General features: G+C 47.5%; 1 long non-coding RNA gene and 5 other non-coding genes across 6 annotated transcripts; all 6 read left to right on the top strand.

Annotated features, from left to right (window-relative positions):
* The first annotated feature begins 38,031 nt into the window (after positions 1–38,031).
* Positions 38,032–39,733, top strand: LOC125507337 (uncharacterized). The gene is made up of 2 exons (XR_015602675.1): positions 38,032–38,156; positions 38,254–39,733. It is a non-coding gene; the product is annotated as an uncharacterized LOC125507337 (long non-coding RNA).
* LOC125511740 (small nucleolar RNA Z196/R39/R59 family) lies at positions 38,517–38,602 on the top strand. The gene has a single exon (XR_007285094.2). It is a non-coding gene; the product is annotated as a small nucleolar RNA Z196/R39/R59 family (small nucleolar RNA).
* LOC125511867 (small nucleolar RNA F1/F2/snoR5a) lies at positions 38,697–38,842 on the top strand. The gene has a single exon (XR_007285139.1). It is a non-coding gene; the product is annotated as a small nucleolar RNA F1/F2/snoR5a (small nucleolar RNA).
* On the top strand, positions 38,873–38,959 carry LOC125511918 (small nucleolar RNA SNOR75). Its single transcript, XR_007285187.2, has one exon. It is a non-coding gene; the product is annotated as a small nucleolar RNA SNOR75 (small nucleolar RNA).
* Positions 39,036–39,122, top strand: LOC125511915 (small nucleolar RNA SNOR75). Its single transcript, XR_007285185.1, has one exon. It is a non-coding gene; the product is annotated as a small nucleolar RNA SNOR75 (small nucleolar RNA).
* LOC125511748 (small nucleolar RNA Z105) lies at positions 39,186–39,252 on the top strand. Its single transcript, XR_007285100.1, has one exon. It is a non-coding gene; the product is annotated as a small nucleolar RNA Z105 (small nucleolar RNA).
* Positions 39,734–72,089: the final 32,356 nt, after the last annotated feature.

Genomic DNA, 72,089 nt, shown 5'->3' on the forward strand with positions numbered 1-72,089 from the left:
TGGTACTGTCCGATCTATGCCGGATGGCTGGCCATCTTGTGCCTCCCGGCTGACACTGTTCGGAATCTTCCCCGAAGAGCCAGCGACCAACGGCAGAGCAGCCTGCCTCCGCCATCTGTGGCCTCGGCCAAAACCCCGCTCCCGGCCCCACCGCACTGCCTTGGTTGCGCCGCCCCCGGGCCAATCCACAAAGACTCCCCGTCATCCAGATCCGGCGGTGGCAGTACCTTCAACCCACGCAACTCTAAAAGATAGCCATCTAAGCGCTGCTTCCGCGGCGAACTTGCGGCCACGCACCCTTAAGTTAGACACCAGCCAACCGGCAGCCTAGGAGCTCCGCCGCCTCAAGGGGTGCTGCTTCCCATTGCAAATCGATTGGCCCAGAATAAAAATTCAGACAACTGACGCCTAAATAAAGTGATTTGAGATGAGGATGCGACCTATCTGGCGGTATGGTGAAGTAGGCAGGTCCAGCTGCCGAGTCGGTGAGGCCGGCACGGTTGCGGTGGCGACCGGCGGCAGGGAAAGAGCGATGTCGCGACGGTCGACGGCTACGCCGAAGCAGCGCCAGGACTCTGGACGGATCCGAAGTTGGAGCCGCTCCGGCGCCGTGAACAACAGCGGGGGTGAATCGGCTCTGGTACGGTTCACGCGGCCGTCGTCGAGGCAGCACCAGCAGCACGGAGTAAGAGGCACACGGCCCAGTGCACGACGGCAAATGGACAGCGTCTCCGGCATCAGGGAGGAGGGCGGTTGTGAAATTGGTGCGGTGGGGGCGCCATGGAGGTGGGGCTGAGGTTTCACGGCTCGTGAGAAGGGAGCTTCCCGGGGAGAAGGTGATTTGGCGCCCACGAGGTATGAATGGGGCGGGCGGGGGAAATTGGGAGGGGAGTGGAACCATGTCTTACGAACGCATTTGTCTGAAATGTGAGGGGGAGTTACAGTTCTACCCTTGCCTATAGGCTTCTCGGCTTGGGTCTGTGTACTGAGGGTCGGGGATAGTAGAGTAACTTTGCTTCTCTGGGCGGGAGCAATTTCGGGCGAGGAGGGCGTGTTTTGAACTATAGTGGGCGCGAGCGATTTCGGGCGAGGAGAGCATGTTTTGAAATAGTGGGCGCGAGCTATTTCGGGCGAGGAGAGCGTGTTTTGCCGACCATGGTTTATGAATTATTCGGCACATGTCATTTCGACCAAGGAGAAGGCGCGCTTGGATGAAGTTACGAACCTACCCTCGATGTACAACGGGCCAATTGATGCGTGTCCCACATAGGACGGTAATTTCGTGTCTCCCATTTATTTGCTCGGGCGAATTCCACCGAGAAGAGAGGATGTTTAACGGTTCGTTCAAATTTTGGGAGAACGAGCATCCACGTCTACCTTACCAAGTCGATTCGGATCAAATTTTGAAATATTAGCTTGCCACTTCTTTTTTAGATGGAGAGATGATGCTCGGGAGTAATGTGTTTTTACATGCTCGTTGCTAGCAATTTACTACATGACAAATAGTTGACCCACTCAAAAACGCGAATCAAACCCAAAATGAAATATCTTGATTCAATGAAATAGCTCGTTCAGTAGGTCAAAATAGTGAACTAAATCCAAAATTGAACACCTCAATCGAGTAGCATGTTGTACAGTATTATAATACTCTATGAACATGTTGAAAGTCAAATTAATGAACTTTTTTGATATATGCATATATCCATTCATGTGTGGATTGCAGACAACATGTTCTCCAATTTAAATATTTGAATGCAAGTTTATATCGAAACATGGTTTCTATCAGTCTTTGATGCATAAAACGCGACCTCCCCCTCTCCCAGACTCCTGTTCTCTCTCTCTCTCGCTCGCTCTCGCCGACAATCTTCAATTCTGTCGCACGCATCTGACACAAAAACCTTGTTCGTCCCTCTCCCTTTCTCTCCATCTCTCTCTCTCTTTGTGTGTGTGGGGGGGGTCTTTCTAGTTCGCATGCATATATACACCATCTATAGGTCTCTCTCGCACACTATGTATGATACTCTAGCTAGTCCAAGCTAGATATCTTGGGTGCACTCATCGTACGCACACAGATTCCTTGGCTCTTTGCCTGTAACTCTCTCACGCACCACTATGTCGTCTCGGAGCTCTTCCCCCCCTCTCTCAAACTCTCCATCCACCTGGGTCACACATACACATGCATATCTCACTCGCACTCGATAGGCCCATCTAAAACTCTATCTCTCCCCCTCGTTCTCTCTCCATCTCACATGCGCGCACAAACAATCTCATGCCCAGCTAGCCAAGTATGATGGTCTCTCACTCAATTGTAGGCACACGCAGTCCCCCCTATATGTATATGACTAGCTAATCTTAGTCTCCATCACAAACATGTGCATGGTCTATCTCGATTTCTCTCGGGGAATCTTTCTATCGCGCACGCACTCCCTTGATCTCCCACCCATATAGTCCCCTCACGATCTCGACGGGATCTCTCTATCACAAACACACCCTCTCTCCCTCCCCATGCGTCCATGCCATCCATGTGTCCCTCTCGACCTTTCTTCCTTGTTGGCCACACCTCTATTGGACATGTGCTACAGGGGTGTCTCTCTCCGTTGCAAACAATCACACACTAGCTATCTTCGTGTATCTCCTTGCCTCGCTTTTCCATCTCGGAGATGCATGCGTGATATGTTCGCATAAGAAACAAAAAAACACACACACTCTCTCTCTCTCTCTAATTTATCGTTTGTTGTCACTTTCTCTTTCACACACATACTCTTTTTGCACACTTACTCATTCTCCTTCACACGCACTTGAACTGTCTCGACTGAGTCACTCTCCTCGGTCCATAGCATATAGATTTATTGAAAAGTCAAACATCACAAAGTTTGACCATGTACGTGGAGAAAAAGAATTACATCTAGTACGGCGACCATATACCATTAGATTCACCATGAGATGTAGTTTTGTATGATGTATCTTTGGTATTGTAGATATAAATAACATTTGTGTAAACCTGATCAAAGTTTCCAAAGTTTGACTTCTAAAAAATTTACATGCACTGCATTATCGAGCGGATGGAATATCTCTTTCCCCCTCTCAGCTATCTGACGCACCACTCAGCCTTATCGGGGCTCCTCAATCTCTCTCAAACTTTATTGGTCAGTTTGGTTCGTTACCTGACCCTCATGCCTTTATGACCGGTACTGCCTGGTGTGGACGTGAGATGTAAAATATTTCTGCCTGGCCAGGCTTGTGTGGTGCTGAAGCATTTGGTTCATGCCTGGGCCAGGCAAAGCATCAACGTCCCATCAATCAATCCATGCATCAATTATTTAATGCTAATATCCATCCATGTTGTTGTTAGCCTCATGGCTACATGACCAGGCGTTCGAAATCAGTTGCCTGGGCCAGGCTACTTGCAGTGTCTGGAGTTCAGCCAGGCTAATTAAAGTGCAAGGGAACCCAGGCCAGTCGAGCTTTCTTTTTCACAGGGTAGCAACCAAACAAGCATGCATGAAATCTAGCCACAACCCCAGGCCAGGCAAAAGATGCTCAGGACGCAAGCCAAACTGGCCTTATGTCTCCCTGGTTCACACATACACATGTCTCGCTCGCGCTATACATATAGACCCATCCAACACTCTCCGCCCTTGTTCTCTCTCCATGTGACACGCACCCCCCTAAGTACCATAATCCCTTAATCCATCATAGGCGCAAGCACTCCCCCCATCCTAAGTATGATTATCTCTTACTAGCCAACATGAACACATGTATTGTCTCCTTCCATCCATACGTCTATCTCGATATCTCTCGGGGCATCTTCTATCGCGCACACACCTTGTCACTCGATCTCCCACCCATGTAGTCCCATCACGATCTCCAGGGGATCTCTCTATGACAAACATACACTCTCTCCTCCCCATGTCTGCATTTTCTCCGTACGTCTCTCTCGACCTCTCTCCCTTATTTGTCAGACCCCTCTTGGCCATGTGCTAGGGGTCTTGCTCTCTCGGTTCCAAACAAGCACACACTATCTCCTCACCTTGCCTTTGTTGTCGAAGATGCATGTGTGATATGTTTGCATAAGACACGCATGCTTTTTCTCTACTTTTATCATGTGTTGTCCATGTCTCTTTCACAAACGCACACACACTTTTTTCACTCACTCTCTCTCTCTCTCTCTCTCCCTCTCTCTCGTTAGGGACTCTGTCACGTCCATAAGCATATGGATGTTTTGAAAATTCAAACCTCAGAAACGTTTGACCAGGTATATGTGGAGAAAAACATTTACATCTGGAACGATCATTAGATTCATCACAACATGTACTTACTTCATACTATCATTTATCTTTGGTATTGTAGATATAAGTAATTTCTTTATAAACTTGGTAAAAGTTTCAAAAGTTTGACTTAAAAAAATGTTGGAACTACATTATCGAACAGAGTGAGTAGCTCTTTCTCTCTCTCTGCTATCTCTCATGGGCCTCCCCTCTCACTCAAACTCTCTATACCGATGGATTATACGCCCACTGTGTCAGCGTATAGCTCCGTATATTGTTTAGTTGACCGGTCAACCAATCCACATGCTGCCTTGTCAGCTCGTGTTCTGTATCTTCGTGTGCTGGCCCATGTGGCAGTGGGTGAAAATAAGTAAACTAGAGGCCCATCTGACACGCGGTGAAGTAAACAAAGTTGAAACCACTCGGGGTAGCACCCCACACGCTAGTAAATTGAGGGCGCATTGAGGACAAACTTCTTCGCGCGAAGGACGCACTCGCGCACAATAAGCGGACAAACTTCTTGAGTGCGAGATGGACGGCGAGGCAGCCAACAAGCGGAGGCGGCTCGAGCCAAAACCGCATCCGGCGAGCCTGGACTTCATCAGCAGCCTCCCCGACGACATGTTGCTCGTCATCATCGGCCTCCTCCCCACCAAATCTGCCGTGCGGACCGCCCTGCTCTCCCGGCGGTGGCGCCTCCTCTGGCGTTGCGTCCCCCTCAACCTCACCGTCGACAGCTGCCTCTGTGACGGGGATTGCAAACTCATGGCCGCAGTCTCCAAGATCCTTTCATCGCACCCTGGGCCAGCCAAACGCCTTGACATCCGCATGTTCAGTACCAACTGCAAGGTCCAACCCAAGTTCGACGAGTGGTTCTTATCCCCCGCCCTAGATCGGCTCGAGGAGCTCAGCTTTGAAGCTGGACGATGTCGCTCTCTGCCACCGTCCGCGCTCCGCCTCACGCCAACGCTGCGCCACGCCAGCTTCAGCTCCTGCTATCTTCCCCAGATTAATGTCACGCCCGCTCTTCTTCTCCCTCAACTCAAGCAGCTCGACCTCTTCGACGTTGTCATCTCGAAGAAGGCTATGGAGCACCTGCTCCGCAGCTGTACTGCGCTAGAGTACCTTCGTCTTGAGCAGATCCATGGGTTCATTAGCCTCCACATCGCCTCGATGAATCTCCGATGGATTTATGTGTCTTGCTGGCCCCGCAACCAGACATCAATTGGGAAGAGATCACTCCAGCTGTTCCATGTTATGGTCATTGAGAATGCGCCTTTCCTTGAGAGATTGCTTGTATCAGATCTAGAAGGTCCAACAAAAAGCAGGGTCATTGACGCGCCAAAATTGACAGCGTTGGTGTACTCGTCTGCCAAATTCTCCGAACTCTTTATTGGATCCGTAATCGTTCAGGTGCGGCACTCATCTTCTTCCCCGTCTTCTTGAAATTCTCATTTTTAAATTTCTTCTTGATGTACTTACGACCATCTTCCAGAAAATGATTCCCACAAGCTTGACCCAGTCCATGCGCACAGTGAAGATCTTAGCACTAAAATCTATCGGCCCCAATCTGGATCAAGTTGTTGGATTCCTTACATGCTTTCCATGCACGGAGAAGCTACTCATCGAGGTGAAACTTCTTTCCTATAAGTAAACAGTAATCACAACGTAGCTCAATTTTTTCGTAATTTTCCCAAATTACGATGACAAGTGTAGTGTTCAAAACTGCATCTACGCACCGCACCGAAAGAAATGTTTTTAGTATTTTTTCTCACGTGATCACCTGCATCGTTTTTATGCTGTACTACTATAGTAGCCTAGGCTAGTCATAGTGGAAAGTAACTTAGACTACTCCAGTAACTCTATGGTTACCCTAAGAGCAAGTACTACCTCCGTCCTGGTTTACTCTTCCAATTTTGTAGTGTCAAAATTTGACCATAGATTTAACTGACAAAATGTTAATGCATGTCACTAAGAACTATATCGTTGGATTCGTATTTGAACATAATTTCAAATGGTGTAATTTTTAGTGACATGCATTGGCATTTTCTTAGGTAAATCTATGGTCAAAATTTTATACTAAATACGAGGTAGTATTACAAAAGTGGGCTATGTAGGCCAAAACATGTGCCAAATTCACTTGTGATGCATTTGGCATCGATGCCCCTCCATTGCTCACCTGGTGTCCCAATCTGGATCACCTACTTTGCTCTGGTGCCAAATTAACTCACGCAATGAAAAAACACTGCGTGGGAGAGAGAGAGGACTGAGGCAATAAAAAACACTTGTTTGGGAGAGTGAGAGGCTGGTGTAGTTGGTTTGATTGATTTTTTTATACATGTGGGTCTGTGTGCACAGCGGTGCCAAGTCTCTCACATCGCGAGAGCAGTGCCAAAATATTTTGATTTGACATCGATTCGTGTTATGTGGCATACTTTTGCGAAATATGGCATCGGCCACATAGTGGAAGGCAACAAATGCCCAAGCTCTTCACGTGCTCCTAGTTAAATGAGAGGAAACAGAAAGAGAGAGAGAGAGAGAGAGAGAATATCACTAGCCAACCAACCCTATCGTATGAGCGGATGATATTGGTACCTCTTGATGACACGGCAATCTTATGCAGCCAGCTGCTCTAATATGTTCTCTTCTTTTGCAGATAAAAAAAGACCCGAAAGTGAAAAATGTGCTGCACTATAACAATCTCATCGAATGCCTTGATCTCCATCTTACAGAAATTGATTTGATCGACTACCGAGGCAACACATCTGAGATTAAATTGGCCAGGTTCTTTGTTCTGGAGGCAAGTGTGCTCAAGGTAATGAGGTTTGGCGTTCTCTAGCGCAACAATGAATGGCGTGCTGATCACCACAAGCGTCTAAGCCTAAATGACAAAGTCTCCGCAGAAGCTGAATTTGTTTTTGAAACATCAAGTGGCCAGAGACTCGAAAACTTATTTTCCCATTAGTGACTTGTCAGGGTGGTGGATTTTAGTTTGTACGATAATGCTGCATCCACCTAAAGTAACGAAAGTTCTTACGTAAACTTCCTAGTAATTCCCTCTTCGTAGGTGCAGCATTACTCCTAACATTTGTAATATCAGTTTGAAACTTGTAATATTGTTGTGTCCTATTCCTGCGTTCTCAAAATCCTGCGAATCAAACAGGTCTTGAGTTGGTGATGATGTTGTGCCTCCCATCTTTCACCAATAGCTGTCAGATCTAGATCTGACGCATACAAACCAAGCTTCTCCATTTTTGCAAAAAGATGCCCGCACTTGTTCCCTATTTACAAACAACTCCTTGTCTCTCACAATCAGCCTCATCTCCTCCCCACCACATCTAGGAGTAGAAGGCCGTGGAAAAATCTGGCGCGATGGTCGCTGCCGGAGCCGTCCACCCCCAACCTTGGTGTTCCGTGCAATGCACGGGCATCTACGCACGGGAAATTATGTCGAACAGGGTTAGTTGTAAGAAGGCTAGCTCTACAGCCATGATGATAGTGACTGCAGACGGTGAGGCTGGCTATGGTATGCTGAACACGGCGCCTATACTTAGGTGTCATCTCCGGCGCAGGGTCTTGTCACTTCACTGTGAGGAGCAGCACGTAATAATTTGACCAACGGGTAGTACAGTGCTAGTACTCCTACTACTACATTGGTACTACTACTACTAGTACTAGTAGCACCACCGTCTGGATTTAGGAGTACTACCACGTCCATCTGGATTTTAGTATTTGACTAGCAATATCTAGTAATGCATGTCACCAAAAATGTACTACTCCCTCTGTAAATAAATACATGGTGTTTTATTCCTATCGACGAGAGAACTTAATGTTTTTTTGCTACTCCTAACTAGAGTACTGATAGGATTATATGCAATGAACTAAACACTGCATGTCATGTTTAGTAGTCTCAAGTCATTGAAAGCATGCACGGCCCACATCTCTCATTGATTGATATGTCATGAAATAAGAAACAAGGAGGGAGTTAATGCACCGTGCCTAAGTATTTTGGGATTATTTGGTTTTCGTAAGGTGACTTAGACAACATTTTTGTTTACATGCATTAACATTTTATTAGTGAAATCAAAGGTCAAAACTTGGCGCAAAATGCAAAGGGGACCAATAAACCAGTAAACATCAAACTTCTCTCGTTTGGCCCCAACTAGAGGTCCGGTGAGATGACTATACTGCACCGGCACGGAGGGGGACGCAGCTTCATTGACTTACGGCAACTGCCTTTGGGTGAATGACACGTGGCCCCAGGGGGTGGCTGGCCCACCTATCATACAGCCAAAGGCAGGTGCAGTAGAGGGCCGAGGAGTAGTACAAAATCCTACGCACGCTAACCAAGGGCTAAGTGATCACTCGAATCGTAAGATCAGTTGACTAGAAGCTACGCTAGACCCATGGAGGCGATGAGCGCGAGCATCAGCCGGCTGTGCCAGATGGTCCACGATGCCGGCCTGTGGCCCAGCACCGAGGAATGTCTCCATGTAGTATTGCTTGAGGCCGCCAGGGCAAGGGGCCGCTTGGACGACAGCTTCGTCTCCTTGTTCGACGAGGTCCTCGTCGGTTTCCTCGACAAGTTCACCGTTGTCAAGAAGCTTGTAGACGACTTTGACGTAAGACTCCAGCCGACGTGCCCAGGCTCTGCGATGCCCGCCACCCTCAACGGCCACTATGGTAACAACCTCTTCGACGCACTGGTGGCCCTGCAACTGCCCGCCGTCGCGCCAGAGAATGTCCACCTCGAGGTTGCGCTCGTCGCGCAGCGCCTGGCGCAGCAAGACACCATCTACAAAATCACCCACGTCTACGCGCAAATCGTCCACAAGGACTACTACATGCAAGAGGAGGACGATAGGACGCTGGCCTTCTTGGAGCGCAGGGCAACCTTGGACGACACTGTTCAGAAGCACGTTGAGCTCGCCGCCAACGCCGCTGCTCCTCACGCGTCGGTTGGTGACCTGGCGCACTAGGGCGTGAGGATGTCGTTGAACGTTGATGGATCCGTATGTATTTTTATCTTTCCGTCAAATCCATGTAGTAGTATATGATACTACAGTAATTATCTTACCTTTCGCATCAACTTCATAATTTTCGTAAGTACTCCATGCATGAACGGCGCCAGAACCAAACTTCTCATTACTCTAGGCAAAATCGTTATTTTCTATCTATCGGTCGTGCCATGGAGCAGAACCAAATTTTACAAGTTACAAGTTCAAAAGGAAAATCCTGCCGTGTTCGCGTCGCACCCCCACACGGTTGGTCTGGCACACCGCTCAAGCGGGAATGCGTGCGGTTGAGAAAACCGACTATCGGCAAACCCCCACCCCGCCCACCACGTGATGGCTGGCAAAACAGGAGGGAGAAGAGATGGATGTAGCATGGACTCCAAGAAAATTGGTGTCAGATGGGACTCGTGTGGGTGGCGTGTGCCGTACTGCTAGACGTGAATGCTAGTTATGGCCCATGCCACCCCACTATATCGAGCCTATATCGAGGTACGTAGAACAAATTTCCTGCAGTCCGTGCTCAGCCCTCCTCTATCTCTCTTCTCAGCCAGCCAGCGGACACGCGGAGCCCATCGTCTGTTTGCTCACATGCGGCCCCACATGTCAGTGAAAACGCAAGAGGACCCACTGAACCTGCACATCTTTCACCTCGACGTGCTGGTGATGAAAAACAAATCCAATAAAGATCTTCGGTGGCCGCTTTTGGAGTTACTCAAGAGTAGTAAGATTCTATTTACAGTTTAACCCAAGGTGCACATCTCGTGCCTTCAGCTACCACTCTATTTTCTTTCATGACACGACCTGGATGCTGGATGTCCCACGTGTCGGCAAAAGGAGGAAGAACCCGACCAAATCTTCGGTTCTGCTCTCGGATTAGACTAGTTGTGCTAACTTAATATTTTTATTGTGTACTCCCTCCGTTCCAAAATACTTGACTTCCATTTGTCCAAAAATGGATGCACCTATATACTAAGACATGTCTAGATACATATATATTTTGACAAATAGAAGGCATGTATTGTGCAACGGAGGGAGTAGAATGGATGCAAGTTTTTGTATTGGGAAAAAGAGTACATCCATATATTGATAGAGCGCAATTTAGTAGATGTTCCATCACTTTTAGCTAGCACGGACGCAAGATTGAGCCTCCGTAGATCAACAATGAATGCATCGAGAAGGCACTAATCCAACTTACAGGAGTAGTAAAATGTATTCTTGTGGTTCTTGTTTTCTTTGGTCTTGCTTTTCTAGTCAAAATTAACGTCGGAGATCGTGAAAAATGGAGGTGCGTTTGGGGTCGTGCATTGGAGTTGGCCTTACAAGTGGGACCGCAGTTAAGGAAACCGACTATCGGCAAACCCCCACCTCGCCTGCCACGCGATGGCTGAAGTTAGAGAAACGACGAGGTTGAAGAGATTGCTCGAGCACGGACTCCAAGAAATAATATGGTGTCAGATGGATGTTGTGGTGGTGGCATGTGTCGTACTCCTGGACGTGAATGCTTGTTCTGGCCCATGCCACCCTACTACTCCTACTACTTACTCCTACTATATAGTACTAGTATCGAGGATTCGAGGTGCTTTACATACAGCGAACACATTAACATATGGCTATAGTAAAAACACCCGCCCGACGCGCGAAGCATGTGAAGCTAGTACAAATTTAGAGAAGCGACCCGAAAGCCATTCATAAATTTAGTAATTTTATCACACGCATATCATTTTATTACATACAACAGGTCATCAACCCACATCGACAACGAGGATACATTATAAATACTAAAGTTTTCACCACACAACAAATAACAAGCAATGAAATGAACTTCAACTCAACCATTCCTCGGCGTTGGAAACGCTTGCTTTGAACCACAAGTGATTCTCTGGGACGGGCCGTCGATTGTCGATCTGGAAACCAACGCAGGACTGATCATCCAGGCTGAAGCGGCCTACTATATCAGTACCAGGGTAGGGAACCACCCAAATGTCCGAGGTATAGACACAGTTGCTTCTCATAAATGGTACTGTTAACGTTGTGTCAACGGCAGTTGGATCGCCTTTCACCATCATCGGATAGTTTTGTCCAAGGAAGAGCGAGTTTTCTCCAATACTATCAATTCTGTACCAGGGAGAAGGAGTTGGCGCTAGCACACTAGTATCTATCTCGAATACCATGCAACGGGTGTTGGAATAGGTCCGGAGAGTGCGACCATGGGAGACACCTGCTTCCTTAGCAGTAACATCATCAGTGGGCTGTATACACACAAGAAGAGGTGATCCATTGGAATTAGTTGCCAGGTGCCACAGAGTATATGGGCGCTGCTCGTGATCATCACCATCAGCATCTTCCCCTTGGTTATAATTTTTTTTAAGTATAGGTGGTGGGATGTTCACAGGACCTTGGAAACACAAGAAGAAGGTTAATTAGTAAAGGGAAACTTGCTAACCCGCATGCATGTGGATGAAACAATTATAATTATGGTGGAAGACAAACGTACCGAAACTACTAGGATGCCATGCAAAAACAATGCCACGAGTGGTGGCAGCAAACACAAGGCCCTCGTATTAAATTGCATCACAGTACTCATCCGTGTACAGAAACTGATTTTTGAGCAATATCCATTGAGTCAAACCACGAAGGACGGCAACAAGCTTGTCGAAGATAGCAACAACTTGATAGTTGTTGTAATTCCAAGAGCGGATGGGAACTCGACAAATTGCTATCTTCCGTAGAAGACAGTCACCATGATCGTATTTGAACGTGCGTACATTACCGGTGTGCTCAACCTCTGGGCAGTGTGCTGAGATTTTTGGAAGTGAAACCCGGTGACGAGTGTACACATTCATAAGTTCCCACTCGCAGTTGGACCCAATGTAAACAACCCAATCTCCATTTGCGCCCACCCAAGCCTTTCCCTCAAGCGATGGCATCTTAACATCATACGTATCATTATCAAGCGGCATCAACTGGCACAGGGCGAGGCCTCCTTCGTGCCGGCGCCAGTCATCAGGGTCACGGCGAAGAAGATAGGGGAGATCAAACCGCTCCTTGACTCTTGGGTTCTTTGTAATGATGTTATTAGTTGAGTCGAGAATGGGCTTGAACGAACCTGCCATGCTAGCCGAGGTGATGACATCGCAACGATCAATGAATTCCTCCACCACGTCATCTTTCAGATCGGGGCAAGAATAACGGGGTCGTTTCCAGCCTGTTCCCTCCATGGAGAAGACGATCGAACAATGGCAGAAGAAAGGGTGAAGGGCTGAAGGAAAATGGAGGAGGGAGAGGAAGAGCGTGCGATAGCAGTTCCAAATCGAGAGGGAAAGGCAAAGAGTCGGTGGACGGTTGCGAGTTTGCCATGGTTCACGAAGAGGCGCCCCGGCCTACACGTCCGTTCGGAAATACTCCTACTACTCGTCGTCGTCTCACTGGTATGTTGGAACAGGACCACATGTCAAAGAAACATGGTGTGTAATTTCTCATGCAAAATGTGATCTGGCCGCGTTGGCCCGAGGTGCCGCATGAGTTATCGACCTTTATTTTTTTAATGGCATGCCGATCAATTTTGAAGCATGACTAACTGGTACTGTACGCAAAGAAAATATAAACTACTCTACCACTACCCCACCTCCAGTACTAGTAGTATAAAAAAGGTATATAGGCTGGAGCTTCAGCGCTTTCTTGCTAAGGGTTGCCCACTTGCTTCTCACACTACCACCCTCTCTCCAGATCTAAAAAAGACGCCCCCTCTCTCCCTCCTCACCGGTGGTCACAGATCCGCCGGGGAAGAAAAGGACGTGCAGCATTGACGCACTCGTCGTTGGCGAGCGAGGTCACGCACTGACGACAAGGCCGTCCTCTCAGACCTAGCGCCCGCGCGGGATGGCCTCCATCCCCAAGCTCGCTGTCGTAGTGTGTGCGGAGGACGACGACCACGACCAAAGCCACTTCCCGCCGACCCTCAGGTATGCGACCTCTTTTCGAGCCATAACCTTGTTCTATTGCCCCATCTGCTACGTCGTTGCATCTGGATATTTTTCCACTCCACCATCTTCCCAATTTGCTATCCTCTACTCTGCTGGCCACGCAGACGAAAACCATAATTTTCGCTATTAAAGGAAACACTACTTCATGCAGACTAATCCATGTCTCGGTTGAATAAGGAAAGGAAGGGAGAATGTACTGTCCAAGAGAGTAGGCATCAAACCCGCATCTAGGTTGAAAAGGGGAAAATCAGTAGCTAAGGAACGAGTCTCGTGTCTCTTGGTTGAAGAAGGGTAGAAAGGCATGACAACGCAATAGAGAATGACCAGGTCGATCGGTTTGTTGTCCTCGCATAGGAAAAAGGTGGCTAAAGAGAAAAAAATGGGACGTAATCCACATATGATGCCTGGATATTTGTTGCTCTGGGCAACCATACCTCCCTCACCACTCTGTGTCCGTGGAGGTACATCGTACTGGTGCGCCCACTATCCGAATGGGCCTCCCATGCTCTTATTGCCACTTTTTTTGCTGTTAGTATAACGCCAGCAGTCAAGTCAAGCAATGCTACTGCTAAAGTGATGCCACATTTAACTAATGCCGCTCTCAGTCTAATGCCACCCATAAATTTAAGCAATGCCATTTAATGTCACTAGATTATTTCAGGGTTAGCTCTTGATTGTGGATGTATTAAAGATTTTTCAGCTAAGGCATTCTAATGTTGTTGCACAGCCAGTATACCAACGATGAAACTTGTTACTACCTTCAGATTTTTAAACTGTTAATGCTTATAGATTACATATCTCACTTTCATGAGATAAGTTAATTTTTTTGTACAGTGTCACCAAAATGCCAAGGCGCTGATGTCATTTTATTTTGGTTAAACTTCACAGACAATTATGAAGACAAGAGGAAAGGTCAAGAGTGGGCACCTCCTCCTCCGGATGTTCTCTTGAGGAGTTCTGTATGTTTGTCTCTAATGCCTGTCGACTACATACCTGACATTATGATGTAATGTTAAGTCATTTCCTTTTGTATAGTGTCACTGAATTGTCAAGGCGGTGATGGCATTTTATTTTAGTAGAACTGCACAAAATTTGCTCAGGAATGGCTCACTTTTCCAGAAAAAACTATGTATGCCTTCCTGACATCAGCCGTTCTTGCTTTATTTATTCCTTCAAACAGGTGGTTAGAAACAGTCTTGCTACCTTTTCCCATTAAGAAATTGGAATGCTTATATTTGTGAGTCTATGCTTCAACTAGTGCCACTTTTAGAGTAATCACACTTTCAATATCTATGCAAACAGGGATGCTCGATTTTAGTGGAATTGCACACAAAGTCCAACTGGTTCAACATTAGGAGCATGTTTTTTTCCAAACCTTTATATCCAATTGGTGGCACTATGAGCTGTTCATTATGAAGGTACATGGTTTGCTACTATTTTGCTACTCTTTTTGTGCTATCATTAGATAGTAATACTAGTGGTTTGCATGTGAATTTATTGGCAGGGTGGACCTACATTGGAGGTGCAGGACAGGATTCAATGATTGGATGTTCAATTTCGGTTGTATCGATTTCACCTCTTCCATCACTGCGAAGATGGATATCCTTGGTCTGATGAAGAATAGACGATATATTTCTCCTCTGAACCAGCAAATCAATTCAGTATGAAATTGTCCAGGGCAAAACATAACTGTATCAGATTGTCCAGTGCAGAACATGACAGATGCTAAGCAGAAGAGACATGTTTAAACCGAAAATACAAGGTGCGGTATATGTTTACTAGCTGCTTGATATTTGTGCAGACAGAGATGTCTGTCCGTTGCTATTTGGCAAACAAACAAAGTGCCCGCAATTTTGGTTGAACTGCACAAGAGAATAGTATAGTCACTGCATGTAGTGCCATTTGAAAATAGACATAGAAAGATTGGATAGTCACTTCATGGACTGCAGAAAAGTAGTACTGTACTATTTATTGGCCAACACTAGGTGCTTCATTGCTTTGGTCTGATTATACAATGGGCATAATTTTGCCTAAGTTAAAGTTTGTATTCCGAAAATAGTCTCACCGTGTGATCGATAGAACACCAAATCATATTGCAGTGGATGTTCCTCCATCATGTGTGGTTCATTCTCATGGTTCCAGCTGTTGGTGAAACCACTTACGTTTGCAAGAGGAATTGTAGACTTCACAAACAAATTTGTCTTTCAGTCTATACTAAATGTTGGCCAAGAGAAGCATCCATGTTAGTAGGAAGAACAGATGTTTTTTCTAGATCTTTGCTTTTGGAGCTACATATTTTGTATATGATCTGTGAATCGTTGAGATGCATTAACATGTTGATCTTATGTATGGGAATTGTACTAGTTAGTTTTAGTTGCGACGCAAGATCCGAAGTGGCTGATCTTTGCTTTTGGAGCTATATTTTTGTATATGATCTGTGAATCATTGAGATGCGTTAACAGTTACTTATTTCTGTTCGCTCAGTGTTTACAAGTTACTGATCGATCACTAGCTAGCCTACAAATGCGCTCCTGGCAGTTTTATTTGCGACGCAAGATGCGAAGTGGCAATTTTTTGAATAAAAATGCCTACCTCTGAAGAAACTGACAGGCTACACTATCGATCCTACACGGATAAAAATGCCTACCTCTGAAGAAACTGACAAGCTACACTATTGATCCTACACGGATAAATAGCGGATCACGCACGTACTACCTCCTTTCCGGTTTGCAGGGCTCAATTCAAGAAATGACCTACTCAATCCTACACGAAAAAATAGCGGATCACGCACGTACTAGTACCTCCTTTCCGGTTTGCAGGGCTTAATTCAAACCTCTCACCAACCAAGGTACTCCCTCCGTCCGGGATTTATCAGTCCCGTGAGCAAAGCAGCAAGACCAAGGCATGGCAATAATTAACAGCATGCAGAAGTTTAAGCCTAATTAATTCCAGTGATTTAAGTGGCTCCATGCGTGCCCTCGGCTGCGACTCGTTGCATGCTGCTTCGCGTACTGCCTGCGAGCGATTCTGAGTGCCTGCATGCAGCCGACCATAATTAAGGCAGCTAACTGATGTGAAAAAAGATATGCTTTAAATCCGTGGAATCATTATTGACAAGGAGGGAGATGATTCGAGTGCACTCGTTTGACCGCCATGCCAGCGTGCGACCCAGACGGGACGGGACGACACAGTCATAATTTTAGTTTCTCTAGTTTTCCATGGCAAGCTGGCGCACTAAGCCATTATGCATTGAATTCCGATGACCGTCGCGCTACCTTCCGCCTATAAGTACTGTTTCCCGGCCTTCTCAGGTGCCACCGTGACCCAACTCGCCATATCCTCATAAGCCCCCACTGGCCCGACGTCGCTCGCCACGTCCTCCATGCCCCCGCCCGTCCGCGATAGGCGACGCCGGAGGCGGTCACCGCCGGAACTAGTGTTCGGGTTTTCACCGAAAGGCAGACGGAGGGAGGAGGCATTCTATCTGTCTTTAGATGGCAATGCGGAGATCGAGGAGTTGTTGGAGGCGACCGCATGGCGGAGGAGCAGCGTATCACCGATTTGCGCCGCCAGCGGGACATGGAGCAGCAGCGCACCGACGCTCTGAGTCACGAGCAGAGCGCCCGCAACTGGGCCGACTACATGCAGGCTGGCGCCCGGCAAATAGCCCTGGAGGTTGTCGGGCACGCACGCGTTCGCGACGCCGATTTTTACTACCAGCTCATCAAGTGGGTTTCCCGCTTGGAAGCCGAAGCTTCGGTGGACCACGCCGGCATGGAAAGGGCCAACGCGCACGAGCAACGCACCCTATCGCACCTCTGGCAAGTCCGAGGCGAGGCGGAGGACGCCGGTGCCGGCGTTTAGCATGAACAGCAGATGGCGGCCGGCATTGTCTAGTTAGCTAAGAGTAAGTTAGTACTTGTAAGCTACTAGAGTGTTAGTGGGAGTAGATAGTTAACTTGGCTATGATGGTTGTCAACGTGGAAGTTCAGTACTCTATATGTGGATCAGACCTGTTACTTTGCTCTGAATGTTGAACTTTCTGTTTGAACGTATGGAATGGGCTGTTATTTTTTTAGATGGGTTGTATTTGTCCTCCACGGTTTAGAGGCTGACTTGTGGGCCTAGCAAATTGACGCGTACACAATCAGGAGATGATTGTACGTGAAGAGGATGACAGCAGGGACCCGCCAAGGTCATGACAGTACGCAAGCAAGTGCCTCCTTATTTCAAGCCAATAAAAAATGGCTCCTCCTAGTGGATTTATGACATCTGGGTCCCATGCCATTGTCAACGTAGTCAATAAACGAGAGAATTGCACAACGAGCGGCTGGCACCAGGGACCCAGCAGCTCGCCCAGTTATTTTTGTTTTGGGTTAATTTGATAAATGCCACTCCAAATCTGGTGTATCCGAGAAATGCCACTGCAATTTCCAAACTTTGAAAAATGCCATTTCATGCCATTTCTAGTGGCATTTTTGGAAGTCTGGAGTGGCGTTTTTCAAAATTTGCAAACTGCAATGGCGTTTTTCAAAGTTTGCAAAAATTGCAGTGGCATTTTTCAAAGTTTGGAAATTACAGTGGTATTTTTATGAATCGCCATAATTGGAGTGGCATTTATCTAATTTGTTTTTGAGACGGAAGCAGGATGTCAACTGGGCTGTGTGGGACACTCTGGCCTGTCTAGACAGCCTTTTCTTTTATGTTTACCACAAACCAGCCCAGTAGTTTTTTTTCTTTCTGAAAAATGGCTAGCCTAGTTCTTTTGTGATTTGTCAATTAAGTCATTTTATCAGGCTGTTGGGCTGCAAATCTTTCAAGACGAGGAGAGCTTCATTCGGCTGGCCGAGAAAATGGCCTATCAGTAATGAGAAATGGGTTGTACATTTTTAAAACACATCAAACCGGCAATTATTTTCAAATATCTTTTTTCATTTCGAGATTTTAAATTGCATTGATTTTTATGCGTGGACAATTTATTGGATTTTATATTGACATAAATTTATTTTTAAAATTAGTCTGAATGTGACTCGAAATTTCGGGATTAAAAACAGTTCAGACCGCATCGACATATGCAAAATTTCGTATAATTGTTTAACCGTGGCCACAATATGGGCTGTAATGCTAACATAAAGAATATGGGCTCCAAAAAAACCCCATAAGAATTAGAAAATGGGCTGTAAATTATTTGAAATAATGGCAGATGGGTTGTATGCTGTTTTCCACAGATTTGAGGCTTTCCACGGATGGCCTGTATACTGTTGGATGTCCATCCAACGGCCGTCGTGCTTCTTCAATCTCTGCTCTTCCTGCTCCAGCCGCTCAAACAAACGCCGGCGGGACTGCCTACTCCCTCCTTCCCGCGGCCGGCTGTGCTGCCGCGCAGGCCTCATCGCCCCACCGTACTCCCATCGCTGGCCTAGCCATCCCTCTACTCACCCACACCTGCTGTTATTCTCCGGCGACGGCAGACGAAGTAGTAAACCCTCGTACAGTCGTACTCCCCTCCATGTGGGAAACAAAAACAACGGCCGAGTCTTCCCTGCCTCCGTGTCGTTCCCTTCCTAGGCCTCGCCGTCGTCCACCGCCCTGGTGCTCTCGACGTGGCGTGGTCAGCATGGTCAACGACCGACATGCATCTAAAGTGGATTGTACGTGGAGAGGCTGACAGTTGGGTCCACGGCCGCACGCAAGGAAATGCCTCCTTATTACGCGCAAAATAATGATTTCCTCCACCTGACATCTGGGACCCAGCGAAACGGCCTCTGTATTTCACGAAAAAAACATTACCGCTGCTGATAGCTCAGACCCACCAGCTATATCTTCGCACGGAAGGAAGTGCCTCCTTATTACGCACAAAAAAATGAATACTCCCCCTGCTAGCTGGGACCCAGTATAGTGGGCCTACTAAGTTGACGGGGACGAAGGGCTTTGTCAACTTAGTCAATATGCACATCTAGCTCGACTGACCGTATGATGTCCATCCAACGGTCGTAGTGCTTCTTCAACCTCTGGTCTTCTTGCTCCAGCCGCCCAAAGCAGCACCGGTCGTGCCGCCTGCTCCTGCCTCCCATGGCCGGCTGTGCTGCCGCGGAGGCCTCACCGCCCCCATACTACTCCCACCGCTGGCCAGACCATCCCTCCACTCCACTCACCCACACCCCCTATTATTCTGCGACGACGGCAGCGCAGCCGAACCAGTGAACCCTCGTACTCCTCTCCGCGTGGGCATCCACGGCCGCGTCTTCCCCAGCTCCGTGTCGTCCCCTTCCTAGGCCTCGCCGTCGTCAACCGCCGTGGTGCTGTCGGCGCGGCGTGGTCAATCTGGTCAACGACCAAATTCCATCGGAAGAATATTGTACGTGGAGAGGCTAACAGCTGGGTCCATGACAGCCGCAAGGAAGTGCCTCCTTATTACGCGGAAAAATAATTATTCCTCCACCTGACAGCAGGGACCCATCGGACGCCCACCAGTATATCGCGAAAAAAACGTTTGCCCCCGACTGCTGGGACCCACCCGACGGGCCACCGTATTTCGCGAAAAAACGTTCCCCCTGCTGTCAGCTCGGACCCACCGGAAGTGCCTCCTTATTACGCACAAAAAATGAATACCCCCCTGCTAGCTGGGACCCACCTTGGTGGGAGGCTGACTTGTGGGCCTACTAAGTTGACGGGGATGGAGGGCTTTGTCAACTTAGTCAATATGCATGATTCTAGCTCCAGTGACCGTACGATGTCCATCCAATGGCCGTAGTGCTTCTTCAACCTCTGGTCTTCTTGCTCCAGCCGCCCAAACCAGCGCCGGTCGTGCCTCGTGCTCCTGCCTCCCGTGGCCGGCTGTGATGCGGCGGAGGCCTCACCGCCCCTACTACTCCCACCGCTGGCCAGGCCATCCCTCTACTCACCCACACCCCCTATTATTCTGCGGCGACGGCAGCCTCACACTGCAGCGAACCAGTGAACCCTCGTACTCCTCTACGCGTGGGCATCCACTGCCGCGTCTTCCCCGGCTCCGCATCGTCCCCTTCCTAGGCCTCACCGTCGTCCACCGCCTTGGTGCTCTCGGCGCGGCGTGGTCAACATGGTCAAGGAACGGCTTCCATCGGACGTGGACTGTACGTGGAGAGACTGACAGCTTGGTCCACGGCCGCAGCAAGGAAGTGCCTCCTTATTACGTGCAAAATAATTATTCCTCCACCTGACAGCGGGGACCCACCGAACGGGCCACCGTATTTCGTGAAAAAAAACGTTTGCCCCTGACTGCTGGGACCCACCAGCTACATCTTCGCACGCAAGGAAGTGCCTGACAGTCGGAACCCACCTGGTGGAAGCGTACGTAGCGTTGTCATTCTGGTCGCGAACATGTACGTACATATATACTAGTGGATGTAGAGGCGCGCATGTGTCGTAGTAGAGGCGCGCACGTAGCATGTACACGTATGTACAACGGCCAGGGTGCAAGAAAGAAAATACGGCCACGTATGTGTACATATGGGCGGGGTCTCGAACGCCTACTCGCGCATACGTACGGCCAGGGCTCGTGTACATGGCTGGGTCGGAACGGAGAAACAACGTCGTCGTCATGTTCATGGGGAGGCAACGGAATGCATCGTGTTCATGGGGAGGCAAGGAATGCGTCGTGTTCATCAGGAGGGCTTGGACGGAACAGGCGATGGAAACGAGGCCTGGCATACCGCACAACGGAGGAAACGGCCTTGTGTTCGACCGGCCACGTTCGAAACGGGATCCTGTTCATCGGGAGGGGTCTGGCGTACCGCAAAATAGAGGAAACGGACCTCCTACGGTCGAAACGGAGGTCCTGTTCATCGGGAGGGGTGTGGTGTACCGCAAAACGGAGGAAACGGACCTCCTACGGTCAAAACGGAGGTCCTGTTCATCGGGAGGGGTGTGGCGTACCACAAAACGGGACTCCACGGGATACTGTTCATCTCCACCGTCGACCCCCTCCAGCCTCCACGAGCTACTGTTCATCCACCATCGACCTCCTCCAGCCTCCACCTGCGACTGTTCATCCACGGGCTCCTGTTCATCCAGCCTCCACCGCGCGCTACTCCACCGACTACTGTTCAACCAGCCCTCTCCACGGGCTCCTGTTCAACCACCCCTCCACGGGCTACTGTTCATCCTGCCCTCCACAGTCTACTGTTCATCCTGCCCTCCACGGGGTGGTCCTGTTCATCCAGCCCCAACCGGCTCGATCCATCGGGGTCATGTTCATCCAGAGGCAACACCACGGGGTCCTGTTCATCCACCCCCACCGGGAAATGTTCATCCACCCCCCCCCCCCCCCCCCGCAATGCTCACTGTTCATCCAGATGCAGCATCGATCGGCTTCAGTTAGCAGCAATAGCGAAGGAATCGCTCGATCGGGTTCAGTTAACAGCCATCGATCGATTGCTCGGGTTCAGTAACGCATAGCCTGTAGTGCAATCGCTCGGGTTCAGTTAGAGCCCAACGCCTCGCTCGGGTTCAGTTAGAGCCAATGCCTCGCACACACGCGCGTACGTGTACGAGAGAAGCGCGCATCGCTCGGCCCCCGACCTCCCATCGTAACTGGGAACTCCCCGAAATTTTCCTCCCCCTCGCTTCTACCACGGTTTTTCTGTCATGGATGGCCCAAACAATGTCATGCAGCTGCGTCTCCGGCCCGCCCAGGACGAAAAGCCCATTTTCTGTCATGATTTTTTGTCATAGAAGTAGGAGCCCACCACATCTATGATGATACCGGGTTTTGTCACAATTATCGTCATAGAAGTGTCATATGTATGACAGAAAAAAAATTCGTTCGGCCCAAAATGTCACGGATGTGTCTTTTTTTAGTGTATATATAAGAGGAAGAAGTACATCGGTGGAGCAACGGAGGACCCACGAGGGTGGAGGGGCGCCCAGGGGGTAGGCGCGCCCCCCTGCCTCGTGCCTTCCTCCCTTGTTTCTTGACGGCCACTCCAAGTCTCCTGGATCATGTTTGTTGAGAAAAATCACGTTCCCGAAGGTTGGACTCCGTTTGATATTCCTTTTCTTCGAAACCCTAAAATAGGCAAAAAAACAACAATTTGGGCTGGGCCTCCGGTTAGTAGGTTAGTCCCAAAAATGATATAAAAGTGTAAAATAAAGCCCATTAACATCCAAAATAGATAATATAATAACATGGAGCAATCAAAAATTATAGATACGTTGGAGACGTATGAGGGGCCATAGGTTTCACTAGTGGCTTCTCTCAAGATAGCAAATATTACAATGGGTGAACAAATTACTATCGAGCAATTGATAGAAAAGCGCATAGTTATGAGAATATCTAGGCATGATCATAAACATAGGCATCACGTCCGTGACAAGTAGACCGAAACGATTCTGCATCTACTACTATTACTCCACACATCGATCGCTATCCAGCATGCATCTAGAGTATTAAGTTCATAAGAACAGAGTAACACATTAGGCAAGATGACATGATGTAGAGGGATAAACTGAAGCAATCTGATATAAACCCCATCCTTTTACCCTCGATGGCAAAAATACAATACGTGCCTTGCTGCCCCTGCTGCCACTGGGAAAGGACACCGCAAGATTGAACCCAAAGCTAAGCACTTCTCCCGTTGCAAGAAAGATCAATCTAGTAGGCCAAACCAAACTGATAATTCGAAGAGACTTGCAAAGATAGTTAAATCATGCATAAAAGAATCCAGAGAAGAATCAAATATTGTTCATAGATAATCTTGATCCTAAACCCACAATTCATCGGATCTCGACAAACACACCGCAAAAAGAATTACATCGAATAGATCTCCAAGAAGATCGAGGAGAACTTTGTATGGAGATCCAAAGAGAGAGAGAGAGAAGAAGCCATCAAGCTAATAACTATGGACCCGAAGGTCTGTGGTAAACTACTCACACATCATTGGAGAGACTATGGTGTTGATGTAGAAGCCCTCCGTGATCGAATCCCCCTCTGGCGGAGCGCCGGAAAAGGCCCCCAGATGGGATCTCACGGGTACAGAAGGTTGCAGTGGTGGAAAAGGTGTTTCGTGGCTCTCCCCGATGGTTTCAGGGTATAAGAGTATATATAGGCGAAAGAAGTAGGTCGGTGGAGCTGTGAGGGGCCCACGAGGGTGGGGGGCGCCCTCCTGCCTCGTGGCTTCCTCGCTGCTTCCTTGACATCCACTCCAAGTCTCCAGGATTGCATCTGTTCCAAAAAAGATTCTCGCGAAGGTTTCTTTCCATTTGGATTCCGTTTGATATTCCTTTTCTGCGAAACACTGAAATAGGCAAAAAAACAGCAATTTGCACTAGGCCTTCGGTTAGTAGGTTAGTCCCAAAAATAATATAAAAGTGCATAGTAAAGCCCATTAAACATCCAAAACAGATAATATAATAGCATGGAACAATAAAAAATTATAGATATGTTGGAGATGTATCACTCCCTTATTGGAAAGTAGTTCATCACAGAAATCAGTTCCAGTGATTCCTACACCAGTAAGTGAGGAAGCAAATGATGATGATCATGGAACTTCTGATCAAGTTACTACTGAACCTCATAAGTCAACCAGAGTAAGATCCGCACCAGAGTGGTACGGTAATCCTATTCTGAAAGTCATGTTACTTGACCATGACGAACCTACGAACTATGAGGAAGCGATAATGAGCCCAGATTCCACCAAATGGCTTGAGGCCATGAAATCTGAGATGGGATCCATGTATGAGAACAAAGTGTGGACTTTGGTTGACTTGCCCGATGATCAGCAAGCCATAGAGAATAAATGGATCTTCAAGAAGACTGACGTTGACGGTAATATTATTGTCTACAAAGCTCGACTTGTTGCAAAACGTTTTCGACAAGTTCAAGGAGTTGACTACGATGAGACCTTCTCACCGTAGCGATGCTTAAGTCCGTCCGAATCATGTTAGCAATTGCCGCATTTTATGATTATGAAATTTGGCAAATGGATGTCAAAACTGCATTCCTTAATGGATATCTTAAAGAAGAGTTGTATATGATGCAACCAGAAGGTTTTGTCGATCCAAAAGGTGCTAACAAAGTGTGCAAGCTCCAGCTCCAGCGATCCATTTATGGACTGGTGCAAGCCTCTCGGAGTTGGAATATACGCTTTGATAGTGTGATCAAAGCATATGGTTTTATACAGACTTTTGGAGAAGCCTGTATTTACAAGAAAGTGAGTGGGAACTTTGTAGCATTTCTGATATTATATGTAGATGGCATATTGTTGATCGGAAATGATACTGAATTTCTGAATAGCATAAAAGGATACTTGAATAAGAATTTTTCAATGAAAGACCTCGGTGAAGCTGCTTATATATTGGGCATCAATATCTATAGAGATAGATCAAGACGCTTAATTGGACTTTCACAAAGCACATACCTTGACAAAGTTTTGAAGAAGTTCAAAAATGGTTCAAGCAAAGAAAGGGTTCTTGCCTGTGTTACAAGGCGTGAAGTTCAGTAAGACTCAATGCCCGACCACTGCAGAAGATAGAGAGAAAATGAGAGATGTTCCCTATGCTTCAGCCATAGGCTCTATCATGTATGTAATGCTGTGTACCAGACCTGATGTGTGCCTTGCTATTAGTTTAGCAGGGAGGTACCAAAGTAATCCATGAGTGGATCACTGGACAGCAGTCAAGAACATCCTGAAATACCTGAAAAGGACGAAGGATATGTTTCTCGTTTATGGAGGTGACAAAGAGCTCGTCATAAATGGTTACGTCGATGCAAGCTTTGACACTGATCCGGACGATTCTAAATCGCAAACCGGATACATGTTTTTATTAAACAGTGGAGCTGTCAGTTGGTGCAGTTCTAAACAAAGTGTCGTAGCGGGATCTACATATGAAGCGGAGTACATAGCTGCTTCAGAAGCAGCAAATGAAGGAGTCTGGATGAAGGAGTTCATGTCCGATCTAGGTGTCATACCTAGTGCACCAATGAAAATCTTTTGTGACAATACTGGCGCGATTGCCTTGGCAAAGGAATCCATATTTGACAAGAGAACCAAACACATCAAGAGACGCTTCAATTCCATCCGCGATCAATTCAATGAGGGAGACATAGAGATTTGTAAGATACATACGAATCTGAATGTTGCAGACCCGTTGACTAAGCCTCTCTCACGAGCAAAACATGATCAACACCAAGACTCCATGGGTGTTGGAATCATTACTATGTAATCTAGATTATTGACTGCAAGTGGGAGACTAAAGGAAATATGCCCTAGAGGCAATAATAAAGTTGTTATTTATATTTCCTTATATCATGATGAATGTTTATTATTCATGCTAGAATTGTATTAACCGGAAACCTAGTGCATGTGCGAATACATAGACAAACAGAGTGTCACTAGTATGCCTCTACTTGACTAGCTCGTTGATCAGAGATGGTTAAGTTTCCTAGCCATGGACAAGAGTTTTCATTTGATGAATGGGATCACATCATTAGAGAATGATGTGATTGACTTGACCCATCCGTTAGCTTAGCACTATGATTGTTTAGTTTATTGCTATTGCTTTCTCCATAACTTATACATGTTCCTATGACTATGAGATTATGCAACTCCCGAATACCGGAGGAACACTTAGTGTGCTATCAAACGTCACAACGTAACTAGGTGACTATAAAGATGCTCTACAGGTGTCTCCGATGGTGTTTGTTGAATTGGCATAGATCAAGATTAGGATTTGTCACTCCGTGTATTGAAGAGGTATCTCTAGGCCCTCTCGGTAATGCACATCACTATAAGCCTTGCAAGCAATGTGACTAATGAGTTAGTTATGGGATGTTGCATTACAGAACGAGTAAAGAGACTTGCTGGTAATGAGATTGAACTAGGTATTGAGATACCGACGATCAAATCTCAGGCAAGTAACATACCAATGACAAAGGGAACACCGTATGTTGTTATGCGGTTTGACCGATAAAGATCTTCGTAGAATATGTAGAAACCAATATGAGCATCCAGGTTCCGCTATTGGTTATTGACCGGAAGTGAGTCTCGGTCATGTCTACATAGTTCTCGAACTCGTAGGGTCCACACAGCGTGTCGGGGAACGTTGCAGAAAACAAAAATTTTCCTACGGTTTCACCAAGATCCATCTATGAGTTCATCTAGCAACGAGTGATTAGATGCATCTACGTACCTTGTAGATCGCGAGCGGAAGCGTTCAAAGAACGGGGATGATGTAGTCGAACACGACGTGATTCAAATCACCGATGATCTTAGCACCGAACGGACGATGCCTCCGCGTTCAACACACGTACGGAACGGATGACGTCTCCTCCTTTCTTGATCCAGCAAGGGGGGAAGAGAGGTTGATGAAGATCCAGCAGCACGACGGCGTGGTGGTGGATGCAGGGCGTCACAGTAGCAGGGCTTCGCCTATACTACGAGAGAGAGACGTAACGGGGAGAGAGGAAGCACCAAAGGCTGAGGTATAAAATCCCTCCTCTCCCCCACTATATATAGGAGGGCCAAGGGGGGGTGGTGCGCCAGCCCAGGAGATCTAATCTCCTTGGTGCGGCGGCCAGGGGAGGTTTCCCTCCCCCCCAAGGCACTCAGGGGTGCCTTCCACTAGTGGGACTCCTCCCATATGGAAACCCTAGGCGCATGGGCCTATAGGGGCTGGTGCCCTTGGCCCATACAGGCCAAGGCGCACCCCCTACAGCCCATGTGCCCCCCCCGGATAGGTGGCCCCACCCGGTGGGCCCCCGGGACCCCTCCGGTGGTCCCGGTACAATACCGATAACCCCGAAACTTGTCCCGATGGCTGAAACAGCACTTCCTATATATAATTCTTTACCTCCGGACCATTCCGGAACTCCTCGTGACGTCCGGGATCTCATCCGGGACTCCGAACAACATTCGGGTTACTGCATATACATATCTTCACAACCCTAGCGTCACCGAACCTTAAGTGTGTAGACCCTACGGGTTCGGGAGACAAGCAGACATGACCGAGACGACTCTCCGGTCAATAACCAACAGCGGGATCTGGATACCCATGATGGCTCCCACATGCTCCACGATGATCTCATCGGATGAACCACGATGTCGAGGATTAATCAACCCCGTATACAATTCCCTTTGTCAATCGGTATGTTACTTGCCCGAGACTCGATCGTCGGTATCCCAATACCTTGTTCAATCTCGTTACCGGCAAGTCACTTTACTCGTACCGTAACGCATGATCCCGTGATCAACCACTTGGTCACCTTGAGCTCATAATGATGATGCATTACCGAGTGGGCCCAGTGATACCTCTCCGTTATATGGAGTGACAAATCCCAGTCTCGATCCGTGTCAACCCAACAGACACTTTCGGAGATACCTGTAATGCACCTTTATAGTCACCCAGTTACGTTGTGACGTTTGATACACCCAAAGCACTCCTACGGTATCCGGGAGTTACACGATCTCATGGTCAAAGGAAAAGATACTTGACATTGGAAAAGCTCTAGCAAACGAACTACACGATCTTTGTACTATGCTTAGGATTGGGTCTTGTCCATCACATCATTCTCCTAATGATGTGATCCCGTTATCAATGACATCCAATGTCCATAGCCAGGAAATCATGACTATCTGTTGATCAACGAGCTAGTCAACTAGAGGCTTACTAGGGACATATTATGGTCTATGTATTCACACGTGTATTACGATTTCCGGATAATACAGTTATAGCATGAATAAAGACAATTATCATGAACAAAGAAATATAATAATAATGCTTTTATTATTGCCTCTAGGGCATATTTCCAACAGTCTCCCACTTGCACTAGAGTCAATAATCTAGTTACATTGTGATGAATCGAACACCCATGGAATTCTGGTTTTGATCATGTTTTGCCCTAGGGAGAGGTTTAGTCAACGGATCTGCTACATTCAGGTCCGTATGTACTTTACAAATCTCTATGTCTCCATTTTGAACATTTTCACGAATGGAGTTGAAGCGACGCTTGATGTGCCTTGTCTTCTTGTGAAACCTGGGCTCCTTGGCAAGTGCAATAGCTCCAGTGTTGTCACAAAAGAGTTTGATTGGCCCCGACGCACTGGGTATGACTCCTAGGTCGGTGATGAACTCCTTCACCCATATTGCTTCATGTGCTGCCTCCGAGGCTGCCATGTACTCCGCTTCACATGTAGATCCCGCCACGACGCTCTGTTTGCAGCTGCACCAGCTCACTGCTCCACCATTCAACATATACACGTATCCGGTTTGTGACTTAGAGTCATCCAGATCTGTGTCGAAGCTAGCGTCGACGTAACCCTTTACGACGAGCTCTTCGCCACCTCCATAAACGAGAAACATGTCCTTTGTCCTTTTCAGGTACTTCAGGATATTCTTGACCACTGTCCAGTGTTCCTTGCCGGGATTACTTTGGTACCTTCCTACCAAACTTACGGCAAGGTTTACATCAGGTCTGGTACACAGCATGGCATACATAATAGAACCTATGGCTGAGGCATAGGGGATGATACTCATCTCTTCTATCTCTTCTGCCGTGGTCGGGCATTGAGCTGAGCTCAATCTCACACCTTGCAAAACAGGCAAGAACCCTTTCTTGGACTGATCCATTTTGAACTTCTTCAAAATCTTATCAAGGTATGTGCTTTGTGAAAGACCTATGAGGCGTCTTGATCTATCCCTATAGATCTTGATGCCTAATATATAAGCAGCTTCTCCAAGGTCCTTCATTGAAAAACTCTTATTCAAGTAGGCCTTGATGCTGTCCAAGAGTTCTATATCATTTCCCATCAAAAGTATGTCATCTACATATAATATGAGAAATGCTACAGAGCTCCCACTCACTTTCTTGTAAACGCAGGCTTCTCCATAAGTCTGCGTAAACCCAAACGCTTTGATCATCTCATCAAAGCGAATGTTCCAACTCCGAGATGCTTGCACCAGCCCATAAATTGAGCGTTGGAGCTTGCACACCTTGTCAGCATTCTTAGGATCGACAAAACCTTCCGGCTGCATCATATACAACTCTTCCTTAAGGAAACCATTAAGGAATGCCGTTTTGACGTCCATTTGCCATATCTCATAATCGTAGAATGCGGCAATTGCTAACATGATTCGGACGGACTTTAGCTTCGCTACCGGTGAGAAAGTCTCATCGTAGTCAATTCCTTGAACTTGTCGATAACCCTTAGCGACAAGCCGAGCTTTATAGATGGTCACATTACCATCCACGTATGTCTTCTTCTTGAAGATCCATTTATTTTCTATGGCTCGCCGTTCAACGGGCAAGTCAGTCAAAGTCCATACTTCGTTTTCATACATGGATCTTATCTCGGATTTCATGGCTTCTAGCCATTTGTCGGAATCCGGGCCTGCCATCGCTTCTTCATAGTTCGAAGGTTCACTGTTGTCTAACAACATGATTTCCAAGACAGGGTTGCCGTACCACTCTGGTGCGGAACGTGTCCTTGTGGACCTTCGAATTTCAGTAGGAGCTTGATCAGAAGTATCTTGATCATCATCAATAGCTTCCTCTCTAGTCGGTGCAGGCGCCTCAGGAACATTTTCTTGAGTTGCGCCATTTTCCGGTTCAAGAGGCAATACTTCATCAAGTTCTACTTTCCTCCCACTTACTTCTTTCGAGAGAAACTCTTTCTCCAGAAAGGATCCATTCTTGGCAACAAAGATCTTGCCTTCGGATCTGAGGTAGAAGATATACCCAATGGTTTCTTTAGGGTATCCTATGAAGACGCATTTTTCCGATTTGGGTTCGAGCTTTTCAGGTTGAAGTTTCCTGACATAAGCATCGCATCCCCAAACTTTTAGAAACGACAGCTTAGGTTTCTTCCCAAACCATAATTCAAACGGTGTCGTCTCAACGGATTTCGACGGAGCCCTATTTAAAGTGAATGCGGCAGTCTCTAAAGCGTAGCCCCAAAAAGATAGCGGTAAGTCGGTAAGAGACATCATAGATCGCACCATATCTAATAGAGTGCGATTATGATGTTCGGACACACCATTACGCTGAGGTGTTCCAGGCGGCGTGAGCTGTGAAACTATTCCACATTTTCTTAAGTGTGTGCCAAATTCGTGACTCAAGTATTCTCCTCCACGATCTGATCGTAGAAACTTGATTTTCCTGTCACGTTGATTCTCAACTTCACTCTGAAATTCCTTGAACTTTTCAAAGGTTTCAGACTTGTGTTTCATTAAGTAGACATACCCATATCTACTTAAGTCATCAGTGAGGGTGAGAACATAACGATAGCCACCGCGAGCCTCAACACTCATTGGACCGCACACATCAGTATGTATGATTTCCAATAAGTTGGTTGCTCGCTCCATTGTTCCTGAGAACGGAGTCTTGGTCATTTTACCCATGAGGCATGGTTCGCACGTGTCAAATGATTCATAATCAAGAGACTCCAAAAGTCCATCTGCATGGAGCTTCTTCATGCGTTTGACACCTATGTGACCAAGGCGGCAGTGCCACAAGTATGTGGGACTATCATTATCAACCTTACATCTTTTGGTATCCATACTATGAATATGTGTAATATTACGTTCGAGATTCATTAAGAATAAACCATTGACCATCGGAGCATGACCATAAAACATATCTCTCATATAAATAGAACAACCATTATTCTCAGATTTAAATGAGTAGCCATCTCGTATTAAACGAGATCCTGATACAATGTTCATGCTCAAACTTGGCACGAAATAACAATTATTGAGGTTTATAACTAATCCCGTAGGTAAATGTAGAGGTAGCGTGCCGACGGCGATCACATCGACCTTGGAACCATTCCCGACGCGCATCGTCACCTCGTCCCTCCCCAGTCTCTGTTTATTCTGCAGCTCCTGCTGTGAGTTACAAATATGAGCAACGGCACCGGTATCAAATACCCAGGAGTTACTTCGAGTACTGGTAAGGTACACATCAATTACATGTATATCACATATACCTTTTGTTTTGCCGGCCTTCTTGTCCGCTAAGTATTTGGGGCAGTTCCGCTTCCAGTGACCCTTCCCTTTGCAATAAAAGCACTCCATCTCAGGCTTGGGTCCATACTTTGACTTCTTCTTCCCAGCAGCTTGCTTGCCGGGCGCGGCAACTTCCTTGTCGTCCTTCTCAAAGTTCTTTTTACCCTTGCCCTTCTTGAACTTGGTGGTTTTATTGACCATCAACACTTGATGTTCCTTCTTGACTTCTACCTCTGCTGATTTCAGCATTGCAAATACTTCAGGAATGGTCTTTTCCATCCCCTGCATATTGAAGTTCATCACAAAGCTCTTGTAGCTTGGTGGAAGCGACTGGAGGATTCTGTCAATGACCGCGTCATCCGGGAGATTAACTCCCAGCTGAGTCAAGCGGTTATGTAACCCAGACATAGTGAGTATGTGCTCACTGACAGAACTATTTTCCTCCATCTTACAGCTGAAGAATTTGTCGGAGACTTCATATCTCTCGACCCGGGCATGAGCTTGGAAAACCATTTTCAGCTCTTCGAACATCTCATATGCTCCATGTCTCTCAAAACGCTTTTGGAGCCCCGGTTCTAAGCTGTAAAGCATGCCGCACTGAACGAGGGAGTAGTCATCAGTACGTGTCTGCCAAGCGTTCATAGCGTCTTGGTTCTGTGGGACGGGTGGATCACCTAGCGGTGCTTGTAGGACATAATCTTTCTTGGCAGCTATGAGGATGATCCTCAGGTTCCGGACCCAGTCCGTATAGTTGCTGCCATCGTCTTTCAGCTTGGTTTTCTCTAGGAACGCGTTGATATTGAATACAACGTTGGCCATTTGATCTACAAGACATATTGTAAAGATTTTAGACTAAGTTCATGATAATTAAGTTCATCTAATCAAATTATTAATGAACTCCCACTTAGATAGACATCCCTCTTCTAGTCATCTAAGTATAACATGATCCGAGTTGGCTAGGCCGTGTCCGATCATCACGTGACACGGACTAGTCAACGTCGGTGAACATCCTCATGTTGATCGTATCTTCTATACGACTCATGCTCGACCTTTCGGTCTTCTGTGTTCCGAGGCCATGTCTATGCACATGCTAGGCTCGTCAAGTCAACCTAAGTGTATTGCGTGTGTAAATCTGTCTTACACCCGTTGTATGTGAACGTAAGGATCTATCACACCCGATCATCACGTGGTGCTTCGAAACGACGAACTGTAGCAACGGTGCACAGTTAGGGGGAACACTTTCTTGAAATTATTATGAGGGATCATCTTATTTACTACCGTCGTTCTAAGCAAACAAGATGCAAAACATGATAAACATCACATGCAATCAAATAATAATAGTGACATGATATGGCCAATATCACATAGCTCCTTTGATCTCCATCTTGGGGCTCCATGATCATCCTGTCACCGTCATACTCATCGACATGTAAGTTGTGATTCCTATTACAATAGCATGAACATCTCATACATCACATATAGATCATTCATCATTCATCACAACTTTGGCCATATCACATCACATAGCATACCCTGCAAAAACAAGTTAGACGTTCTCTAATTATTGTTTGCATGTTTTACGTGGCTGCTATGGGTTTCTAGCAAGAACGTTTCTTACCTACGCAAAGACCACAACGTGATATGCCAATTGCTATTTACCCTTCATAAGGACCCTTTTCATCGAATCCGATCCGACTAAAGTAGGAGAGACAGACACCCGCTAGCCACCTTATGCAACTAGTGCATGTCAGTCGGTGGAACCTGTCTCACGTAAGAGTACGTGTAAGGTCGGTCCGGGCCGCTTCATCCCACGATGCCGCCGAATCAAGATAAGACTAGTAACGGCAAGCATATTGAACAAAATCAACGCCCACAACGACTTTGTGTTCTACTCGTGCAAGAGAACTACGCATAGACCTAGCTCATGATGCCACTGTTGGGGAACGTTGCAGAAAACAAAAATTTTCCTACGGTTTCACCAAGATCCATCTATGAGTTCATCTAGCAACGAGTGATTAGATGCATCTACGTACCTTGTAGATCGCGAGCGGAAGCGTTCAAAGAACGGGGATGATGTAGTCGAACATGACGTGATTCAAATCACCGATGATCTTAGCACCGAACGGACGATGCCTCCGCGTTCAACACACGTACGGAACGGATGACGTCTCCTCCTTTCTTAATCCAGCAAGGGGGGAAGAGAGGTTGATGAAGATCCAGCAGCACGACGGCGTGGTGGTGGATGCAGGGCGTCACAGTAGCAGGGCTTCGCCTATACTACGAGAGAGAGACGTAACGGGGAGAGAGGAAGCACCAAAGGCTGAGGTATAAAATCCCTCCTCTCCCCCACTATATATAGGAGGGCCAAGGGGGGGTGGTGCGCCAGCCCAGGAGATATAATCTCCTTGGTGCGGCGGCCAGGGGAGGTTTCCCTCCCCCCAAGGCACTCAGGGGTGCCTTCCACTAGTGGGACTCCTCCCATATGGAAACCCTAGGCGCATGGGCCTATAGGGGCTGGTGCCCTTGGCCCATACAGGCCAAAGCGCACCCCCTACAGCCCATGTGGGCCCCCCGGGATAGGTGGCCCCACCCGGTGGGCCCCCGGGACCCCTCCGGTGGTCCCGGTACAATACCGATAACCCCGAAACTTGTCCCGATGGCTGAAACAGCACTTCCTATATATAATTCTTTACCTTCGGACCATTCCGGAACTCCTCGTGACGTCCGGGATCTCATCCGGGACTCCGAACAACATTCGGGTTACTGCATATACATATCTTCACAACCCTAGCGTCACCGAACCTTAAGTGTGTAGACCCTACGGGTTCGGGAGACAGGCAGACATGACCGAGACGACTCTCCGGTCAATAACCAACAGCGGGATCTGGATACCCATGATGGCTCCCACATGCTCCACGATGATCTCATCGGATGAACCACGATGTCGAGGATTAATCAACTCCGTATACAATTCCCTTTGTCAATCGGTATGTTACTTGCCCGAGACTCGATCGTCGGTATCCCAATACCTTGTTCAATCTCGTTACCGGCAAGTCACTTTACTCGTACCGTAACGCATGATCCCGTGATCAACCACTTGGTCACCTTGAGCTCATAATGATGATGCATTACCGAGTGGGCCCAGTGATACCTCTCCGTTATATGGAGTGACAAATCCCAGTCTCGATCCGTGTCAACCCAACAGACACTTTCGGAGATACCTGTAATGCACCTTTATAGTCACCCAGTTACGTTGTGACGTTTGATACACCCAAAGCACTCCTACGGTATCCGGGAGTTACACGATCTCATGGTCAAAGGAAAAGATACTTGACATTGGAAAAGCTCTAGCAAACGAACTACACGATCTTTGTGCTATGCTTAGGATTGGGTCTTGTCCATCACATCATTCTCCTAATGATGTGATCCCGTTATCAATGACATCCAATGTCCATAGCCAGGAAATCATGACTATCTGTTGATCAACGAGCTAGTCAACTAGAGGCTTACTAGGGACATATTATAGTCTATGTATTCACACGTGTATTACGATTTCCGGATAATACAGTTATAGCATGAATAAAGACAATTATCATGAACAAAGAAATATAATAATAATGCTTTTATTATTGCCTCTAGGGCATATTTCCAACACAGCGCACGCTTAACGTTCGGTGACGATCGGTATTATGAGTTTATGTGTTTTGATGTACCGAAGGTAGTTCAGAGTCCTGGATATGATCACAGACATGACGAGGAGTCTCGAAATGGTCGAGACATAAAGATTGATATATTGGACAGATATGTTCGGACACCGGAAGTGTTCCGGAGAAGTTTCAAATAAAACAAGAGTGTCGGAGGGTTATCGGAAACCCCGGGGGAACTAATGGGCCTCGATAGGCCTTAGTGGAGAGAGAGAGAGGGGCGGCCAGGGCAGGCCGCGCGCCCCCTCCCCCTTGAGTCCAAATTGGACTAGGAAGGGGGGCGACGCCCCCCTTTTCCTTTCCCCTATCCCTCTCCTTCCTTCCCCCTCCATCCCTTTTGGTGGAAACCTACTAGGACTTGGAGTCATAGTAGGATTCCCCTCTTGGGGGCGCGTCGAGGAGGGTCGGCCGACCTCCCCCTCCTTCCTTTATATACGTGGGGAGGGGGAACCCCATAGACAGACAAGTTGATTGTTTAGCCGTGTGCGGTGACCACCTCCACAGATTTCCACGTCGATCATATTGTTGTAGAGCTTAGGCAAAGCCCTGTGTCGGTAACTTCATCATTACCGTCATCTCGCCATCGTGCTGACGAACTCTCCCTCGACCTCAGCTGGATCTAGAGTTCGTGGGACGTCATCGAGTTGAACGTGTGTAGATCGCGGAGGTGCCGTACCTTCGGTGCTAGGATCGGTCGGATCGTGAAGACGTACGACTACATCAACCGCGTTATCATAACGCTTCCGCTTATGGTCTACGAGGGTACGTGGACAACACTCTCCTCTCTCGTTGCTATGCATAACCTAGATGGATCTTGCGTGTGCGTAGGAATTTTTTGAAATTACCGCGTTCCCCAACAACTGCCCCAAACCACTGCATACTTTCTTTTGAGGGGGTAGGACGACGTAGGCGACGAGCGGCATGCAAGTGGAGTGGCGGTTGGCGATCGTTGGAGTGAGCGGCAGGTAAGAGGGGTGGCGGCTGGCTGTCTGAATCAAACACCTCACCTGCAAATGCATGAGTCTGAAAAAAATTCAGAATACACAAATTGCTATGATAGAGATGGTCAAAACCATGTGGTACGGGGTATGTACAGACAGAGTGGGCTTGTTTGTTCACCAACCTCACCGATTTGTTGGACTAGGCATCGCCATAGACCCGCCATCAACTGAGCATGGCCTGATGGGCTCCTGCTATCTCAGTAGAGTAGGAAGAAGAATTGAGCACTAACCTGATGGGTCACCGGTCACGTACATGGACGCGCCCTCGACATCAGTGAGCTTGACGGAGTCTTCGGAGTCCATGGCTCATTTCCTACCTTGATGTCGCGGATTATACGACCTTGCCCGTGGATGTACGGAATCACACGGTCTAATGGGGTCCGTGCTATGTTGCCAAAGTTGGAAGAAGAACTGAGCACAACCTGATGGGGTCACTGGTCACGTACATGGACGCGCCCACACCGACGTCGGCAAGCTTGACGGAGCCGTCGGAGTCCAGGGCTCATTTCCCCGCCTTGATGTCACGGATTATACAACCCTGCTCGTGGATGTACAAAATCGCATGGCCGTCGCTCAACACCCGCCGCCGCCGCCATCGGCATCGGCGTGGCTGTCGACTGAAAATCCCTAACCCTAGGTTCGAGCGAGCCTGACAGGTGTGTGCGTTCAGAAGGACGGGCAATGCAATTGATTGCGGATGAGCAACTGGATACGAGTGTGACGCTCGACCGACTCGGGCGTTGTGTGTTCGACGCAACACAATCGACCTCCATCGGCCAGGTCCGGTCGGGAGAAGTAGTGTGGCCTGGTTCAGAAGTGAGTAAAATAGCTAGGAAAAATCATCGACGTGGCATACCAGCTGGACTTGACAATTGTGACCTACAGGTCAGAACGCTCACAAATTTTAAACATGGGAAATTGTGGCAAAACTTTTACGAAATGGGGTAAAACGGATGAAATCTAGCTAAATGGGGTAATTAGTGTCAGAAAAGTCAAAATAGGGGGTGAAAATCGGGATTCACTCCATATAAATTGAAAGCCATATTACTCTACCTGCAAAAAGTAAATATATTACTCTCACGACCTATGTTACAATGGTAAATGCTAATAAATATTTTTTATATTAGCAAGGCAAACTCGTCGAATGTTTCGTTTCCTACTGTCACCCGGGAAAAGCTTCAAATATATGGAACTAATCCATGTAACACACACTACTTTCATTGTTATGCTTTCTTTGCAGACATGCCAATAATTAGATTAGTGAAATATGAGCAATATAGATCTATCAATATCCATCCATCCATGATAATATGGACACAAATTAATAATTCATCGCATAGCAACAGATTCAATGCATGAATTACATATGGATGAGCACAATCATGTAGGGTAGCTTATGACTTTTTCGGTAAAAAAAAAACTTTTCCGGTAGGGTAGCTTATGAGATCTTGGTACCACTACAAGTTCGTTCGTCTGGATGGAGCCGACGGATCTCCAGCATGAATTCATGCGGTCTCCTTGAGGCGTGAGGTTTGGATTTCTCATCGTGCGTGCACAATGACACTTCATATTGATTCAAGGGGTCATAAAATGATGACTTGCGTTCCAAGGCGTTGGTCCTCAAGGGCAAGTGCACGGAGACTTTCAAAGGTCATCGACAAGGCTAGCCCGACTTTGGTAGGGTAGCGATGACAACGACGCCTCGATGATTCGTTCTGGTAGCGGCAGTGGCCTTCGTTGTTCGAGGGACCTCTATGTAATTTGGATTATGCTTGAGGCATAGAACTATAATAATAAACCTTTTTTAGAAGACAAAAAAATGTCGGCCACTCGGGCATACAGCTAGGGAAATGAACTAGTAGATTCTTTCGTTAAAGAACAAAATGTTCATTTTTTTTGTTTTGAGTTTCGCAAAATGCACCAGTAGATATTTTTTTGAGGGCACCAGTAGTTGTTGAGAAACCAGTATATTAGATATTTAATCTTTGCAATGCACAGCGCACTTCGGCCCATAGCACGGCATCTTAGCCCGGCCCAGTATTGCACCCCCGTTCGGCGAGTCCTCGGTGCAAACCGAGCAAACCCTAGCCGCCGCCGCCACCGGCTATAAAAGGAATTCTTCCTGCACCTGCGATTGGCACCCAAGCCAAGCGCGTCTCGCCCAGACCAGCAGAACTGGGATTCTTCTCCCCATTTTCCTTCGGTATGTTTGTTGCTTCTTCTTTGTCTTCGATTTGATTCGTTTCTCCGGGGTTGAAATGAGGATAAATCCATCCATAACCAAATCTCTGCATCTACAGATGATGAGAAACAACATGCACTACCATCTGATCTCACCTGGGATTCTTCTCCCCATTTTCCTCCGCTCTTCTTGTTGCTTTGTCTTTCTGTTTCGAGGCGGTTCTCCGGGGGATTGAAATGAGGATAAACCAATCCATAACCAAATCTCTGCATCTACAGATGATGAGAAACAACATGCACTACCATCTGATCTCACCCCCTCCGCCTCCTTCTCTGTTTTCTTGATTTCCTTTTGTTTCTTTTCTCAAGTTTTTCGATTGGTTGCAATCGGTGATGTAATCGTTTAATTATGCTGAGTTCCTCTGTGATTATCTCAACAACAATCACCATCTTTCAACTGAGATTGCATCTATTTTCTTGTCCTCCGATCTACTTTTGGAAAATCCCCTTCTTTCTTTGATTTGCTTACCTAGGATCTGTGATTTGATTGTTACGGTAGGACGAATGCCATGAGGTATCTGATGCTTGGTCTCTTTCAATGGCCTTGTTTCTCGTTAGATTGGCAGAGAGCGAGAAGGAAACGGGTTTTTGCGACACTGGCTGCTCCCGTACCAGGAGCTTCCTGTTACTATACCCCCGTTTACATTCACTCATTTTTGTAAATTGTTTGTGCTTTGTTCTCGGTGATGATCAACACTGATTAGATGTCCGATACAATCCATTCCTTAAACCATGGGGACAATACGAGGCATTTGTCTGAGAGGACGTCCCTTGTTCATCGCTTTTTTTCTTTCAAGCTGCTCTGTTTTTGCATCTTCCCCTGTTTTTCGTAGCTCTTGGTTCTCTGTGATGATGAAAACAGATGACGAGTCTGACGTAATCCATTCTATTAAACCGTGTGGACAATCGAGGCATTTGTCTGAGGGAACATTTGCTTAGTCAGATCCTTTGCTTGCGTTTCCCTTTCACTATTTTGGTAAGATTTGTGTTGCTGGCATGATGAGGAATACAATTGTTGTCCGATCTATTTGATGATAAAATCCTCCTACTCATTCTGAATGTCAAGTTGCCGCAAATATGGTTTTCTTTTGTTTTACCGGTGCTGATGATTTTCTGCTAACAATGTTTTGTGTGAGATCTGGACCAAGCAAGATCTGTTTCATGCCAAAAACCTAACATGGTCGTATTTTTAATAATGAAATAAAATGTTCCGGCTTCACCCGAGGATGAAGGTAGTAGAACAAAAGAGGAGCCGCATCTTTTCCTGGAAGTAAAATTTGCAGTTACTGATCCAGCAGAACGACGTAATTAGAAGGGGAATGAAACCAAAACGCGGTTCTGAGTACCTTTCGCCCAGAACGTGCAATGGAGCAAAAGGGAACATCACTGGCCAGATTGTAAGAGCATCCCTAGTGGCTTGTCTAAATTTGATAGTCTATATCTACATATACACAATGGTGTAAAAAGATTTTCTTTTAGACAACCTAAGTTTTCCAGCGAATTGTCTATATACATGATGTCTATATTCTTTTTCATATATTTTAATAATATCTTATAGCAGCTATATTTTCTAAAAATCTTATGTTGGTCATTTCTGAGTTGTTCTCATTTATTTTTTTCATCCGCAAGACATATAAAGGAGAAAATAAACCAGTCGTGAAATTATTTTAGGTTCAATACTAGCAACACCTTATATAATTTATGAGAAATAAACAATAGCAACAGGTTCAACCCTGATGAGGCGGCGGTCCAGGCGCAACAACCTCCGTGTCCAGCGCTGGCGCGGCCGCCTCCCTCCCTGCCGACACGACGCAATAGACAAGCCACTGAAAACGTTTTTTGGCATGTGGTAGTTTAAATTTGGTATAGATTACCATTTGCACAAGCCACTAGAGATGCTCTAAAGACATCAGTAGCCAGATTTCCTCAGCATCAATTCCATGAATTAAGACAGCTTTCCCCCAAGGGGTTAATTATGCGGTTTGCCCAGTAGTCCCGAACATGTGTTAACGTTTTTACAATTCTCCATAGGGCAGCAACAGTGAATCACACTGGTGCTGGAGATGGACCTTAAACCTTGTCCGTGTAAACTTCAAATTGGATTTCAACAAACTGGACAATTTTCATGCGACCGCGCGCGCCCCGTTCCGGGACCGCCTCGTCTTCCCGGACGAGCATCCCCACACCCACATGAATTGCCTTCTCCTGTGTGATCCGGCCAGGCGGCCGTGCGAGAGCTACAGGGTGATCGTGGCCACCTTGGTGCTGGAGATCGAGAAGCACATTCCGTGCCAGCATGCCGTCACCCTCACCGCTGCCGACCGCTCGCACTCCACCACCCTAGCAGCGGTCGGCAGGGTGATCTTTGAGCAGCTCTCCACCAGCCCGCACCAGTTGCGCGTCATGGCGCACCAGCCCGAAGCCTTCCCCGTCCACTTCGACCTTCCCGCTCATTGGGACAATGCCGTGCGGCGTGCAGGTCGACGGCTGCAAGTACTTCATCAGGGCGTGGAATGAAGACGACCATGCCGCAATCCTCAAGTTCAACCACCATGTGCGTGTGATGATTGAAGACCTGCTCATGCAGTCCTGGTCTCTGCCGGGCGCCGAGGAGGCCCTCGAAGACATCGGCCGCGTTGATTGGCTGGACTTGCGCCCTTTGGAGAGGGGCCATACCAAGACCTTTGCGTGCTGGCTTTGGGTCTAGGATGTAGCCCACATCTCGACCAGGCGCGCCCTCTGGGTGATGAAGCGCGGCACCGGCTGCTCTGATGAGATCGTTGGCATCGCCCTCGACGACCGCCGCGTCCCTCTGCTGCCTGGTGCCTGCCGCTACGACATGCTGATCCACGTCGACCTGCTCGAGGACTAGTCGCCCCTCTCGCCGCGCTCCTTCCACTCGGGGCATAGCGGTCTGCCCTTCTCGGAGGACAGCGACGACCGCCCTCTCCCTTGCATCGAGTCGGGCACTTGGGTCACCCGCGTGGAGGACAGACTGGGCAGGGCTCGCAGCTCTGTGCCGCGTGTCGGCCCGGTAGGCTGCGGCCCGGTCCTGGGCGGCGCTGGTCGCGACCGTGAAGGCGATGGTGGTAGTGGTGGCTCGAGCCGGTCTTGGAGGGACCGGCTGACCGGTCCTGGGCGGCGCTGGTCGCGACCGTGAAGGCGATGGTGGCAGTGGTGGCTCGAGCCGGTCTTGGAGGGACCGGCTGCTTGGGCACGACTGTCATGCCAGGGGCAGCGGCGAGGACGTCGTCAACAGTGTGCATCGCCAGCGCAGCCGCACCCCGGTCGGAAGGCGTCGCTCAGTTGGTCGTCGGGAGGAAGAGAAGAACTCCAGCACCAATGTTCTGCGCGCCACCCCGCCTCAGCCCCTTCGCCCGGTGCAGGCCGTGCCGGTGGAGGACCCGGTGGCCCAGTTCTTCTTCTCTGACTCGGGGCGCGCCCTCTCGCTGGTTAGGGTTCTTGAGCTCCAATCAGGACTTCACTTCTGGATCACTATGGTCTATGGACCAATAGATGACGCACAGAAAGATAACTTCATGGCTGAAATTGCCACGGCAGCTCCTCCTACGGCTAAGCCCTGGATGATCAATGGTGACTTTAACATGATCTACGAGGCTGCAGACAAGAACAATGCCAATATAAACAGAAGGATGATTGGAAAGTTTCGAAGGGCCATAAACAGAAGGATGATTGGAAAGTTTTGAAGGGCCATCGATCAAGCGGGACTGAGAGAGATAAAATGCAAAAACCGTCGTTTCACATGGAGCAACGAAAGAGAAGTCCCAACCCTCTGCAGCATCGACAAAGTTTTCTGCAACGAGCACTGGGAAGAGATGCACCCTGATCACATCCTTGTGGCTACCTCTACCTCCTTTTCAGATCATTGCCCGCTCTATCTGACAGCCGCAAGCAAACCTTGCAGACAGGCGCGCTTCAGGTTTGAGAGCTTCTGGCCGCGCTTCCCCCGCTTTATGGAAACTGTCCTGCGGGCGTGGCAAAGGCCAGTACACCACGATTGCCCTTTCGTCAGGGTGAAGTAGAAGCTTGAGCGGACGGCAGCGGATCTGAAGATCTGGAGCAAAGCCACGCTTGGAAGGGCAAGCATGCAGTTTCACATTGCAAACGAAGTCATTTGTTTGCTCGATCTAGCCCAGGAGAGCAGAAGGCTATCGACAACGGAGCTCAATCTCAAAAAACAGCTGAAGCTCAAGATATTAGGATTGACTGCCATCGAGAGAGCACGGAGGAGGCAAGCTTCAAGAATCACATGGCTGAGGGTCGGAGATGTGAGCACAAAGTTCTTCCACGCAAGAATGAGAGCGAGAAGAAGGAAAAACCACATCCACTCCCTCATGAACGGCAACATAGAGGTCTACAAGCACGAGGGAAAAGAGAAAATAATACACGATCACTTTCACAACAGTTTGGGCAAGCAGGAGCCTTGTCAGACAACTCTTTGCTAGGATAGAATAAACGTCCCGATGATCAACCTGCAGGGATTGGATGCCCCCTTCTCGCATGCAGAAGTTTGGGTTGCGATCGTCGACTCCTCGACGGACAAAGCCCCGGGTCTGGATGGATTCAATGGCCAATTTTTCAGATCATATTGACATATAATCAAAGAGGACATCATGGCAGTTTTTCAAAAATTCTATCAGCTCTCAGGGCAAAACTTTGCAAGCCTCAACACTGCCCTGATTGTGCTCTTGCCCAAGAAAAATGGAGCTACAGCAGTGGGGCATTTTCGGCCGATCAACCTTATTCACTCAATTGCAAAACTCATCTCGAAGGTCCTCTCCACCAGGCTGACTGGGGCTCTTAGTGCGATCATCTCTCCAGCGCAGACGACGTTTCAAAAAGGAAAGTGCATCCACGGCAGCTTCCAATATGTGCAAAGTTCAGTTAAAAGGCTGCAGCGCATGAAGAAGGCCCTGTTTTTCAAAATAGATATAGCGAAAGCCTTTGATTTTGTTTCCTGGGAGTACTTGTTCGAGCTGATGGAGCGGATGGGCTTCCCCTCAAGATGGAGAGACTGGATTGCGCTGCTGCTCTCTTCGGCATCGTCATCATGCATGCACAACGGAGTCCCAGGGCCTCCGATTGCCCACGGGTGCGGGTTTAGGCAAGGTGATCCCCTCTCGCCGTTGCTCTTCATCATGGCGATCGACCCACTCCACCACCTGTTTGAAGCTGCTGCAGCGGAGGGAGCAATGATGCCGCAGCCAAGTCAGGGGATCAGCATGAGAGCCAGCTTATACGCGGATGATGCAGTGATTTTTGCAAACCCCGAGAAGGAAGAGGTGGAAATGCTGTTATTTCTGCTGGACAAATTTGGCGACTGCACAGGGCTCAAGCTGAACCAGGCAAAGTCATCGGTGATACCGATCAACTGCAGTGACATTCAGCTGTCCGAGGTGCTGGCAAGCTTCGGAGGGCAGCAATCCTCCTTCCCAACCACCTACCTCGGCCTGCCAATCTCCACACGAAAATTGCGGCTGGTGCACTTCCAATTCATAATTGATCGAATTCGTGCTAGACTGGCGGGGTGGAAGGGCCGGCTCATGAGCATGGTGGGCCGGCGTGTCCTTGTGCGTGTGGTGTTAACTGCACTTCCAGTGTTTTCCATGACCGTCCTCAAGGCCCCAAAGAAAATTCTAAAGGAAGTGGACAAGGGCCTGTAACGCCCTCGATGCGGCTATATCTCCCACGTGTCGAAGCATGACTTAGAGGCATAACTGCATTGAAAGCAATGTCGCAAGTGAGGTAATCTTCACACAACCCATGTAATACATAAGGGAAAGAGAAACATAGTTGCTTACAATTGCCACTTCACACAATTACATGAATAAAGCATTACATCATCCAGATACAATAAAGGTCCGACTACGGAACCAAAATAAAAGAAGACTACCCCAAATGCTACACAGATCCCTGATCGTCCCGACTGGGCTCCACTACTGATCAACTAGAATGAAACAACATAAAGGACAAGATCTTCATCGAGCTCGTCCTTTAGCTTGGTTGCGTCAGCTGCACGGTAACCTCGGCACCTGCAAGTTGGTTTTGGAAGTATCTGTGAGTCACGGGGACTCAGCAATCTCACACCCTCGCGATCAAGACTATTTAAGCTTATGGGTAAGGTAAAGGTATGATGTGAAGCTGCAGCAAGCGACTAGCATATATGGTGGCTAACATACGCAAAAGAGAGCGAGAAGAGAAGGCAAAGCACGATCGTGAAACTATGATCAAGAAGTGATCCTAGAACAACCTACATCAAGCATAACTCCAACACCGTGTTCACTTCCCGGACTCCGCCGGAAAGAGACCATCACGGTTGCACACGCGGTTGATGTATAACCGGACATTAACAAATTCCCATCTGCCCATAACTGCGGGCACGGCTTTCGAAAATTCAAATCCTTACAGGGGTGTCCCAACTTAGCCCATCACAAGCTCTCACGGTCAACGAAGGACATTCCTTCTAGCGGGAAGACCCGATCAGACTCAGAATCCCGGTTACAAGACATTTCGACAATGGTAAAACAAATCCAGCAACACCGCCCGAATGTGCCGACAAATCCCGATAGGAGCTGCACATATCTCGTTCTCAGGGCACACTCAGATGAGACATCCTACGAGTAAAACCAACCCTCAAGTTGCCTCGAGGTGGCCCCGCAGTCTACTCGGTCGGACCAACACTCAGAGGAGCACTGGCCCGGGGGGGGGGGGGGGTTAAATAAAGATGACCCTTGAGTATGTAGAACCCAAGGGAAAGAAAAGGCTAGGTGGCGAATGGTAAAACCAATGTTGGGCATTGCTGGAGGAGTTTTATTCAAGGCGAACTGTCAAGGGGTTCCCATTATAACCCAACTGCGTAAGGAACGCAAAATCCAGGAACATAACACCGATATGACGGAAACTAGGGCGGCAAGAGTGGAACAAAACACCAGGCATAAGGCCAAGCCTTCCACTCTTTACCAAGTATATAGATGCATTAATTAAAATAAGATATATTGTGATATCCCAACAAATATCATGTTCCAACAAGGAACATCTCCATGTTCCAATAAGGAACAAACTTCAATCTTCACCTGCAACTAACAACGCTATAAGAGGGGCTGAGCAAAGCGGTAACATAGCCAAACAACGGTTTGCTAGGATAAGGTGGGTTACAGGCTTGGTTTAACAATATGGGAGGCATGATAAGCAAGTGGTAGGTATCGCAGCACAGGCATAGCAAAAGAGCGAGCAACTAGCAAGCAAAGATAGAAGTGATTTCGAGGGTATGGTCATCTTGCCTGAAATCCCGCAAGGAAGAAGAACGAGTCCATGAAGAAGAAAAACGGACGTAGTCGAACGAATCCTCACAACACGACGTTACCGGATTACCGAGAAGTACACCGGAAAGAAAGCAAACAACATAGTAAACAACCATCACATAATCATGGCATGATGCATGTTCGGTTTAAAGAAGCATGACATGGCAAAGTGCAACAAACAACACTACAATTTAAGTGGAGCTCAATATGCAACGGGTTGCATATTGACGAAACACCACAATCCATTATTTAGTTCGATCTCGTTTGTGTACCCAACAATATTAAATGTTGTTAAGCATGTCAAGAGGTGAAACATAAAGGAATTATCTATCTAAACAATTTTAAATGGGGCCGGATATAACAAACAACAAATCCGGTAAATCCCCTTATGCATTAGTAATTTATTGCAACAACAATTTAAACATTTTAATTATTGTTATCATGATGCGGATGACATGAACAAGTTTTATGCAATTTTTTATTAAGACTTGATAAGAGCACTAAGAAGCATTTTTGTCATCGTGGCGGAAACAAAAGGGGTGCCACGGCGACGATAATGAAATGGTGCCACGACAATGTTCCGGTTCCGGTAACTCAATTGAGATACCGATGCAAAGGAGAACTGTGCAGATGCGTGCAAAAGATGGTGGGGCGCTCCTGGATTCCGGGTGTCCCACGAGTTGGCGACAAGGAAACGAGTGACAATTTGGACACGGCGCAACACGAGCCTCTCAAACATCGCGAGCATTCATTCATGGACGTTGTCTCGAGGTTATACCTTCGAAGCGTGCGTTATCGGAGGGGTTCGAGTACGATGCGGTGTAGGTAAAGTAGACATTCTCGGGACGCCGAGGGAAGTAGTGGTTCATGTCCGTAGATGTCCGGGGTCACGACATGGAACTTGACGTCCACGGGGTCTTCAACGATGGTCGTGGTACATGTTCTGTAGACGTTAGGGCGGCGTAGTGGTACACGTTCACGGAGTAGGTCGTCGAGGGTCTTGCTGAAATCCACAGAGCCGGTGTGATTGTTCGAGCGTAGGTCTTGCCGATGGGGTACTTGGTGACATCCACGGGATCAGTAGTTGTACATGGTCTTCGTGTTGTAGTTTGACTCGGCGATTCCAAAACGTTCATCGGTAGTAGAACTTGGCGGTCTCGACGGTCGTCGTGGTACTTGACGTAATCCATGCAAACGGTGCCTGTCCAAGCATCGATCTTGACGAAGATGTACTTGACGAGTTACCCGAGCGCGTTAGTCCTCGGACTTGGGCTCCGGAGATGGTGTCGTGGTGGTCCTGCAGCAACAGCCTCCGCAAGGGCGTTGGGGGAGGAGATGGTCGTGACAGAGGACGAAACCAAGGAGCAGCAGTGCGAGGAGGGCCATGGCGGGCGTCGTGGTTGAAGGCCCGAGGTGGGTGCGGCCAGAGCAGCGTCGAGTCATGGTGCTGGACTCACCCGAGTCAACGTGGGCGCGTGGTGGCGAAGCAGCAGCTGCAAGGGCAGAGCGAGGTCGGCGCTGCGGCGCAGCTCGACGGTGGCAAGGCGGCAGGGGGAACCGCGCAGGAGGAAGGAGAGGCCGGTGGGTGCGGTACAAGAAGAAACCGAGGCGCGGCTTCGGGCCATGGCGACAGCGATGCGGCGACGAACTTGGAGGCGGGGCGGCGTCGGGCACGCAGGTGGCTGTGGCCGGACGGCATCGCCATGGGACCGGAGGAGGCGCGAGCGAGGAGACAAGGACATCGCTCCTGCTCGGGGTCCTGGGCACGCGAGGCTGCATGGCCATGGGGATTGGGATCCCCCCTTGGTCGCGCTGAGAAGGTAAGGGAGGAAGCGAGAGGAGGGAGTAGGGATCGGGGAGAGAGCGAGAGATGGCATCGAGGACGTGGTGGTGGCGGCCACGGGAACGAGAGGGGAGAGATAGGGATCGGGCACGGGAACGAGAGGGAGATAGTCTAGGGTTCGCTCGGGCCTTAGCTGGAGTTTGTGAGGCCCAGGTGGGCAGCGGGGAGTGATGGGCCTAGTGGAGAGGGAGGGCCGCGCCTAGGGAGACCGGCGGCTGGGCCTTAGGCCAATTTGTTGGGCTGCGTTCTCTCCTCTCTACACTCTCTTCTCAAGAAAAAAACAGCACATGGATAAGAAAGAAAAGAAAGGGAGGATAGGGGAAGGAGTTGGACACGCAGATAAACTTCCTGGGCTCACAAAAATGTGCTTGTTCCGAGAAAATAGAAAAAGGCCAAGATTGCAAAGTTTAAATCCAAACTCATTTGAATTTAAACAAAAGGTTTGAACTAAGACTCGTTAAAAGGAAGGTCCATAAATGTTGAGAATTTAGGAGGAGCCTCGATAAAAGAGATGAGAGATATTGGCAAGGTTTGAAGGTCAAACTCGAAGAGGAATAGACATGAGAATTATTTTGCACGTGTGTTATGATGATTCCAAATTAATGGAATATTTATAATAGCTCCGTAAATATTAGGAGGATAATGTTATAAAGAGAAGTCACTCTTCCCTCGATTTAAATGGATCGAAGATCCACACAAATTATTTAGTTGAGATGCAAAAGATTTATGACATGATGACATGATGCAATGCAAGAATAAAAGTGCAAGCAAAAATGAAACACACGGAGAAACCCGGAACCTATGGAAGTCTTCTCGAGCATCGGTCTTGGGGCGTCACAGCACTCCACCACTACAAGAGGATCTCGTCCCGAGATCTAGGATGGCACCGGAGGGAAAATGGAAGAGGAAGACGAGAGGTAAAACTAAGTTGCTTCTTAGACCAATGAGTGAAACCAAAGAACCTTGAGAGGTTAAGCCATTTCGAGAAAAGAATGCAACGGAGATGAACGAAGTTGAAAGCACTCCGTTAAGAAAGAGGAAAAGAAAGAACCGATTCGGGTAGCACTTCGGTTGAAAAGAGATGAAAGAGTTGATAAAATGAAAGAGCTTGAGCAAAAGGACACAACACTCCGGTTAAATGGATAGGCACGAAAAGAAGACGATCCTCACAACTTGAGATGATGAGAGAAGAGAGAAACATCACAATGCCACCGGAAGAAAAGAAAGAATGGATGGAATGAACGGAAGGAAACAAGATCTATAAGATCACGCTTACAACAAATGCTAGAGCGGAGTTGTTGGATTATCAACAACGAAAGGATAAGCTTGATGTGGGCTTATGGAAGACCTCTCAAAACTATGATGTGAAATTCTGGCACTAACGGAAACGATAGATTGGATTTATATCAACAAGGAGACGAGAAACTTATTTCACCGGGAGGATAAATGAAGAACTTGGGTCATTTATAAGCACCATAGATAGCAACAATCCTTAGGGAAGGCTTTAGGTGAAAATATGACACAAGACAACTCCAACGAAGAGATTAATGGATTTAAACTACCTCATTCTTGATAACTTGTGAATCATGAAACACGAAGGGAAAATTATCAAGAATAACATAATACCACCTTCAGTGATATGGAAGAAAAGAATTGCACTCCGGATTGCAAGAAGAAGAATGCTTGAGCTCCCTAGAAATGAATCTCGATGAAAACTTTGAGAAGGAATTAAATCCTTGATGAATCGTCATGTAGAACATCCATGAAGAACTCTGGTAACAAAAGGATAACGAGAAGAAAGGGAAGTTGAAAACACAAGGTGAAACCTTGCAATGATTTAGATGAAGCTTTGTGACGAGATAAAGTGGAAACTTGGAACTCCGGAAAAGAAAGATGAATAAAAGAAATCAAGAATTTATTCGTCATGAGCAAACTCCGAAGGAAGGAATTGATCACTTGGATGAAACAAGAATAAGAATTACATTATGTGTATCCTTCACCAATTAAATTGATGACAATCAACGGATTTGACATATTACTTATTCTCGTAGAAAAGATTAAGAGAGATATAACATAAACTCGGGAAGGTCTTCAACGAACCACTGGAATGATTGGAACGACGAATGAATTGATATGATAACATCGGAAGAGAATCCTGGAAGAACCACCGTAAGAATTGAACAACGAATGAAGTAAAAGGATGAATCACCGGTAAGAATTGTGAAATGAACGAAGCAAAGGCACAATTCACCAGGAAGAATATGAAGAACAAATGAAGATACTTGAGGGGATTTAGATACATGAGACCGAATATATCACGAGCTGATTAGAGTATGCTTGAATGATACACCGGTAAGATTTGGAGAATGATAGCTGAAGTCTGAGAATGAATAAGTCTTCTGAAATGATGGGCTCCGGAGAACCGAACTGAAAGACTACTGAATTACTCCGGATGGGTGAAAAGAAATTCTCACAACCGAAACAATTATGGGAGGAAGGCAGAGAATGGGGCAAGATTTAAAAGAAACTCTTCTTCGGTCTTCAAAATCTGAGAATGACGATGAGAAACACCACCAAATTGTTGAGATACTCCGGGATGAAAAATGGAAAGGTTGAGTCAATGGTGAAAAGAATTTGAAAGATCTTGTAGTAAACATTTGACTGATGCCATTCTTACGTCAAACTTCGAAAAGAATTTGATGGTAGCTCCGGGAAAATAGAAGAGTCAGGTAAGATCATGGAAAAAGACCTGTGGGTTAGGGCCCACTCAAAAGAAACATCGTAGAATGATTCAAAAGAGAGAAAACACCGGTTGAATTAAATGACTTGAATGAGGGAACATCCTCGAAAGAGCTTGAACGAATGTAGAGTGGAAACACGAATCTTCGGGATATCATGAGCACTCTGGAACAATTGAATAGCGAGAAGTGGATGATTACGAGGTGCACCGGCATGAGAAAGCATTAGAAACGAGGGGAAAAGGGATATGATCAACACCAAAAGCTTGAATTGGTTCCACCGGAGAAGAAAAAGAGAAAATAATGATGAACTTGAGGCTCCGTTAGTATCTTCATGAGAATCACCGGATAAGAACATTGACGGAAAAGGATGGAGAGACTTCACAAGAATAAAAGGATACTTGATTAAGACATATGAGTTCTTGAAGAAACAAGGGTGGGAGGGAGGGACAACAAAGACAACTTGGGATGGATGAAACGAACACCGTTGAGGAAGCTGAGATGGAATCTTGCGGATGCTGAAAAAGAACGGATCCGCTTGACGAGAGACACACTGGTTGAAAAGGATTAACATGGCAATCTCGATTATCATGAAGGATTAGTATCCACATAGAAATATGAGAACACCATTTAGGAAAGGTATGGAATCAAGATTTGACTTCGAAGCAACTCGGATACCACAACTCAAAACAAAAACAAAGGGCTGGCTTGCAGAATAAGCCGGAACAAACATATGATAGAGATTTCGTCTGAAGTTTTCGTGGTGGGGCCTACACGGGCTCGATCGTACAACACCATCATGTACAAGGCAGTGCACATGACATACGAAGCGTCCCCGAGTCGGCATAGCCAAGGACTCTTTAAGACACAACGAGACCACTGTAAAACCAACCGTGGATAGGCGGACCACTAGACGTCGAACCCCAATTTCATATCATACATCCGTCGAAAGATATCCTAAGAGCTACTTGAATTCCCACTTATAAACTCCCGAAATTTTCCGGTTATGCAATCAGGTGTTGGGGATACAGGGGAAGCATAATATCTCACCCAAAACTAACAAATCCTACATCCATCTGTATCCATCCTTCAACACATAACCAAGAAACCTTCGGAAATCATCTATCTCAACCTTTGAAAAGCATCCGTTATACGAGTTATGGCAATACTCCCGAACTCCCGCCCCAGTACTGGGTGGCATCGAGGTTATCTCACCAACAACTGCATAAAAGAGATTTTTGATGTCGGCGAAACTACTCTCAGGTATTCCAGAACTGCAACGATAAAATTGTGACGACAACACCTCGGAGCTCAACTCCCCGGGACACTGCCACAACCCCTAAATGACAGGAGGCACCAAGAACAATGTTCTCGTCACAAAACCATCAAAACGATTCCAAGATACCCGCGTGATCCTAATTTTTTTTCGTGAAATTTGAGAAGAGAAGAGTCAAAACTCTACGTCAGCATGCCTCACCACATCGACGAAGGGACCGAGGAGTAAAAAGAAATCCTAACTCTCAGATATATATAATTCCTAAATGACTCAAAACATTTTTCTAGACTCAAAAACGCCAGCGATTCGATCAAGCAGGGGGCTCCTAAGGTCGGGGAAGGCTCTGATTACCATCTTGTAATGCCCTCGATGTGGCTATATCTCCCACGTGTCGAAGCACGACTTAGAGGCATAACCACATTGAAAGCAATATCGCAAGTGAGGTAATCTTCACACAACCCATGTAATACATAAGGGAAAGAGAAACATAGTTGGCTTACAATCGCCACTTCACACAATTACATGAATAAAGCATTACATCATCCAGATACAATCAAGGTCGAACTACGGAACCAAAATAAAAGAAGACTACCCCAAATGCTACACAGATCCCCGATCGTCCCGACTGGGCTCCACTACTGATCAACTAGAATGAAACAACGTAAAGGACAAGATCTTCATCGAGCTCCTCCTTTAGCTTGGTTGCGTCAGCTGCACGGTAACCTCGGCACCTGCAAGTTGGTTCTGGAAGTATCTGTGAGTCACGGGGACTCAGCAATCTCACACCCTCGCGATCAAGACTATTTAAGCTTATGGGTAAGGTAAAGGTATGATGTGAAGCTGCAGCAAGCGACTAGCATATATGGTGGCTAACATACGCAAAAGAGAGCGAGAAGAGAAGGCAAAGCACGATCGTGAAACTATGATCAAGAAGTGATCCTAGAACAACCTACGTCAAGCATAACTCCAACACCGTGTTCACTTCCCGGACTCCGTCGGAAAAAGACCATCACGGTTACACACGCGGTTGATGTATTTTAATTAAGGTCAACTTCAGGTTTTCTACAACCGGACATTAACAAATTCCCATCTTCCCATAACCGCGGGCACGGCTTTCGAAAGTTCAAATCCCTGCAGGGGTGTCCCAACTTAGCCCATCACAAGCTCTCACGGTCAACGGAGGATATTCCTTCTAGCGGGAAGACCCGATCAGACTCGGAATCCCGGTTACAAGACATTTCGACAATGGTAAAACAAATCCAGCAACACCGCCCGAATGTGCCGACAAATCCCGATAGGAGCTGCACATATCTCGTTCTCAGGGCACACTCAGATGAGACATCCTACAAGTAAAACCAACCCTCAAGTTGCCCTGAGGTGGCCCCGCAGTCTACTCGGTCGGACCAACACTCAGAGGAGCACTGGCCCGGGGGGGGGGGGGTTAAATAAAGATGACCCTTGAGTCTGCAGAACCCAAGGGAAAGAAAAGGCTAGGTGGCAAATGGTAAAACCAATGTTGGGCATTGCTGGAGGAGTTTTATTCAAGGCGAACTGTCAAGGGGTTCCCATTACAACCCAACCGCGTAAGGAATGCAAAATCCGGGAACATAACACCGATATGACGGAAACTAGGGCGGCAAGAGTGGAACAAAACACCAGGCATAAGGCCGAGCCTTCCACCCTTTACCAAGTATATAGATGCATTATTAAAATAAGATATATTGTGATATCCCAACAAATATCATGTTCCAACAAGGAACAACATCTCCATGTTCCAATAAGGAACAAACTTCAATCTTCACCTGCAACTAACAACGCTATAAGAGGGGCTGAGCAAAGCAGTAACATAGCCAGACAACGGTTTGCTAGGATAAGGTGGGTTAGAGGCTTGGTTTAACAATATGGGAGGCATGATAAGCAAGTGGTAGGTATCGCAGCACAGGCATACAAAAGAGCGAGCAACTAGCAAGCAAAGATAGAAGTGATTTCGAGGGTATGGTCATCTTGCCTGAAATCCCGCAAGGAAGAAGAACGAGTCCATGAAGAAGAAAAACGGACGTAGTCGAACGAATCCTCACAACACGACGTTACCGGATTACCGAGAAGTACACCGGAAAGAAAGCAAACAACATAGTAAACAACCATCACATAATCATGGCATGATGCACAATCAAGTATGATGCATGTTCGGTTTAAAGAAGCATGACATGGCAAAGTGCAACAAACAACACTACAATTTAAGTGGAGCTCAATATGCAACGGGTTGCATATTGACGAAACACCACAATCCATTATTTAATTCGATCTCGTTTATGTACCCAACAATATTAAATGTTGTTAAGCATGTCAAGAGGTGAAACATAAAGGAATTATCTATCTAAACAATTTTAAATGGGGCCGGATATAACAAACAACAAATCCGGTAAATCCCCCTATGCATTAGTAATTTATTGCAACAACAATTTAAACATTTTAATTATTGTTATCATGATGCGGATGACATGAACAAGTTTTATGCAATTTTTTATTAAGACTTGATAAGAGCATTAAGAAGCATTTTTGTCATCGTGGCGGAAACAAAAGGGGTGCCACGGCGATGATAATGAAACGGTGCCACGACAATGTTCCGGTTCTGGTAACTCGATTGAGATACCGATGCAAAGGAGAAGTGTGCGGATGCGTGCAAAAGATGGTGGGGCGCTCCTGGATTCTGGGTGTCCCACGAGTTGGCGACAAGGAAACGAGTGACAATTTGGACACGGCGCAACACGAGCCTCTCAAACATCGCAAGCATTCATTCACGGACGTCGTCTCGAGGTTATACCTTCGAAGCGTGCGTTATCGGAGGGGTTCGAGTACGATGCGGTGTAGGGGAAGTAGAGATTCTCGAGACGCCGAGGGAAGTAGTGGTTCATGTCCGTAGATGTTCGGGGTCACGACATGGAACTTGACGTCCATGGGGTCTTCAACGATGGTCGTGGTACATGTTCTGTAGACGTTAGGGCGGCGTAGTGGTACACGTTCACGGAGTAGGTCGTCGAGGGTCTTGCTGAAATCCACAGAGCCGGTGTGATTGTTCAGGCGTCGGTCTTGCCGATGGGGTACTTGGTGACATCCACGGGATCAGTAGTTGTACATGGTCTTCGTGTTGTAGTTTGACTTGGCGATTCCAAAGCGTTCATCGGTAGTAGAACTTGGCGGTCTCGACGGTCGTCGTGGTACTTGACGTAATCCATGCAAACGGTGCCTGTCCAAGCATCGATCTTGACAAAGATGTACTTGACGAGTTACCCGAGCGCGTTAGTCCTCGGACTTGGGCTCCAGAGATGGTGTCGTGGTGGTCCTGCAGCAACAACCTCCGCAAGGGCGTTGGGGGAGGAGATGGTCGTGACAGAGGACGAAACCAAGGAGCAGCAGTGCGAGGAGGGCCATGGCGGGCATCGTGGTTGAAGGCCCGAGGTGGGTGCGGCCAGAGCAGCGTCGAGTCATGGTGCTGGACTCACCCGAGTCAACATGGGCGCATGGTGGCGAAGCAGCAGCTGCAAGGGCAGAGCGAGGTCGGCGCTGCGGCGCAGCTCGATGGTGGCAAGGTGGCAGGGGGAACCGCGCAGGAGGAAGGAGAGGCCGGCGGCTGCGGTACAAGAAGCAACCGAGGCGCGGCTTCGGGCCATGGCCACAGCGAGGCGGCGACGAACTTGGAGGCGGGGCGGCGTCGGGCACACAGGTGGCTGTGGCCGGACGACATCGCCATGGGACCGGAGGAGGCGCGAGCGAGGAGACAAGGACATCGCTCCTGCTCGGGGTCCTGGGCGCGCGAGGTTGCATGGCCATGGGGATTGGGATCCCCTCTTGGTCGCGCTGAGAAGGTGAGGGAGGAAGCGAGAGGAGGGAGTAGGGATCGGGGAGAGAGCGAGAGATGGCATCGAGGACGTGGTGGCGGCGGCCACGGGAACGAGAGGGGAGAGATAGGGATCGGGCACGGGAACGAGAGGGAGATAGTCTAGGGTTCGCTCGGGCCTTAGCTGGAGTTTGTGAGGCCCAGGTGGGCAGCGGGGAGTGATGGGCCTAGTGGAGAGGGAGGGCCGCACCTAGGGAGACCGGCGGCTGGGCCTTAGGCCAATTTGGTGGGCTGCGTTCTCTCCTCTCTACACTCTCTTCTCGAGAAAAAAAACAGCACATGGATAAGAAAGAAAAGAAAGGGAGGATAGGGGAAGGAGTTGGACACGCGGATAAACTTCCCGGGCTCACAAAAATGTGCTTGTTCCGAGAAAATAGAAAAAGGCCAAGATTGCAAAGTTTAAATCCAAACTCATTTGAATTTAAACAAAAGGTTTGAACTAAGACTCGGTAAAAGGAAGGTCCATAAATGTTGAGAATTTAGGAGGAGCCTTGATAAAAGAGATGAGAGATATTGGCAAGGTTTGAAGGTCAAACTCGAAGAGGAATAGACATGAGAATTATTTTGCATGTGTGTTATGATGATTCTAAATTAATGGAATATTTATAATAGCTCCCTAAATATTAGGAGGATAATGTTATAAAGAGAAGTCACTCTTCCCTCGATTTAAATGGATCGAAGATCCACACAAATTATTTAGTTGAGATGCAAAAGATTTATGACATGATGACATGCAAGAATAAAAGGAGCAAGCAAAAATGAAACACACGGAGAAACCCAAAACCTATGGAAGTCTTCTCGAGCATCGGTCTTGGGGCGTCACAGGCCCACAGGCAGTTTCTTTGGGCGCTGGATGAGAAAATCACTGGCGCCAAATGAAAAGTGGCTTGGGAAAAGGTTTGTCGGCCGGTGGACAAGGGAGGACTTGGCATTTTGGATCTTCATCTCTTTGGTTCTGCCCTGTGGATGAGATGACTGTGGCCCACCTGGTAGCAACAGCGAAGCCCCTAGATGAACTTTCCTGTCCCGTGCGATCACGACGACCGGCTGCTCTTTGCATCGGCCACTTCGATTCAGCTGGGCAACGGAAGGACCGCCAGCTTCTGGACAAGCTGTTGGCTAGGATCAATGGCTCTTTGCCAAGAGTTTCCAACTCTTTTTCAGCACTCGTGTGGAAAGAGCAGGACAGTACACGAAGCCCTAGCCAATGACAAATGGATCCAGGACTTGCAGCACGGTAACACGGGCGAAATGGTTGTGCAGTACCTGCAGCTGTGGTGCAAGCTGCACACGGCCAACGTCACACTAACCACAGATGAAGACTCGATCGCCTGGGTGGCCGGCGGTGGCAACTCTTACACTGCCAGTGCTGCCTACAAGATGCGAACTAACGATGCTAATGCTCCAGGAATCAAGGCGGCAATCTGGAAGGCCTGGGCCCCCGGAACCGTCAAATTTTTTGCCTGGCTACTTCACCAAGACAGACTTTGGTGCAACGATCGCCTGCAGCGGCGCGGGTGGCCAAATGGGTATTTCTGTACCCTATGTCTTAGAAATATCGAGAGTTCTACTCACCTCTTTTGGGATTGCCCACTATCACGCTCGATCTGGGAGACGACATCCACCTGGAATGGTTGTGCAGCATTGCAGCTTAGTAGATCAAGGAGCCACTCCTCCCTCAACCACTGGAAAAGAATAGTCCAACTAACACCATCAAGCTCCAGGAAAGGATTGAAATTGTTGATGATGCTGATAGTCTGGGAGATATGGAAGGAGAGAAACGCATGCGTATTCAACAGCAAGCTGCCCCACGCTGACGACGTGATGCACGCCATCAGGAACACGCTTGAGCTGTGGAGACTGGCGGGAGCAAGATGCCTAGAGCCCCCTTTTGGGGAGTATGTAGCGAGAGAGTAGCCCTAGGATAATGCCGGCCACCTGTATCTTCTTTTCGTTTCTCCTTTTGTACCCTTGATCGCTTGATCACCCCTTGTTCTCCCGTTGCTTTCTCCTAAATCAATGAAGCCGGAAACCCTGGATCTTTCAAAAAAAAGTCGGAAGCTCATGAGACTGCTAATTTTACCTCTCGTGCTAGTCCAGGTTCCTGTTGTCTCAGGCTCTGGTTTTTGTGGCACCATGTATTCAGCAAGACTTTAGCGTGCTAAAAAAAATAGTATGCGACTTTTCTAGCTCAGATGGGCAGTTGTTGTACAATTTTACATACATGCTTGTGTTTGTTCCAATATGAAGGAAATGATGTTCTGGCATGAAATCAATGTGTCCAAGAGATCTCTAGTTCAGCTACAAAACAACAACACCACAACTACTTATCAAGTTGATTTTCTGATACTTAACAGTACAGAGTTATATCCTGGTCAAATTGAGTTTTTTTTGGTGGGGGAATTTGTTTTAGAGTTATAATTATTGATCTTTCCAAGCGACCAAAGAATAGATTACATTAAAATTTTGCATTTTTTCCAAAGACAACAATGAGTAATAAGGAAATAGTTACATAAGCTGATACAAGAGCATAACTTGTCGATTTTCTCAGGTACAATGCATGGTTTAAAACAGAAGCTCAGTCAGATAGATGTATAAATGAAGAGGACACATGCTCTCATATGCATATCTTCTTCATTTACAGTAGAGTAAGACTGCTACTTGAAAAGTAGAATCTATAGATATTCATACAACTCAAACTTTACATATTCTATTGTGTTGTCCATTTGAGATTTCTTGAAATTCAGGCATGAGTAATGTTTACCCCTATGTATGCACAATAATAGTGGTTTAGTTCATGTACTAAAGCTCGTGCATTGGGCGTACAGAAGTCTAATTCTTTTTGGCCTGTTGTGGTTATTTCCATCATTTTCGATCAACCGGATCGTGCCTTAACTATTGAGAAAAAATCTAACAAGCGACAAAATCTACTCCCATTGCCATAGTTGAGCCAGTGCTTAGAGCAGCACTTTCCGTTGACTCCATGATTACCTGTTTTCATGCAAATATAATCATAAAAAATCACATTCGGGTTAAAAAATAGAGACCTAACCTACTACAAAGCAGCACACATCCAGATTTTTACCTCAAAGAAACAACAACAATGTGGATTGCGGAAAGACAAAATGAGGAACATTAACAATTAATGCCATGAAAGTTCATTTGGACATTGTAAAGGCCCTTTCCATTTTATATGAGAAAATTAAAGTGGGTCACAAGAACATATAATACATTGCTAGTTCACGTCCAAGAAAATCACAGGAACAACGGTAATAAACCTACTCTTTCCATGTATGTTGGCTCTCAGGTTTCCATTTTTCTCACATACATGTCAAATTGCTTCAGCAATCCAAATAATTCAAAAAAAAATCTTACTATAAAATTAGCAAGCATACATGAAAATGTATACAAACGAAGGATCAGAACACATAGATCAATTCACATCATCAATTTTCCACTATTTGTTGTAATTAGTGGTAAGATTTTCACTATTATAACTGCATGTCACACACCGATTTGGTGCTCACACTTTTTAATTTCCAAAATGCCAATGGTTTCAAAAAAATGGGGGAACTGATGAATTGGAGGATTAAAATATGACTCACGTTGCATGAAAAAAAATCATACATTCCCCATTGCATGGATTAAAATATTTCCCTCACTTTTCTATTTCTACGCACACGCAAGATCTATTAAGGAGATGCATAGCATTGAGAGGGGGAGAGTGTGTCTACGAATCCTCGTAGACCGTAAGCAGAAGCGTTTGACAACACGGTTGATGTAGTCGAACTTCTTCGTGTTTCAACCGATCAAATACCGAACATATGACACCTCCGCGTTCTGCACACGTTCAGCTTGGTGACGTCCTCTGCCTTCTTGATCCAGCAAGACGGCGAGGTAGTATATGAGTTCCGGCAGCACGACGGCGTGGTGACGGTGATGGTGAAGTGATCTCCACAGGGCTTCACCTAAGCACTACGAAAATATGACCGGGGTGTAAACGATGGAGGGGGGCACCGCACACGGCAAGACAATTGTCTGTTGTGTGCTAGGCGCCTATGTGGGAGGAAGGGAGGAGCAGCCAAAAGAGGCGCCCAAGTAGGAGGAATCCTACTTGGGGTCCCTCCCAAGCCCCCCTTTTCCTTATTTGGAGTGTGGCGAAAGGCAGGGGAGGGTGTCCCCCCTTTTCTTCCTCCCATGAGAGGGAAAGGCAGGGGCTGGTGCACCCCCTCCTTTGGCCCATAAGGCCCATAACTTGCCTGGAGGGGAGGGGGGGTTCCCGAAACCCCTTCCGGTGACCCGATTCCTTCCCGGTACGTCCCGAAACACTTCCGGTGTCCAACTACCATCACCCTGTATATCAATCTTTACCTCTCAACCATTTCGAGACTCCTTGTCATGTCCATGATCTCATCCGGGACTTCAAACAACATTCGGTCACCAAAACATATAACTCATATAACACTATATCGTCAATGAACGTTAAGCATGCGGACCCTACGGGTTCGAGAACTATGTAGACATGACTGAGACACCTCTCTGGTCAATAACCAATAGCGAAACCTGGATGCTCATATTGGTTCCTACATATTCTATGAAGATCTTTATCGGTCGAACCGTTATGACAACATAAATAATTCCCTTTGTCCATCACTATGTTACTTGCCCGAGATTCGATCGCCGGTATCTTTATACCTAGTTCAATCTTGTTACCGGCAAGTCTCTTTACTTGTTTCGTAATACATCACCTCGTGACTAAACTCCGTAGTCATTTGCTTGGAAGCTTATGATGTGTATGTTGGGAAACGTAACATGCACCTTCAAAAAAAATTCTACGCTCACACAAGATCTATCTAGGAGATGAATAGTGAAAGCACAAGTGCTCCCTGGGTGGTTTTGGTAACTAATGTCAACATATCTCTTGTTGGACTAACACTTTTATCTAGTATGTTTCAGATAAGTTCAACAATGGAGTGGCATGGACTAGAGGATGTGGAACCCCTTCAAGATGCTAAGGACAAAGGATTGGCTCAAGCTTCAAGATCAAGACTCTACATTTTCTATTTTAGTGATCCAAGATCACATTGAGTCTATAGGAAAAGCCAATACTATCAAGAGGGGATGAGGTGTTGCTTAATGGCTTGCTTGCTCAAAGTGCTTAGTGATATGCTCCAAAACCCTCAACTACCTTCCCACATCCACATATGACCTAAACCAAAAGTCAAACTCGGCCCCACCAATTCTATCTATCCGGCGCCACCGAGTTTCAAATGTCATAGCCACTGCCACAAACCCTAGCAAATCGGTTTCACCGATAGGGATCTCGGTCTCACCGAGATGGGATTGTAATCTCTCTGTGTATGTCCATTACCAAAATCGGTCTCACCGAGTTTGAGCAATTGGTACTACCGAGATTACAATGCAAACCCTCTGGTTAGCTTATTACCAAAATTGGTCCCACCGAGTTTGTGTAATCGGTCTCACCGAGTTTGCCTGACCAACTCTCTGGTTAACTTATTACCAAAATCGGTCCCACCAAGTTTGTGTAATCGGTCACACCAAGATTACGTTATGCCCTAACCCTAACCATATCGGTCCTACCGAGTTGCATCTCAGTCCCACCGAAAATCCTAACGGTCACTAGGTTTGCTGAATCGGTCCGACCGAGTTTAACCATTCGGCCCCACCGAGTTTGGCAAATTGTGTGTAACGGTTAGATTTTGTGTGGAGGCTATATATACCCCTCCACCCACTCTTCATTCGTGGAGAGAGCCATCAGAACATACCTACACTTCCAATACACATTTTCTAAGAGAGAACCACCTACACTTGTGTTGAGGTCAAGATATTCCATTCCAACCATATGAATCTTAATCTCTAGCCTTCCCCAAGTTGCTTTCCACTCAAATCTTCTTTCCACCAAATCCAAATCCTGTGAGAGAGAGTTGAGTGTTGGGGAGACTATCATTTGAAGCACAAGAGCAAGGAGTTCATCATCAACACACCATTTGTTACTTCTTGGAGAGTGGTGTCTCCTAGATTGGCTAGGTGTCACTTGGGAGCCTCCGACAAGATTGTGGAGTTGAACCAAGGAGTTTGTAAGGGCAAGGAGATCGCCTACTTCATGAAGATCTACCGCTAGTGAGGCAAGTCCTTCGTGAGCGACGGCCGTGATGGAATAGACAAGGTTGCTTCTTCGTGGACCCTTCATGGGTGGAGCCCTCCGTGGACTCGCGTAACCGTTACCCTCCGTGGGTTGAAGTCTCCATCAACGTGGATGTACGATAGCACCACCTATCGGAACCACGACAAAAACATCCGTGTCTCCAATTGCGTTTGAATACTCCAAACCCTTCTCTTTACATTCTTGCAAGTTGCATGCTTTACTTTCCGCTGCTCATATACTCATTGCATGCTTGCTTGATATGTATTGTGTTTGTTAAACTTGTGCTTAAACTCCACTTAAACTTAAGAATATTAAAAACTGCAACTTTTGGCACTTAGTGTCTAATCACCCCCCTCTAGACACCTCTTCTCGATCCTTTCAAATAGCAACGAGAGGGGGAGAGCATCTTCATACCCTTGAAGATCGCAAAGTGGAAGCGTTTATCAATGCGGTTGATGTAGTCGTACACCTTCATGATCTGTCCCGATCAAGTACCGAACGTATGGCACCTCCGCGTTCAGCACACGTTCAGCTCGATGACGTCCTTGCCTTCTTGATCCAGCAAGAGGGTTGAAGTAGTAGATGAGTTCTGGCAGCATGACGGCGTGGTGACGGTGTTGGTGAAGAACAATCTCCGCAGGGATTCGCCAAGCACAACGGAAACTATGACGGAGGATAAATTAGAGGGATGGGGTTGCCAGCACACGGCTTGGTGTTTCTTGATGTGTTCTAGGTGCTAGCCCTGCCCCTCTATTTATATGTTGAGCCCTGGGGTCGAAACTTGGAGTAAAAGGCTCCTCAAAGTTGGTTTTTCCTGCAAGGAAGAGTCCTTCTCGGACTTCCAGAACCAGACGCCACAGTCCTTGGCGTCTGGTCCAGACGCCATGGGCCTCAGCGTCTGTCCCAGGGCCAGACGCCAGGGTCTCCAGCGTTTGGCCGCATGGCCTTCGCAAAACTCCTTTTGCACCAACCTCTACTACAAAAAAATACACATCCGTGACATTTTGGGCCGAACGAATTTTTTTTTCTGTCATACATATGACACTTCTATGACGATAATTGTGACAAAACCCGGTATCATCATAGATGTGGTGGGCTCCTACTTCTATGACGAAAAATCATGACAGAAAATGGGCTTTTCGTCCTGGGCGGGCCGGAGACGCAGCTGCATGACATTCTTTGGGCCGTCCATGACGGAAAAAACCATGGTAGAAGCAAGGGCGAGGAAAATTTTGGGGAGTTCCCGGTTACGGTGGGAGGTCGAGGGCCGAGAGATGCGCGTTTCTCTCATACATGTACGCGCGTGTGTGCGAGGCGTTGGCTCTAACTGAACCCGAGCGAGGCGTTGGGCTCTAACTGAACCCGAGCATTTGCACTACGGGCTACGCGTTACTGAACCCGATCGATCGATCGATGGCTGTTAAATGAACCCGATCAAGCGATTCCTTTGCTACTGCTGCTAACTGAAGCCGATCGATGGGATGAATAGTGAGCGTTGCCGGGGGGGGGGGGGTTGGATGAACAGTGAGCGGTGGCGTTGCCTCTGGATGAACAGGACCCCATGGTGTGGTGGAGGGCTACATGGACAGTAGACGGTGGAGGGGTGGTTGAACAGTAATCGGTGGAGTAGCGCGCGGTGGAGGCTGGATGAACAGGAGCCTGTGGAGGCTGGATGAACAGGAGCCGGTGGAGGCTGGATGAACACGAGCCCGTGGAGGCTGGAGGAGGTCGACGGTGGAGATGAACATTATCCCGTGGAGTCCCATTTTGCGGTACGCCACACCCCTCCCGATGAACAGGACCCCCGTTTCGACCGTAGCGCTCCAACACAAGTCCGTTTCGTCCGTTTTGCGGTACGCCACACCCCTCTCGATCAACAGGACCCCCGTTTCGACCGTAGGAGGTCCATTTCCTCCATTTTGCGGTACGCCAAACCCCTCCCGATGAACAGGATCCCGTTTCGAAAGTGGCCGGTCGAACACAAGGCCGTTTCCTCCGTTCTGTGGCACGCCAGGCCTCGTTTCCATCGCCTGTTCCGTCCAAGCCCTCCCGATGAACACAGCGCATTCCGTTGCCTCCCCATGAACACGACGCATTCCGTTGCCTCCCCATGAACACGACGCATTCCGTTGCCTCCCCATGAACACGACGACGACGCTGTTTCTCCATTCCGACCCAGCCATGTACACGAGCCCTGGCCGTACGTATGCGTGAGTAGGCATTTGAGACCCCGCCCGTATGTACACATACATGGCCGTATTTTCTTTCTTGCACCCTGGCCGCTGTACGTACGTGTACATGCTACGTGCGCACCTCTACTACGACACGTGCGCGCCTCTACATCGACCAGTATATATGTACGTACACGTTCGCGACCAGCATGAAAACGCTATGTACGCTTCGACCAGGTGGGTCCCGACTGTCAGGCACTTCCTTGCGTACGAAGATGTAGCTGGTGGGTCCCAGCAGTCAGGGGGGCGAAATACGGTGGCCCGTCCGGTGGCTCCCCGCTGTCAGGTGGAGGAATAATTATTTTGCACGTAATAAGGAGGCACTTCCTTGCTGCGGCCGTGGACCAAGCTGTCAGCCTCTCCACATACAGTCCACGTTGACCATGCCGCGTCGAGAGCACCAGGGCGGTGGACGATGGCGAGGCCTAGGAAGGGGACGACGCGGAGCCGGGGAAGACGCGGCAGTGGATGCCCACGCGTAGAGGAGTACGAGGGTTCACTTGTTCGCTGCGGTGTGAGGCTGCCGTCGCCGCAGAATAACAGGGGGTGTGGGTGAGTAGAGGGATGGCCTGGCCAGCGGTGGGAGTAGTAGGGGGCGGTGAGGCAACCGCCGCATCGCAGCCGGCCACGAGAGGCAGGAGCACGAGGCACGACCGGCGCTGGTTTGGGCGGCTGGAGCAAGAAGACCAGAGGTTGAAGAAGCACTACGGCCGTTGGATGGACATCGTACGGTCACTGGAGCTAGAATCGTGCATATTGACTAAGTTGACAAAGCCCTCCATCCCCGTCAACTTAGTAGGCCCACAAGTCAGCCTGCCACTATATTGGGTCCCAGCTAACAGGGGGAATATTCATTTTTTTGTGCGTAATAAGGAGGCACTTCCTTGCGTGCGAAGATATAGCTAGTGGGTCCGAGCTGTTAGCGGCGGTAACGTTTTTTTTCACGAAATACAGAGGCCCTTTCGGTGGGTCCCTGATGTCAGGTGGAGGAATCATTATTTTGCGTGTAATAAGGAGGCATTTCCTTGCGTGCGGCCGTGGACCCAGCTGTCGGCCTCTCCACGTAAAGTCCACTTCAGATGCATGTCGGTTGTTGACCACGTTGACCAGGCCGCGCCGAGAGCACCATGGCGGTGGACGACGGCGAGGCCTAGGAAGGGAACGACACGGAGGCAGGGAAGACTCGGCAGTTGTTTCCCACGCGGAGGGGAGTACGACTGTACGAGGGTTTACTGGTTCGTTTGCCGTCGCCGGAGAATAACAGCAGGTGTGGGTGAGTAGAGGGATGGCTAGGCCAGTGATGGGAGTACGGTGGGGCGGTGAGGCCTGCGCGGCAGCAGAGTCGGCCGCGGGGAGGAGGGAGCAGGCAGTCCCGCCGGCGCCTGTTTGAGCGGCTGGAGCAGGAAGAGCAGAGATTGAAGAAGCACGATGGCCGTTGGATGGCCATCCAACAGTCACTGCTTGTGCGTCAACCTTTTTTAGGAAAGTCTCAAATATGTGGAAAACAACATACAACCAGTCTGCCATTATTTCTAATAATTTACAGCCCATTTGCTAATTATTAAGGTTTTTTTGGAGCCCATATTCTTTTTGTTAGCATTACAGCCCATATTGTGGCCACGGTTAAAAAATTATACGAAATTTTGCATATTTCGGTGCGGTCCGAACTGTTTTTAATCCCGAAATTTCGACTCACATTCAAACTGATTTTAAAAATAAATGTATATCAATATAAAATCCAACAAATTCTCCACGCATAAAAATTAATGTAATGTCAAATCTTGAAATGAAAAAAAGATATTTGAAACTAATTGCCGGTTTGATGTGTTTTAAAAATGTACAACCCATTTCTCATTACTGATGGGCCATTTTCTCGGCCAGCCGAATGAAAGCTCTCCTCGTCTTGGAAGATTTGTAGCCCAACAGGCTTGACAAAGTGACTTACTCGGCAAATCACAAAAAACTGGGTTGTGGCCGTGGACCCAGCTGTCAGCCTCTCCACGTACAGTACTCTTCCGATGGAATCATTTGTTGACTAAGTTGACAAGCCCTGCGTATGCGTCAACTTAGTAGGCCCACAGGCCAGCCTCCCAACCGGTGCACCCCAGATGTCAGTGGGAGGAATCATTTTTTTTCACGTAATAAGGAGGCAGTTGATTGCGTGCGGCCATGCCAGCAGAGGGAGTAGGGTGGGCTGGGGAAGCCTGCGCGGCATCACAACGGGCCACAAGAGGAGGGAGCAGGCAGTCCCGCCGGCGCTACTTTAGGTGGCTGGAGCAGGAAGATCAGAGATTGAAGAAGCACGTTGGCCGTTGGATGGACATCCAACACTAACTGCTGCTAGAATCGTGTGTCCACTCACAAAGCCTTGCGTAAACAAGTCAGCCTCGAAATCTGTGGCGTGTACATCCCATTTGCTATTCTTTTTATAATTTTTACTCATTTTCTAATTCATATGGAATTTATTGCAGCCCGTTTTCCATTTTTAGAATTGCTGGCCATTTTCTGGTCAGTACCAGGGTCAAAAAATTAACTAAATATGTGGGAAATTTTGAAAATTCGCAAATTTTTGGTAGGGAACGAAATATTCTTAATCCAAAAATTAATAGCCATACTAAAACAAATTTAAAAATAAATTAGTACTATGTCATGTTAAATCCAATGAAATACATATAAGATATCAGTGAAGAACAAAAACAAAAAAGAAACTTATATCCCATTTGCTATATTTTTTTGGAATTTTCAACCCCTTTTGATATTACTTTTAAAAAACATTGACCATACTCTTAAGCCAGGCCGGAATGCATCCCTCCTCGTCTTGAAAGATTTGCAGCCCAGTAATTCGGAGAAAACAAATAGGCCTAGCTTGGGTATTCTTCAAAAAGAAATACTGGGCTACCTATTTTCCCAAAGAACTGGTGAATGAGCATTTAGCTTTATTTATTTACTTATTTATGTTTAGGGGACCATGAGCATGTACCTAGGACGGATTCATGTGAGAGCCTCCCTTCCAGTTAATTATGGGCTTCTCTATTGGGCCTTCATTAGTGGGCTGCATGTTATCAACAAGTGGAAAATGTGTTCCGAGTTTCAAAAAAATGTGTTCCGTACGATAAATAGTATGCGCTACGTACAGTACGGGGCACTAAACAATCAAACCGTGCAACGACTTCCAAAACATTGTGTTTGTCGTTCTAACAACACATTTATTCAACCAACAGACGAAATATACTACTGATTGTACATTGAAAACAGCAGCAGCAGCAACCAGGGCTGGGGGTGCAACAGAAGCAGTAAGCATGCCAGAAGAGTGAAGACGCAGCTCTCTCTTCCAAACCAAACATCAGCCATCATTACAAAAGGGCTACCAAAAAAGAACAAGTGTATGCATCAAACTAAATAAAGATCCTACTACACCAAGTGTACGCATCTAACTAACTGGCTCAGTTAGACGTTACTAATTTTTTCTCGAAACGGAGGCAAAAGAATTGCTTCGTCGATTAATTAAGAAGAAGAGAATTGCCCGGTTAATCTACGGAAAAACGGGCTAAAACCGAAGACGTTACTATTTATTAAGCTGGAGTGGAGTCACAGATGGAGAGGAGTGGGAAACTTCACTGGTTCGGGTGCGCGGCAGCACAGACGCGGTGCCATCCACGGGAGACAGGAGCAAGAACAAAGGTTGAAGAAGGAGCACAGCTGTTGGATTAACATCCAACGGTCTAGCTGCTAGAATCATTTGTTGATTAAGTTGACAAAGCCGTGTGTACACGTCCGCTTAGTAGGCCCACAAGTCAGTCACCAAATCTGACGGGTCCCAGCTGTCAATGGGATGAATAATTTTTTTCGCAAAACAAGGAGGCACTTCCTTCCGTGCGAAGATACAGCCGGTGGGTCCCAGCTGTCAGGTGGAGGAAACATTTTCTTCAGCTTAATGAGGAGGAACTTTCCTTGTGTGCGACCATGGACCTCGTGGGTCCCAGCCGTCAGGCTCTCCACGTAAAGTCCTCTTCCGATGACTCTTGTTTGTTGACCACGCCGCACCGAACGCAGCGAGGCGGTGGACGACGGCGAGGCCTCGGACGGGAACGACTCGGAGATGGGAAAACACGGCAGTGGAGTCGCAGATTGAGAGGAGAAGGGTTATAACTGGTTCTGTTGCGGCGTGGGGCTGTAGTCTGTGGAGAATAACAGGAGGTGTCGAGGGGTGGAGGGATAGCCTGGCCGGCGGTGGGGTAGCGCTTCGCAGCGATGCGTGCTAAGCAGAGCCGCTAGCCACCGGAGGCCGGACCAGGCGGTCCCGGCGACGCTGGAGGAAGAAGATGAGAGATTGAAGGTGCATGCCGGCCGTTGGATATAAATCCAATGGCTGTGGATGACACAATCATTTGTTGACCAAGTTGACAACACCCTGCGTAGGCTTCGACCTATTGGCCCACATGTCAGCCTGCAAAAATGGGGCATATATTTAACCCATGTTTTCTAGAATGTACAGTCCATTTGCTGGGCTGGGTGAACAAATAATTTCGCGTCAATCAGGCCCATTTATATTTTCTAAGAAATCCCAGCCCATTTGCACTTCCTTGAAATACACGTATTAGGTGGGCTCGTTATATATACTCCCTCCGTCCGGAAATACTTGTCATCAAAATGGATAAAAGGGATGTATCTAGATGTATTTTAGTTTTAGATACATCCCTTTTTGTCCATTTTGATGACAAGTATTTTCGGACGGAGGGAGTATAATGTTATGTTAGAAGGAGCAATTAATATCAAAGAATAAACCGGAGAGGCACATTATATATATAATTAAGAAATTAGCGAGTTATTGCTCAAAATAAAAATGAGCGCATTATTATTAAATTGGTCCTTAAAATCTTCGCAAGCTTTTGTACGCAATCACCAGGATTTTCCTTGCCAACTTCCGTTAAACATTTACTTTTATAAGTTGGGATGTTTTTATAAAGTATATATAAGTCTCTATAAAATATAAGATAATAGTAATAATATAAATATATATAATGTGGTTAGAAGGGAAAACATAAATTGGACACATCATTACTTTTATAAGAGACCTGCATTTTATACCCCACAGTAGGCATACTAACAAGTTCACACACAAATACAACAGAAAAGGTAAACATTCATATCAAACTCAAGTTCACAGGACACGTTCATATCCATAGCCAACATTCACAATCAACAACTCAAAAGATTCATATATACACAAGCTCAGCATATCTATGCATCCAAATGATTGATAGATCACACGACAATATTCATACATAATTTACAAAAAGATTCAGATATACACATGTTCAGCATGTCTATGCATCCAAATGATTGAGATCACAACCAATATGATCCATGGACGAACTTTAATTACCTAGGGTACAGACTGGTAAATGGTGTTCAATCCGAGGTACTTCTTGCTAAAATTAGTTCTTGTACGAGTAAACTTTCGAGTACATAAGAGGCAGCACCGACAATCTGAACTTTGCTTGTAGGTTTATCCTCAAATAGTGGCCTCGTGCCGAGGGAGGTTTGAGCAACTTGGCCACTACTTTCATCCAACCAGTTTACTGGGTCATCTTAGTTCTGTATCTCGCCAAAATTCTACATTGAAGACGAGAAAGGAGGCGGTTGAGAAAATGAACCACCCAAATTTTTTGTGCAGTTCAACTGAAATGGAGCATCCTTGGTGTGCAGACTCATTAAGTGCCAGATGAATATACGTGTCAACCAACTTGTCTGGAATCTTTAGACTCCATGCCATATAGTTTGCTACCATATGTGCCGATAACCAAAAGGCATAAGTTGGGACCAAAGACTGGACTACGTTTTTCTGGGCTATGCACTAAGCAATATTTTTGGCGTTCACTCTCCTAACACTTGGAGTTTGACAATTGGTTGACGCCGGTTGATACTCGAATGAATATAGGCACTTCTTGTCAACATCGATGCTTGTCTGAGTGAACTTTGGAGTACATAGCAGCAGCATAAGTACCTGTCCATCTGATCATTTTGTGCAGTTCTACTGAAATCACCCGATGTAATGATTTGCCTGCGAGTTCAGGCTCCAAATTACTCCTTTATGAAATCGGCAAACAGAAGCACAATACCAAATTACCAATACATATGACAGGCACAATAATCAGGATAAAGACCAGTACCAACCTGTGTGAGGTAGCATATCAATTACTATTTCCTTTGACTGGAAGCCGAGATAAGCCAAGCGATTGACAATAAAGGAAGAAAGCATGCGGAGTTTAGCGACTGACAGGAAAGGACGGAAGCTGTCTATGACGCCCCAAGACCGGAGCTTCAGATGCCTTCCAGGGTTTCCGGGTTTTCTCGTGTGATTTGTTGGGTCCGTTGCATTTCATCTTTGCATCATGTGCATTGCATCATGTCATCATGCCATCATGTCATTTCTTTTTTTAACTCAACTAAATAAATGGCATGGATCTTTGATCCATTTAAACCGAGGGAATTCACGTGGTGATTTCTCTTTATAACATATCCTCCCAATATTAGGGGGCTATAATAAATATTCCATCCCTTGGAAATTACCGCAACACACTTGCAAAATATTTCCATGCTTTTCTTACTATATTCCTCGTCTCCAAACTTTGCCCTAAATTCTTTCTTCACTTTCCGGAGTTCCACCAAAAACCTCAACATTTTTGGATACTTCTATAACCAAGCCCTAGTTCAAACCCATTTGAATTAAATTCAAATGAGTTTGAATGACATCTTCCAATCTTGCCTCTCCTATTTTTCGTGGACCGTGCACACTTTTACGAGTCCGTGAAAATAATCCCTCTTCTTCTTTTTTCTTATCTCTATTTTTTTGTTTCTTTCTTTCTTTCTTGTCTCCCTCTTTTCTTCTAAGGAGTGTAGGTGAGAGAGAGAGAGAGAGCACCAGGCCCAGCCGGGGTCGGCAGCCCAGCCAGGTCGACCGGCCTCCCAGGCCCATATGCCTCTCCTAAGACCACTCCCTCCTGAACCCTAGGCCTCGATCCCATCTCCCTCATCACCCCTCGCGCCGCCAGGACCATTCGCTCGATCCCCTCGCGCTCCTCCCTCCTCTCGATCCCCATCTCCTTCCCTCCAGCGCCCGACCCCCTCTACCCTCTTCCTCTCGCTCCTTCCTCTTAGCGCCACCGCAAGAGAGGAGCAGCGCCCCACGCGCCTCCCCCATCTCCATTGATCCCCACTCCTTTCCTCCACCTCACGCCCCGGAGGAACCCCTCTGCCTCGCCCTTGCTCCTCCACGCACTGACGAGCAGCGACCAGACGAACAGGACCACGTCGCGGTCATGGAGGATTCCAGCACCGGTGCTGCCCTGCTGCTTCGTCCCTGCACCACCAGGCCCCCCCGCTGGCGACCTCGACCTTCTCCCTCGCCCTTGGCTCGCCCCACTGCCAAGAGTGCCGCCGCCTCTCTTCGTCGCCAGCCTCCAGGAGCTCCCTGCCGCGTCCTTGATCCGGCGAGCTCCGCTGCCTGATTGCACTGCCGACCGCGGTCGCCACCGTCTCCTCTGCTTTGACCGTCGCCTGCTCCGCCTCCATCGCCGGCGACCATGACCAGCCGCCGCTTGCCGTTGTTCCTAGTGCCTCCAGCCGCGTGCCCCTACCTTTATTGTCGTTGACCCGAGCTCCGCTGTGACCTCAAGGCCAGGGGCGCCCTGCCTCCTTGTCCACAGTGTGCTCCATCGCCCACGGCCGAGCACCTCAAGTCCGAGCCCTTTTTTTTCGTTGATGCGAACGGATATATGAACATGACCCAGATTCGAAACGCAAGACGATGCCTCCGTTGCACCCATGCCAAGCAGGAGTATTTTGGATTCGTCAAGTACGACTACATATCCGGGATGCGTCAAGTACCCCACCGTCGCCCGGAGACCACGAATCCGTGAGGTTCCACTACCGTCGCCGTGGATCCGACAAGTTCGCGAGTACCACTACCTCCCACGACGACCTTGTACAACTATCGTCGCAAGAACCGAGGCCGGCAAGTTCCTTGTTGACCCCGAACACCTACGGAGTGTGAACATGTACGAAGCGAGAACGACTACTTCCACTACCGCCGTCGCGAGAACGCCTACTTCCCTCTACGAACGAGAACCGTCCCCTTTGCACGCTCCGAAGGTATAACCCCAAGACGACGCCCGTGAACGTATGCTTGCGATGTTTGAGATGCTCGTGTTTGCACCGTGTCCAAAGTGTCACTCGTTTTCCTTGTCGCCAACTCGTGGGGCACCCGGAATCCGGGAGCGCCCCACCATCTTTTGCACGCATCCGCACACTTCCCTTTTGCATGGGTATCTCAATCAAGTACCGGAACCGTTATTGTTATCGTTGCCGTGGCACCCCTTTTCGTTTCCGCCACGATGACAAAATGCTTCATAATGCTCT

Source organism: Triticum urartu, chromosome 5A, assembly GCF_056163025.1.
Source record: "Triticum urartu cultivar PI428250 chromosome 5A, HENAU_Tu73, whole genome shotgun sequence".
Classification (NCBI taxonomy): domain Eukaryota; kingdom Viridiplantae; phylum Streptophyta; class Magnoliopsida; order Poales; family Poaceae; genus Triticum; species Triticum urartu.